This window comes from Camelus dromedarius, chromosome 23 (assembly GCF_036321535.1).
Source record: "Camelus dromedarius isolate mCamDro1 chromosome 23, mCamDro1.pat, whole genome shotgun sequence".
Taxonomy (NCBI): Eukaryota; Metazoa; Chordata; class Mammalia; order Artiodactyla; family Camelidae; genus Camelus; species Camelus dromedarius.
The window spans coordinates 33095523-33167611 of NC_087458.1; positions in this window are offsets into that span (position 1 = coordinate 33095523).

A 72089-nucleotide genomic window follows, 5' to 3' on the forward strand; every position below is an offset into this window, starting at 1 on the left:
CTAGTACCTCCCCATATATATGCATGGATTGGAGTTTGCAACTGAAAAGAAACTTTGTGTTCCCAACAAGCTAGTTGAAGGACGGCTTTCACACACACATATCTCTCAGAACTGAGCATGTACAGAGACGTTCGTTCGTGTAGCACGAAGGTAACGGGTTGCAGGAGACACTTTTACTCTGCTTTCTCAGTTTGTTTCCTAGTGCCGGTTTGAAGTTCAAGCAGTTTTCACTGTAAAACCGAGTTGGAGCTTGTACATCCCCATATATATGTATGGAATGGAGTTTGCAACTGAAAAGAAACTTTGTGTTCCAAACAAGCTAGCTGAAGGACGGCTTTCACACACACTTATCTCTCAGAAATGAGGAAGTGGAGAGACTTTCGTTCATCTAGCACCAAGGGAACAGTTTGCTAGAGACACTTTTTCTCTGCTTTCTCAGTCTGTTTCCTAGTGCCGGTTTGAAGTTCCTGCAGTTTTCACTGTAAAACCGTTTTGGAGATTGTACCTCCACATATATATTTATGGAACGGTGTTTGCAACTGAAAAGAAACTTTGTGTTCCCAACAAGCTAGGTGAAGTACGGCTTTCACACACAGTTATCTCTCAGAACTGAGCAAGTGGAGAGACGTTCGTTCATCTAGCAGCAAGGGAACGGGTTGCAGGAGACACTATTTCTCTGCTTTCTCAGACTGTTTCCTGGTGCCGGTTTGAAGTTCCAGCAGTTTTCACTGTAAAACCGAGTTGGAGCTGGTACCTCCCCATATATATGTATGGAATGGAGTTTGCAACAGAAAAGAAACTTTGTGTTTCCAACAAGCTAGGTGAAGGACGGCTTTCACACACACTTATCTCTCAGAACTGAGCAAGTGGAGAGACGTTCGTTCATCTAGCACCAAGGGAACGGGTAGCAGGAGACACTTTGTCTCTGCTTTCTCAGTCTTTTTCCTAGTGCCGGTTTGAAGTTCCTGCAGTTTTCACTGTCAAACCGAGTTGGAGCAAGAACCTGCCCATAAACATTTATGGAATGGAGTTTGCAACTGGAAAGAAACTTTGTGTTCCCAACAAGCTAGGTGAAGGACGGCTTTCACACACACTTATCTCTCAGAACTGAGCATGTACAGAGACTTTCGTTCATCTAGCACCAAGGGAACGGGTTGTAGGAGACACTTTTACTCTGCTTTCTCAGTCTGTTTCCTAGTGCCGGTTTGAAGTTCAAGCAGTTTTCACTGTAAAACCGAGTTGGAGCTTGTACCTCCCTATATATATGTATGGAATGGAGTTTGCAACTGAAAAGAAACTTTGTGTTCCAAACAAGCTAGGTGAAGGACGGCTTTCACACACACTTATTTCTCAGAACTGAGCATGTACAGAGACTTTCGTTCATCTAGCACCAAGGGAACGGGTTGCAGGAGACACTTTTACTCTGCTTTCTCAGTCTGTTTCCTTGTGCCGGTTTGATGTTCCTTCAGTTTTCACTGTAAAACCGAGTTGGAGCTAGTACCTCCCCATATATATGTATGGAATGGAGTTTGCAACTGCAAAGAAACTTTGTGTTCCCAACAAGCTAGGTGAAGACGGCTTTCACACACACTTATCTCTCAGTACTGAGCAAGTGGAGAGACGTTCGTTCATCTAACAGCAAGGGAACGGGTTGCAGGAGACACTTTTTCTCTGCTTTCTCAGTCTGTTTCCTAGTGCCGGTTTGAAGTTCAAGCAGTTTTCACTGTAAAACCGAGTTGGAGCTTGTACATCCCCATATATATGTATGGAATGGAGTTTGCAACTGAAAAGAAACTTTGTGTTCCCAACAAGCTAGGTGAAGGACGGCTTTCACACACACTTATCTCTCAGAACTGAGCAAGTGGAGAGACGTTCGTTCATTTACCACCAAGTGAACGGGTTGCAGGAGACACTTTTTCTCTTCTTTCTCAGTCTGTTTCCTAGTGCCGGTTTGAAGTTCCTGCAGTTTTCACTGTAAAACCGAGTTGGAGCTTGTACCTCCCCATATATATGTATGGAATAGAGTTTGCAACTGAAAAGAAACTTTGTGTTCCCAACAAGCTAGGTGAAGGACGGCTTTCACACACTTTTATCTCTCAGAACTGAGCATGTACAGAGACGTTCGTTCATCTAGCACCAAGGGAACGGTTTGCAGGAGACACTTTTACTCTGCTTTCTCAGTCTGTTTCCTAGTGCCGTTTTGAAGTTCCTGCAGTTTTCACAGTAAAACCGAGTTGGAGCTTGTACCTCCCCATATATATGTATGGAATGGAGTTTGCAACTGAAAAGAAACTTTGTGTTCCCAACAAGCTAGGTGAAGTACGGCTTTCACACACACTTATCTTTCAGAACTGAGCAAGTGGAGAGACGTTCGTTCATCTAGCACCAAGGGAACGAGTTGCAGGAGAAAATTTACTCTGGTTTCTCAGTCTGTTTCCTAGTGCCGGTTTGAAGTTCCTGCAGTTTTCACTGTCAAACCGAGTTGGAGCTAGTACCACCCCATATATATGTATGGAGTGGAGTTTGCAAGTGAAAAGAAACTTTGTGTTCCCAACAAGCTAGTTGAAGGACGGCTTTCACACACACATATCTCTCAGAACTGAGCATGTACAGAGACGTTCGTTCGTGTAGCACGAAGGTAACGGGTTGCAGGAGACACTTTTACTCTGCTTTCTCAGTCTGTTTCCTAGTGCCGGTTTGAAGTTCAAGCAGTTTTCACTGTAAAACCGAGTTGGAGCTTGTACATCCCCATATATATGTATGGAATGGAGTTTGCAACTGAAAAGAAACTTTGTGTTCCAAACAAGCTAGCTGAAGGACGGCTTTCACACACACTTATCTCTCAAAAATGAGGAAGTGGAGAGACTTTCGTTCATCTAGCACCAAGGGAACAGTTTGCTAGAGACACTTTTTCTCTTCTTTCTCAGTCTGTTTCCTAGTGCCGGTTTGAAGTTCCTGCAGTTTTCACTGTAAAACCGTGTTGGAGATTGTACCTCCACATATATATTTATGGAACGGTGTTTGCAACTGAAAAGAAACTTTGTGTTCCCAACAAGCTAGGTGAAGTACGGCTTTCACACACAGTTATCTCTCAGAACTGAGCAAGTGGAGAGACGTTCGTTCATCTAGCAGCAAGGGAACGGGTTGCAGGAGACACTATTTCTCTGCTTTCTCAGACTGTTTCCTAGTGCCGGTTTGAAGTTCCTGCAGTTTTCACTGTAAAACCGAGTTGGAGCTTGTACATCCCCATATATATGTATGGAATGGAGTTTGCAACTGAAAAGAAACTTTGTGTTCCCAACAAGCTAGTTGAAGGACGGCTTTCACACACACATATCTCTCAGAACTGAGCATGTACAGAGACGTTCGTTCGTCTAGCACCAATGGAACGGGTTGCAGGAGACACTTTTACTCTGCTTTCTCAGTCTGTTTCCTACTGCCGGTTTGAAGTTCCTGCAGTTCTCACTGTAAAACCGAGTTGGAGCTTGTACCTCCCCATATATATGTATGGAACGGTGTTTGCAACTGAAAAGAAACTTTGTGTTCCCAACTAGCTAGGTGAAGGACGGCTTACACACACAATTATCTCTCAGAACTGAGCAAGTGGAGAGACGTTCGTTCATCTGGCACCAAGGGAACGGGTTGCAGGAGACACTTTTGTCTGCTTTCTCAGTCTGTTTCCTAGTGCCGGTTTGATGTTCCTTCAGTTTTCACTGTCAAACCTAGTTGGAGCTAGTACCTCCCCATATATATGCATGGATTGGAGTTTGCAACTGAAAAGAAACTTTGTGTTCCCAACAAGCTAGTTGAAGGACGGCTTTCACACACACTTATCTCTCAGAACTGAGCATGTACTGAGACGTTCGTTCGTCTAGCACCAAGGGAACGGGTTGCAGGAGACACTTTTTCTCTGCTTTCTCAGTCTGTTTCCTAGTGCCGGTTTGATGTTCCTGCAGTTCTCACTGTAAAATAGAGTTGGAGCTTGTACCTCCCCATATATATGTATGGAACGGTGTTTGCAACTGAAAAGAAACTTTGTGTTCCCAACAAGCTAGGTGAAGGACGGCTTTCACTCACACTTATCTCTCAGAACTGAGCAAGTGGAGAGACGTTCGTTCATCTAGCACCAAGGGAACGGGTAGCAGGAGACACTTTGTCTCTGCTTTCTCAGTCTTTATCCTAGTGCCGGTTTGAAGTTCCTGCAGTTTTCACTGTCAAACCGAGTTGGAGCAAGAACCTGCCCATAAACATTTATGGAATGGAGTTTGCAACTGGAAAGAAACTTTGTGTTCCCAACAAGCTTGGTGAAGACGGCTTTCACACACACATATCTCTCAGAACTGAGCAAGTGGAGAGACGTTCGTTCATCTAGCACCAAGGGAACGGGTTGCAGGAGACACTTTTTCTCTGCTTTCTCAGTCTGTTTCCTAGTGCCGGTTTGAAGTTCCAGCAGTTTTCACTGTAAAACCGAGTTGGAGCTAGTACCTCCCCATATATATGTATGGAATGGTGTTTGCAACTGAAAAGAAACTTTGTGTTCCCAACAAGCTAGGTGAAGTACGGCTTTCACACACACTTATCTTTCAGAACTGAGCAAGTGGAGAGACGTTCGTTCATCTAGCACCAAGGGAACGAGTTGCAGGAGAAAATTTACTCTGGTTTCTCAGTCTGTTTCCTAGTGCCGGTTTGAAGTTCCTGCAGTTTTCACTGTCAAACCGAGTTGGAGCTAGTACCTCCCCATATATATGCATGGATTGGAGTTTGCAACTGAAAAGAAACTTTGTGTTCCCAACAAGCTAGTTGAAGGACGGCTTTCACACACACATATCTCTCAGAACTGAGCATGTACAGAGACGTTCGTTCGTGTAGCACCAAGGTAACGGGTTGCAGGAGACACTTTTACTTTGCTTTCTCAGTCTGTTTCCTAGTGCCGGTTTGAAGTTCAAGCAGTTTTCACTGTAAAACCGAGTTGGAGCTTGTACATCCCCATATATGTGTATGGAATGGAGTTTGCAACTGAAAAGAAACTTTGTGTTCCAAACAAGCTAGCTGAAGGACGGCTTTCACACACACTTATCTCTCAGAAATGAGGAAGTGGAGACACTTTCGTTCATCTAGCACCAAGGGAACAGTTTGCTAGAGACACTTTTTCTCTGCTTTCTCAGTCTGTTTCCTAGTGCCGGTTTGAAGTTCCTGCAGTTTTCACTGTAAAACCGAGTTGTAGCTTGTACCTCCCCATATATATGTATGGAATGGAGTTTGCAACTGAAAAGAAACTTTGTGTTCCCAACAATCTAGGTGAAGGACGGCTTACACACACACTTATCTCTAAGAACTGAGCAAGTGGAGAGACGTTCGTTCATCTGGCACCAAGGGAACGGGTTGCAGGAGACACTTTTGTCTGCTTTCTCAGTCTGTTTCCTAGTGCCGGTTTGATGTTCCTTCAGTTTTCACTGTCAAACCGAGTTGGAGCTAGTACCTCCCCATATATATGCATGGATTGGAGTTTGCAACTGAAAAGAAACTTTGTGTTCCCAACAAGCTAGTTGAAGGACGGCTTTCACACACACTTATCTCTCAGAACTGAGCATGTACTGAGACGTTCGTTCGTCTAGCACCAAGGGAACGGGTTGCAGGAGACACTTTTACTCTGCTTTCTCAGTCTGTTTCCTAGTGCCTGTTTGATGTTCCTGCAGTTCTCACTGTAAAACAGAGTTGGAGCTTGTACCTCCCCATATATATGTATGGAACGGTGTTTGCAACTGAAAAGAAACTTTGTGTTCCAACAAGCTAGGTGAAGGACGGCTTTCACACACACTTATCTCTCAGAACTGAGCATGTGGAGAGACGTTCGTTCATCTAGCACCAAGGGAACGGGTAGCAGGAGACACTTTGTCTCTGCTTTCTCAGTCTTTTTCCTAGTGCCGGTTTGAAGTTCCTGCAGTTTTCACTGTCAAACCGAGTTGGAGCAAGAACCTGCCCATAAACATTTATGGAATGGAGTTTGCAACTGGAAAGAAACTTTGTGTTCCCAACAAGCTTGGTGAAGACGGCTTTCACACACACATATCTCTCAGAACTGAGCAAGTGGAGAGACGTTCGTTCATCTAGCACCAAGGGAACGGGTTGCAGGAGACACTTTTTCTCTGCTTTCTCAGTCTGTTTCCTAGTGCCGGTTTGAAGTTCCAGCAGTTTTCACTGTAAAACCGAGTTGGAGCTAGTACCTCCCCATATATATGTATGGAATGGAGTTTGCAACTGAAAAGAAACTTTGTGTTCCAAACAAGCTAAGTGAAGTACGGCTTTCACACACAATTATCCCTCAGAACTGAGCAAGTGGAGAGACGTTCGTTCATCTAGCACCAAGGGAACGGGATACAGGAGACACTTTTTCTCTGCTTTCTCAGTCTGTTTCCTAGTGCCGGTTTGAAGTTCCTGCAGTTTACACTGTAAAACCGATTTGGAGCTTGTACCTCCCCTTATATATGTATGGAATGGAGTTTGCAACTGAAAAGAAACTTTGTGTTCCCAACAAGCTAGGTGAAGGACGGCTTTCACACACACTTATCTCTCAGAACTGAGCATGTACAGAGACGTTCGTTCATCTAGCACCAAGGGAACGGGTTGCAGGAGACACTTTTACTCTGCTTTCTCAGTCTGTTTCCTTGTGCCGGTTTGATGTTCCTTCAGTTTTCACTGTAAAACCGAGTTGGAGCTAGTACCTCCCCATATATATGTATGGAATGGAGTTTGCAACTGCAAAGAAACTTTGTGTTCCCAACAAGCTAGGTGAAGACGGCTTTCACACACACTTATCTCTCAGTACTGAGCAAGTGGAGAGACGTTCGTTCATCTAACAGCAAGGGAACGGGTTGCAGGAGACACTTTTTCTCTGCTTTCTCAGTCTGTTTCCTAGTGCCGGTTTGAAGTTCAAGCAGTTTTCACTGTAAAACCGAGTTGGAGCTTGTACATCCCCATATATATGTATGGAATGGAGTTTGTAACTGAAAAGAAACTTTGTGTTCCCAACAAGCTAGGTGAAGGACGGCTTTCACACACACTTATCTCTCAGAACTGAGCAAGTGGAGAGACGTTCGTTCATCTAGCACCAAGTGAACGGGTTGCAGGAGACACTTTTTCTCTGCTTTCTCAGTCTGTTTCCTAGTGCCGGTTTGAAGTTCCTGCAGTTTTCACTGTAAAACCGAGTTGGAGCTTGTACCTCCCCATATATATGTATGGAATGGAGTTTGCAACTTAAAAGAAACTTTGTGTTCCCAACAAGCTAGGTGAAGGACGGCTTTCACACACTTTTATCTCTCAGAACTGAGCATGTACAGAGACGTTCGTTCATCTAGCACCAAGGGAACGGTTTGCAGGAGACACTTTTACTCTGCTTTCTCAGTCTGTTTCCTAGTGCCGGTTTGAAGTTCCTGCAGTTTTCACTGTAAAACCGAGTTGGAGCTTGTACCTCCCCATATATATGTATGGAATGGAGTTTGCAACTGAAAAGAAACTTTGTGTTCCCAACAAGCTAGGTGAAGTACGGCTTTCACACACACTTATCTTTCAGAACTGAGCAAGTGGAGAGACCTTCGTTCATCTAGCACCAAGGGAACGAGTTGCAGGAGAAAATTTACTCTGGTTTCTCAGTCTGTTTCCTAGTGCCGGTTTGAAGTTCCTGCAGTTTTCACTGTCAAACCGAGTTGGAGCTAGTACCTCCCCATATATATGCATGGATTGGAGTTTGCAACTGAAAAGAAACTTTGTGTTCCCAACAAGCTAGTTGAAGGACGGCTTTCACACACACATATCTCTCAGAACTGAGCATGTACAGAGACGTTCGTTCGTGTAGCACGAAGGTAACGGGTTGCAGGAGACACTTTTACTCTGCTTTCTCAGTCTGTTTCCTAGTGCCGGTTTGAAGTTCAAGCAGTTTTCACTGTAAAACCGAGTTGGAGCTTGTACATCCCCATATATATGTATGGAATGGAGTTTGCAACTGAAAAGAAACTTTGTGTTCCAAACAAGCTAGCTGAAGGACGGCTTTCACACACACTTATCTCTCAGAAATGAGGAAGTGGAGAGACTTTCGTTCATCTAGCACCAAGGGAACAGTTTGCTAGAGACACTATTTCTCTGCTTTCTGAGTCTGTTTCCTAGTGCCGGTTTGAAGTTCCAGCAGTTTTCACTGTAAAACCGAGTTGGAGCTGGTACCTCCCCATATATATGTATGGAATGGAGTTTGCAACAGAAAAGAAACTTTGTTTTTCCAACAAGCTAGGTGAAGGACGGCTTACACACACACTTATCTCTAAGAACTGAGCAAGTGGAGAGACGTTCGTTCATCTGGCACCAATGGAACGGGTTGCAGGAGACACTTTTGTCTGCTTTCTCAGTCTGTTTCCTAGTGCCGGTTTCATGTTCCTTCAGTTTTCACTGTCAAACCGAGTTGGAGCTAGTACCTCCCCATATATATGCATGGATTGGAGTTTGCAACTGAAAAGAAACTTTGTGTTCCCAACAAGCTAGTTGAAGGACGGCTTTCACACACACTTATCTCTCAGAACTGAGCATGTACTGAGACGTTCGTTCGTCTAGCACCAAGGGAACGGGTTGCAGGAGACACTTTTACTCTGCTTTCTCAGTCTGTTTCCTAGTGCCGGTTTGATGTTCCTGCAGTTCTCACTGTAAAACAGAGTTGGAGCTTGTACCTCCCCATATATATGTATGGAACGGTGTTTGCAACTGAAAAGAAACTTTGTGTTCCCAACAAGCTAGGTGAAGGACGGCTTTCACACACACTTATCTCTCAGAACTGAGCAAGTGGAGAGACGTTCGTTCATCTAGCACCAAGGGAACGGGTAGCAGGAGACACTTTGTCTCTGCTTTCTCAGTCTTTTTCCTAGTGCCGGTTTGAAGTTCCTGCAGTTTTCACTGTCAAACCGAGTTGGAGCAAGAACCTGCCCATAAACATTTATGGAATGGAGTTTGCAACTGGAAAGAAACTTTGTGTTCCCAACAAGCTTGGTGAAGACGGCTTTCACACACACATATCTCTCAGAACTGAGCAAGTGGAGAGACGTTCGTTCATCTAGCACCAAGGGAACGGGTTGCAGGAGACACTTTTTCTCTGCTTTCTCAGTCTGTTTCCTAGTGCCGGTTTGAAGTTCCAGCAGTTTTCACTGTAAAACCGAGTTGGAGCTAGTACCTCCCCATATATATGTATGGAATGGAGTTTGCAACTGAAAAGAATCTTTGTGTTCCAAACAAGCTAAGTGAAGTACGGCTTTCACACACAATTATCCCTCAGAACTGAGCAAGTGGAGAGACGTTCGTTCATCTAGCACCAAGGGAACGGGATACAGGAGACACTTTTTCTCTGCTTTCTCAGTCTGTTTCCTAGTGCCGGTTTGAAGTTCCTGCAGTTTACACTGTAAAACCGAGTTGGAGCTTGTACCTCCCCATATATATGTATGGAATGGAGTTTGCAACTGAAAAGAAACTTTGTGTTCCCAACAAGCTAGGTGAAGGACGGCTTTCACACACACTTATCTCTCAGAACTGAGCAAGTGGAGAGACGTTCGTTCATCTAGCACCAAGGGAACGGGTAGCAGGAGACACTTTGTCTCTGCTTTCTCAGTCTTTTTCCTAGTGCCGTTTTGAAGTTCCTGCAGTTTTCACTGTCAAACCGAGTTGGAGCAAGAACCTGCCCATAAACATTTATGGAATTTAGTTTGCAACTGGAAAGAAACTTTGTGTTCCCAACAAGCTTGGTGAAGACGGCTTTCACACACACATATCTCTCAGAACTGAGCAAGTGGAGAGACGTTCGTTCATCTAGCACCAAGGGAACGGGTTGCAGGAGACACTTTTTCTCTGCTTTCTCAGTCTGTTTCCTAGTGCCGGTTTGAAGTTCCAGCAGTTTTCACTGTAAAACCGAGTTGGAGCTTGTACCTCCCCATATATATGTATGGAATGGAGTTTGCAACTGAAAAGAAACTTTGTGTTCCAAACAAGCTAAGTGAAGTACGGCTTTCACACACAATTATCCCTCAGAACTGAGCAAGTGGAGAGACGTTCGTTCATCTAGCACCAAGGGAACGGGATACAGGAGACACTTTTTCTCTGCTTTCTCAGTCTGTTTCCTAGTGCCGTTTTGAAGTTCAAGCAGTTTTCACTGTAAAACCGAGTTGGAGCTAGTACCTCCCCATATATATGCATGGATTGGAGTTTGCAACTGAAAAGAAACTTTGTGTTCCAAACAAGCTAGCTGAAGGACGGCTTTCACACACACTTATCTCTCAGAAATGAGGAAGTGGAGAGACTTTCGTTCATCTAGCACCAAGGGAACAGTTTGCTAGAGACACTATTTCTCTGCTTTCTGAGTCTGTTTCCTAGTGCCGGTTTGAAGTTCCAGCAGTTTTCACTGTAAAACCGAGTTGGAGCTGGTACCTCCCCATATATATGTATGGAATGGAGTTTGCAACAGAAAAGAAACTTTGTTTTTCCAACAAGCTAGGTGAAGGACGGCTTACACACACACTTATCTCTCAGAACTGAGCAAGTGGAGAGACGTTCGTTCATCTAGCACCAAGGGAACGGGTAGCAGGAGACACTTTGTCTCTGCTTTCTCAGTCTTTTTCCTAGTGCCGGTTTGAAGTTCCTGCAGTTTTCACTGTAAAACCGAGTTGGAGCTTGTACCTCCCCATATATATGTATGGAACGGTGTTTGCAACTGAAAAGAAACTTTGTGTTCCCAACAAGCTAGGTGAAGGACGGCTTTCACACTCACTTATCTCTCAGAACTGAGCAAGTGGAGAGACGTTCGTTCATCTAGCACCAAGGGAACGAGTTGCAGGAGAAACTTTACTCTGGTTTCTCAGTCTGTTTCCTAGTGCCGGTTTGAAGTTCCTGCAGTTTTCACTGTCAAACCGAGTTGGAGCTAGTACCTCCCCATATATATGCATGGATTGGGGTTTGAAACTTAAAAGAAACTTTGCGTTCCCAACAAGCTAGGTGAAGGACGGCTTTCACACACACTTATCTCTCAGAACTGAGCATGTACAGAGACGTTCGTTCATCTAGCACCAAGGAACGGGTTGCAGGAGACACTTTTACTCTGCTTTCTCAGTCTGTTTCCTAGTGCCGGTTTGAAGTTCCTGCAGTTTTCACTGTAAAACCGAGTTGGAGCTTGTACATCCCCATATATATGTATGGAATGGAGTTTGCAACTGAAAAGAAACTTTGTGTTCCCAACAAGCTAATTGAAGGACGGCTTTCACACACACATATCTCTCAGAACTGAGCAAGTGGAGAGACGTTCGTTCATCTAGCACCAAAGGAACGAGTTGCAGGAGAAACTTTACTCTGGTTTCTAAGTGTTTTTCCTAGTGCCGGTTTGAAGTTCCTGCAGTTATCACTTTAAAACCGAGTTGGAGCTTGTACCTCCCCATATATATGTATGGAATGGAGTTTGCAACTGAAAAGAAACTTTGTGTTCCTAACAAGCTAGGTGAAGGACGGCTTTCACACACACTTATCTCTCAGAACTGAGCATGTACAGAGACGTTCGTTCGTCTAGCACCAAGGGAACGGTTTGAAGGAGACACTTTTACTCTGCTTTCTCAGTCTGTTTCCTAGTGCCGGTTTGAAGTTCCTGCAGTTTTCACTGTAAAACCGAGTTGGAGCTTGTACCTCCCCATATATATGTATGGAACGGTGTTTGCAACTGAAAAGAAACTTTATGTTCCCAACAAGCTAGGTGAAGGACGGCTTTCACACACACTTATCTCTCAGAACTGAGCAAGTGGCGAGACGTTCGTTCATCTAGCACCAAGGGAACGGTTTGCAGGAGACACTTTTTCTCTGCTTTCTCAGTCTGTTTCCTAGTGCCGGTTTGAAGTTCCTGCAGTTTTCACTGTAAAACCGAGTTGGAGCTAGTACCTCCCCATATATATGTATGGAACGGTGTTTGCAACTGAAAAGAAACTTTGTGTTCCCAACAAGCTAGGTGAAGGACGGCTTTCACACACACTTATCTCTCAGAACTGAGCAAGTGGAGAGACGTTCGTTCATCTAGCACCAAGTGAACGGGTTGCAGGAGAAACTTTTTCTCTGCTTTCTCAGTCTGTTTCCTAGTGCCGGTTTGAAGTTCCTGCAGTTTTCACTGTAAAACCGAGTTGGAGCTTGTACCTCCCCATATATATGTATGGAACGGTGTTTGCAACTGAAAAGAAACTTTGTGTTCCCAACAAGCTAGGTGAAGGACGGCTTTCACACTCACTTATCTCTCAGAACTGAGCAAGTGGAGAGACGTTCGTTCATCTAGCACCAAGGGAACGGGTGGCAGGAGACAATATTTCTATGCTTTCTCAATCTGTTTCGTAGTGCCGGTTTGAAGTTCCTGCTGTTTTCACTGTCAAACCGAGTTGGAGCTAGTACCTCCCCATATATATGCATGGATTGGGGTTTGAAACTTAAAAGAAACTTTGCGTTCCCAACAAGCTATGTGAAGGACGGCTTTCACACACACTTATCTCTCAGAACTGAGCATGTACAGAGACGTTCGTTCATCTAGCACCAAGGAACGGGTTGCAGGAGACACTTTTACTCTGCTTTCTCAGTCTGTTTCCTAGTGCCGGTTTGAAGTTCCTGCAGTTTTCACTGTAAAACCGAGTTGGAGCTTGTACCTCCCCATATATATGTATGGAATGGAGTTTGCAACTGAAAAGAAACTTTGTGTTCCCAACAAGCTAATTGAAGGACGGCTTTCACACACACATATCTCTCAGAACTGAGCAAGTGGAGAGACGTTCGTTCATCTAGCACCAAAGGAACGAGTTGCAGGAGAAACTTTACTCTGGTTTCTCAGTGTTTTTCCTAGTGCCGGTTTGAAGTTCCTGCAGTTATCACTTTAAAACCGAGTTGGAGCTTGTACCTCCCCATATATATGTATGGAATGGAGTTTGCAACTGAAAAGAAACTTTGTGTTCCTAACAAGCTAGGTGAAGGACGGCTTTCACACACACTTATCTCTCAGAACTGAGCATGTACAGAGACGTTCGTTCGTCTAGCACCAAGGGAACGGTTTGAAGGAGACACTTTTACTCTGCTTTCTCAGTCTGTTTCCTAGTGCCGGTTTGAAGTTCCTGCAGTTTTCACTGTAAAACCGAGTTGGAGCTTGTACCTCCCCATATATATGTATGGAACGGTGTTTGCAACTGAAAAGAAACTTTATGTTCCCAACAAGCTAGGTGAAGGACGGCTTTCACACACACTTATCTCTCAGAACTGAGCAAGTGGAGAGACGTTCGTTCATCTAGCACCAAGTGAACGGGTTGCAGGAGAAACTTTTTCTCTGCTTTCTCAGTCTGTTTCCTAGTGCCGGTTTGAAGTTCCTTCAGTTTTCACTGTAAAACCGAGTTTGAGCTTGTACCTCCCCATATATATGTATGGAACGGTGTTTGCAACTGAAAAAAAACTTTGTGTTCCCAACAAGCTAGGTGAAGGACGGCTTTCACACTCACTTATCTCTCAGAACTGAGCAAGTGGAGAGACGTTCGTTCATCTAGCACCAAGGGAACGGGTTGCAGGAGACACTTTTACTCTGCTTTCTCAGTCTGTTTCCTAGTGCCGGTTTGAAGTTCCTTCAGTTTTCACTGTAAAACCGAGTTGGAGATAGTACCTCCCCATATATATGTATGGAATGGAGTTTGCAACTGAAAAGAAACTTTGTGTTCCCAACAAGCTAGGTGAAGGACGGCTTTCACACACACTTATCTCTCAGAACTGAGCAAGTGGCGAGACGTTCGTTCATCTAGCACCAAGGGAACGGTTTGCAGGAGACACTTTTTCTCTGCTTTCTCAGTCTGTTTCCTAGTGCCGGTTTGAAGTTCCTGCAGTTTTCACTGTAAAACCGAGTTGGAGCTTGTACCTCCCCATATATATGTATGGAACGGTGTTTGCAACTGAAAAGAAACTTTGTGTTCCCAACAAGCTAGGTGAAGGACGGCTTTCACACACACTTATCTCTCAGAACTGAGCAAGTGGAGAGACGTTCGTTCATCTAGCACCAAGTGAACGGGTTGCAGGAGAAACTTTTTCTCTGCTTTCTCAGTCTGTTTCCTAGTGCCGGTTTGAAGTTCCTGCAGTTTTCACTGTAAAACCGAGTTGGAGCTTGTACCTCCCCATATATATGTATGGAACGGTGTTTGCAACTGAAAAGAAACTTTGTGTTCCCAACAAGCTAGGTGAAGGACGGCTTTCACACTCACTTATCTCTCAGAACTGAGCAAGTGGAGAGACGTTCGTTCATCTAGCACCAAGGGAACGAGTTGCAGGAGAAACTTTACTCTGGTTTCTCAGTCTGTTTCCTAGTGCCGGTTTGAAGTTCCTGCAGTTTTCACTGTCAAACCGAGTTGGAGCTAGTACCTCCCCATATATATGCATGGATTGGGGTTTGAAACTTAAAAGAAACTTTGCGTTCCCAACAAGCTAGGTGAAGGACGGCTTTCACACACACTTATCTCTCAGAACTGAGCATGTACAGAGACGTTCGTTCATCTAGCACCAAGGAACGGGTTGCAGGAGACACTTTTACTCTGCTTTCTCAGTCTGTTTCCTAGTGCCGGTTTGAAGTTCCTGCAGTTTTCACTGTAAAACCGAGTTGGAGCTTGTACATCCCCATATATATGTATGGAATGGAGTTTGCAACTGAAAAGAAACTTTGTGTTCCCAACAAGCTAATTGAAGGACGGCTTTCACACACACATATCTCTCAGAACTGAGCAAGTGGAGAGACGTTCGTTCATCTAGCACCAAAGGAACGAGTTGCAGGAGAAACTTTACTCTGGTTTCTAAGTGTTTTTCCTAGTGCCGGTTTGAAGTTCCTGCAGTTATCACTTTAAAACCGAGTTGGAGCTTGTACCTCCCCATATATATGTATGGAATGGAGTTTGCAACTGAAAAGAAACTTTGTGTTCCTAACAAGCTAGGTGAAGGACGGCTTTCACACACACTTATCTCTCAGAACTGAGCATGTACAGAGACGTTCGTTCGTCTAGCACCAAGGGAACGGTTTGAAGGAGACACTTTTACTCTGCTTTCTCAGTCTGTTTCCTAGTGCCGGTTTGAAGTTCCTGCAGTTTTCACTGTAAAACCGAGTTGGAGCTTGTACCTCCCCATATATATGTATGGAACGGTGTTTGCAACTGAAAAGAAACTTTATGTTCCCAACAAGCTAGGTGAAGGACGGCTTTCACACACACTTATCTCTCAGAACTGAGCAAGTGGAGAGACGTTCGTTCATCTAGCACCAAGTGAACGGGTTGCAGGAGAAACTTTTTCTCTGCTTTCTCAGTCTGTTTCCTAGTGCCGGTTTGAAGTTCCTTCAGTTTTCACTGTAAAACCGAGTTTGAGCTTGTACCTCCCCATATATATGTATGGAACGGTGTTTGCAACTGAAAAAAAACTTTGTGTTCCCAACAAGCTAGGTGAAGGACGGCTTTCACACTCACTTATCTCTCAGAACTGAGCAAGTGGAGAGACGTTCGTTCATCTAGCACCAAGGGAACGGGTTGCAGGAGACACTTTTACTCTGCTTTCTCAGTCTGTTTCCTAGTGCCGGTTTGAAGTTCCTGCAGTTTTCACTGTAAAACCGAGTTGGAGATAGAACCTCCCCATATATATGTATGGAATGGAGTTTGCAACTGAAAAGAAACTTTGTGTTCCCAACAAGCTAGGTGAAGACGGCTTTTACACACACTTATCTCTCAGAACTGAGCAAGTGGAGAGACGTTCGTTCATCTAGCACCAAGGGAACGGGTTGCAGGAGACACTTTTTCTCTGCTTTCTCAGTCTGTTTCCTAGTGCCGGTTTGAAGTTCCTGCAGTTTTCACTGTAAAACCGAGTTGGAGCTAGTACCTCCCCATATATATGTATGGATTGGAGTTTGCAACAGAAAAGAAACTTTGTGTTCCCAACAAGCTAGGTGAAGGACGGCTTTCACTCACAATTATCTCTCAGAACTGAGCAAGTGGAGAGACTTTCGTTCATCTAGCACCAAGGGAACGGGTTGCAGGAGACACTATTTCTCTGATTTCTCAGTCTGTTTCGTAGTGCCGGTTTGAAGTTCCTGCAGTTTTCATTGTAAAACCGAGTTGGAGCTTGTACCTCCCCATATATATGTATGGAATGGAGTTTGCAACTGAAAAGAAACTTTGTGTTCCCAACAAGCTAGGTGAAGGACGGCTTTCACACACACTTATCTCTCAGAACTGAGCAAGTGGAGAGACGTTCGTTCATCTAGCACCAAGGGAACGGGTTGCAGGAGACACTTTTTCTCTGCTTTCTCAGTCTGTTTCCTAGTGCCGGTTTGAAGTTCCTGCAGTTTTCACTGTAAAACCGAGTTGGAGCTAGTACCTCCCCATATATATGTATGGATTGGAGTTTGCAACAGAAAAGAAACTTTGTGTTCCCAACAAGCTAGGTGTAGGACGGCTTTCACTCACAATTATCTCTCAGAACTGAGCAAGTGGAGAGACTTTCGTTCATCTAGCACCAAGGGAACGGGTTGCAGGAGACACTATTTCTCTGATTTCTCAGTCTGTTTCGTAGTGCCGGTTTGAAGTTCCTGCAGTTTTCATTGTAAAACCGAGTTGGAGCTTGTACCTCCCCATATATATGTATGGAATGGAGTTTGCAACTGAAAAGAAACTTTGTGTTCCCAACAAGCTAGGTGAAGGACGGCTTTCACACACACTTATCTCTCAGAACTGAGCAAGTACAGAGACGTTGTTTCATCTAGCACAAAGGGAACGGGTTGTAGGAGACACTTTTACTCTGCTTTCTCAGTCTGTTTCCTAGTGCCGGTTTGAAGTTCGTGCAGTTTTCACTGTAAAACCGAGTTGGAGCTAGTACCTCCCCATATATATGTATGGAATGGACTTTGCAACTGAAAAGAAACTTTGTGTTCCCAACAAGCTAGTTGAAGGACGGCTTTCACACACACTTATCTCTCAGAACTTAGCAAGTGGCGAGACGTTCGTTCATTTAGCACCAAGGGAACGGTTTGCAGGAGACACTTTTTCTCTGCTTTCTCAGTCTGTTTCCTAGTGCCGGTTTGAAGTTCCTGCAGTTTTCACTGTAAAACCGAGTTGGAGCTTGTACCTCCCCATATATATGTATGGAACGGTGTTTGCAACTGAAAAGAAACTTTGTGTTCCCAACAAGCTAGGTGAAGGACGGCTTACACACACAATTATCTCTCAGAACTGAGCAAGTGGAGAGACGTTCGTTCATCTAGCACCAAGGGAACGGGTTGCAGGAGACACTTTTTCTCTGCTTTCTCAGTCTGTTTCCTAGTGCCGGTTTGAAGTTCCTGCAGTTTTCACTGTAAAACCGATTTGGAGCTTGTACTTCCCCATATATATGTATGGAACGGTGTTTGCAACTGAAAAGAAACTTTGTGTTCCCAACAAGCTAGTTGAAGGACGGCTTTCACACACACTTATCTCTCAGAACTGAGCATGTACAGAGACGTTCGTTCATCTAGCACCAAGGGAACGGGTTGAAGGAGACACTTTTACTCTGCTTTCTCAGTCTGTTTCCTAGTGCCGGTTTGAAGTTCCTGCAGTTTTCACTGTAAAACCGAGTTGGAGCTAGTACCTCCCCTTATATATGTATGGAATGGAGTTTGCAACTGAAAAGAAACTTTGTGTTCCCAACAAGCTAGGTGAAGGACGGCTTTCACACACAATTATCTCTCAGAACTGAGCAAGTACAGAGACGTTGTTTCATCTAGCACCAAGGGAACGGGTTGTAGGAGACACTTTTACTCTGCTTTCTCAGTCTGTTTCCTAGTGCCGGTTTGAAGTTCCTGCAGTTTTCATTGTAAAACCGAGTTGGAGCTTGTACCTCCCCATATATATGTATGGAATGGAGTTTGCAACTGAAAAGAAACTTTGTGTTCCCAACAAGCTAGGTGAAGGACGGCTTTCACACACACTTATCTCTCAGAACTGAGCAAGTGGAGAGACGTTCGTTCATCTAGCACCAAGGGAACGGGTTGCAGGAGACACTTTTACTCTGCTTTCTCAGTCTGTTTCCTAGTGCCGGTTTGAAGTTCCTGCAGTTTTCACTGTAAAACCGAGTTGGAGCTAGTACCTCCCCATATATATGTATGGATTGGAGTTTGCAACAGAAAAGAAACTTTGTGTTCCCAACAAGCTAGGTGTAGGACGGCTTTCACTCACAATTATCTCTCAGAACTGAGCAAGTGGAGAGACTTTCGTTCATCTAGCACCAAGGGAACGGGTTGCAGGAGACACTATTTCTCTGATTTCTCAGTCTGTTTCGTAGTGCCGGTTTGAAGTTCCTGCAGTTTTCATTGTAAAACCGAGTTGGAGCTTGTACCTCCCCATATATATGTATGGAATGGAGTTTGCAACTGAAAAGAAACTTTGTGTTCCCAACAAGCTAGGTGAAGGACGGCTTTCACACACACTTATCTCTCAGAACTGAGCAAGTACAGAGACGTTGTTTCATCTAGCACAAAGGGAACGGGTTGTAGGAGACACTTTTACTCTGCTTTCTCAGTCTGTTTCCTAGTGCCGGTTTGAAGTTCGTGCAGTTTTCACTGTAAAACCGAGTTGGAGCTAGTACCTCCCCATATATATGTATGGAATGGACTTTGCAACTGAAAAGAAACTTTGTGTTCCCAACAAGCTAGTTGAAGGACGGCTTTCACACACACTTATCTCTCAGAACTTAGCAAGTGGCGAGACGTTCGTTCATTTAGCACCAAGGGAACGGTTTGCAGGAGACACTTTTTCTCTGCTTTCTCAGTCTGTTTCCTAGTGCCGGTTTGAAGTTCCTGCAGTTTTCACTGTAAAACCGAGTTGGAGCTTGTACCTCCCCATATATATGTATGGAACGGTGTTTGCAACTGAAAAGAAACTTTGTGTTCCCAACAAGCTAGGTGAAGGACGGCTTACACACACAATTATCTCTCAGAACTGAGCAAGTGGAGAGACGTTCGTTCATCTAGCACCAAGGGAACGGGTTGCAGGAGACACTTTTTCTCTGCTTTCTCAGTCTGTTTCCTAGTGCCGGTTTGAAGTTCCTGCAGTTTTCACTGTAAAACCGATTTGGAGCTTGTACTTCCCCATATATATGTATGGAACGGTGTTTGCAACTGAAAAGAAACTTTGTGTTCCCAACAAGCTAGTTGAAGGACGGCTTTCACACACACTTATCTCTCAGAACTGAGCATGTACAGAGACGTTCGTTCATCTAGCACCAAGGGAACGGGTTGAAGGAGACACTTTTACTCTGCTTTCTCAGTCTGTTTCCTAGTGCCGGTTTGAAGTTCCTGCAGTTTTCACTGTAAAACCGAGTTGGAGCTAGTACCTCCCCTTATATATGTATGGAATGGAGTTTGCAACTGAAAAGAAACTTTGTGTTCCCAACAAGCTAGGTGAAGGACGGCTTTCACACACAATTATCTCTCAGAACTGAGCAAGTACAGAGACGTTGTTTCATCTAGCACCAAGGGAACGGGTTGTAGGAGACACTTTTACTCTGCTTTCTCAGTCTGTTTCCTAGTGCCGGTTTGAAGTTCCTGCAGTTTTCACTGTAAAACCGAGTTGGAGCTAGTACCTCCCCACATATATGTATGGAATGGACTTTGCAACTGAAAAGAAACTTTGTGTTCCCAACAAGCTAGTTGAAGGACGGCTTTCACACACACTTATCTCTCAGAACTGAGCAAGTGGCGAGACGTTCGTTCATCTAGCACAAAGGGAACGGTTTGCAGGAGACACTTTTTCTCTGCTTTCTCAGTCTGTTTCCTAGTGCCGGTTTGAAGTTCCTGCAGTTTTCACTGTAAAACCGAGTTGGAGCTTGTACCTCCCCATATATATGTATGGAACGGTGTTTGCAACTGAAAAGAAACTTTGTGTTCCCAACAAGCTAGTTGAAGGACGGCTTACACACACAATTACCTCTCAGAACTGAGCAAGTGGAGAGACGTTCGTTCATCTAGCACCAAGGAACGGGTTGCAGGAGACACTTTTTCTCTGCTTTCTCAGTCTGTTTCCTAGTGCCGGTTTGAAGTTCCTGCAGTTTTCACTGTAAAACCGATTTGGAGCTTGTACCTTCCCATATATATGTATGGAACGGTGTTTGCAACTGAAAAGAAACTTTGTGTTCCCAACAAGCTAGTTGAAGGACGGCTTTCACACACACTTATCTCTCAGAACTGAGCATGTACAGAGACGTTCGTTCATCTAGCACCAAGGGAACGGGTTGCAGGAGATACTTTTTCTCTGCTTTCTCAGTCTGTTTCCTAGTGCCGGTTTGAAGTTCCTGCAGTTTTCACTGTAAAACCGAGTTGGAGCTTGTACCTCCCCATATATATGTATGGAATGGAGTTTGCAACAGAAAAGAAACTTTGTGTTCCCAACAAGCTAGGTGAAGGACGGCTTTCACTCACACTTATCTCTCAGAACTGAGCAAGTGGAGAGACTTTCGTTCATCTAGCACCAAGGGAACGGGTTGCAGGAGACACTATTTCTTTGCTTTCTCAGTCTGTTTCGTAGTGCCGGTTTGAAGTTCCTGCAGTTTTCACTGTAAAACCGAGTTGAAGCTAGTACCTCCCCATATATATGTATGGAATGGAGTTTGCAACAGAAAAGAAACTTTGTGTTCCCAACAAGCTAGGTGAAGGACGGCTTTCACTAACACTTATCTCTCAGAACTGAGCAAGTGGAGAGACTTTCGTTCATCTAGCACCAAGGGAACGGGTTGCAGGAGAAACTATTTCTCTGATTTCTCAGTCTGTTTCGTAGTGCCGGTTTGAAGTTCCTGCAGTTTTCATTGTAAAACCGATTTGGAGCTTGTAGCTCCCCATATATATGTATGGAATGGAGTTTGCAACTGAAAAGAAACTTTGTGTTCCCAACAAGCTAGGTGAAGGACGGCTTTCACACACACTTATCTCTCAGAACTGAGCAAGTACAGAGACGTTGTTTCATCTAGCACCAAGGGAACGGGTTGTAGGAGACACTTTTTCTCTGCTTTCTCAGTCTGTTTCCTAGTGCCGGTTTGAAGTTCCTGCAGTTTTCACTGTAAAACCGAGTTGGAGCTAGTACCCCCCCATATATATGTATGGAATGGACTTTGCAACTGAAAAGAAACTTTGTGTTCCCAACAAGCTAGGTGAAGGACGGCTTTCACACACACTTATCTCTCAGAACTGAGCATGTACAGAGACGTTCGTTCATCTAGCACCAAGGGAACGGTTTGAAGGAGGCACTTTTACTCTGCTTTCTCAGTCTGTTTCCTAGTGCTGGTTTGAAGTTCCTGCAGTTTTCACTTTAAAATCGAGTTGGAGCTTGTACCTCCCCATATATATGTATGGAATGGAGTTTGGAACTGAAAAGAAACTTTGTGTTCCCTACAAGCTAGGTGAAGACGGCTATCACACACACATATCTCTCAGAACTGAGCAAGTGGAGAGACGTTCGTTCATCTAGCACCAAGGGAACGGGTTGCATGAGACACATTTCTCTGCTTTCTCAGACTGTTTCCTAGTGCCGGTTTGAAGTTCCTGCAGTTTTCACTGTAAAACCGAGTTGGAGCTTGTACCTCCCCATATATATGTATGGAATGGAGTTTGCAACTGAAAAGAAACTTTGTGTTCCCAACAAGCTAGGTGAAGGACGGCATTCACACACACTTATCTCTCAGAACTGAGCATGTACAGAGACGTTAGTTCATCTAGCACAAAGGGAACGGTTTGTAGGAGACACTTTTACTCCGCTTTCTCAGTCTGTTTCCTAGTGCCGGTTTGAAGTTCCTGCAGTTTTCACTGTAAAACCGAGTTGGAGCTTGTACCTCCCCATATATATGTATGGAACCGTGTTTGCAACTGAAAAGAAACTTTGTGTTCCCAACAAGCTAGGTGAAGGACGGCTTACACACACAATTATCTCTCAGAACTGAACAAGTGGAGAGACGTTCGTTCATCTAGCACCAAGGGAACGGGTTGCAGGAGACACTTTTTCTCTGCTTTCTCAGTCTGTTTCCTAGTGCCGGTTTGAAGTTCCTGCAGTTTTCACTGTAAAACCGATTTGGAGTTTGTACCTCCCCATATATATGTATGGAACGGTGTTTGCAACTGAAAAGAAACTTTGTGTTCCCAACAAGCTAGTTGAAGGAAGGCTTTCACACACACTTATCTCTCAGAACTGAGCAGGTACAGAGACGTTCGTTCATCTAGCACCAAGGGAACGTGTTGCAGGAGACACTTTTACTCTGCTTTCTCAGTCTGTTTCCTAGTGCCGGTTTGAAGTTCCTGCAGTTTTCACTGTAAAACCGAGTTGGAGCTAGTACCTCCACATATATATGTAGGGAATGGAGTTTGCAACTGAAAAGAAACTTTTTGTTCCCAACAAGCTAGGTGAAGACGGCTTTCACACACACTTATCTCTCAGAACTGAGCAAGTGGAGAGACGTTCGTTCATCTAGCACCAATGGAACGGGTTGCAGGAGACACTTTTACTCTGCTTTCTCAGTCTGTTTCCTAGTGCCGGTTTGAAGTTCCTGCAGTTTTCACTGTAAAACCGAGTTGGAGCTAGTACCTCCCCATATATATGTATGGAATGGAGTTTGCAACAGAAAAGAAACTTTGTGTTCCCAACAAGCTAGGTGAAGGACGGCTTTCACTCACACTTATCTCTCAGAACTGAGCAAGTGGAGAGACTTTCGTTCATCTAGCACCAAGGGAACGGGTTGCAGGAGACACTATTTCTTTGCTTTCTCAGTCTGTTTCCTAGTGCCGGTTTGAAGTTCCTGCAGTTTTCACTGTAAAACCGAGTTGAAGCTAGTACCTCCCCATATATATGTATGGAATGGAGTTTGCAACAGAAAAGAAACTTTGTGTTCCCAACAAGCTAGGTGAAGGACGGCTTTCACTAACACTTATCTCTCAGAACTGAGCAAGTGGAGAGACTTTCGTTCATCTAGCACCAAGGGAACGGGTTGCAGGAGAAACTATTTCTCTGATTTCTCAGTCTGTTTCGTAGTGCCGGTTTGAAGTTCCTGCAGTTTTCATTGTAAAACCGATTTGGAGCTTGTAGCTCCCCATATATATGTATGGAATGGAGTTTGCAACTGAAAAGAAACTTTGTGTTCCCAACAAGCTAGGTGAAGGACGGCTTTCACACACACTTATCTCTCAGAACTGAGCAAGTACAGAGACGTTGTTTCATCTAGCACCAAGGGAACGGGTTGTAGGAGACACTTTTTCTCTGCTTTCTCAGTCTGTTTCCTAGTGCCGGTTTGAAGTTCCTGCAGTTTTCACTGTAAAACCGAGTTGGAGCTAGTACCCCCCCATATATATGTATGGAATGGACTTTGCAACTGAAAAGAAACTTTGTGTTCCCAACAAGCTAGGTGAAGGACGGCTTTCACACACACTTATCTCTCAGAACTGAGCATGTACAGAGACGTTCGTTCATCTAGCACCAAGGGAACGGTTTGAAGGAGGCACTTTTACTCTGCTTTCTCAGTCTGTTTCCTAGTGCTGGTTTGAAGTTCCTGCAGTTTTCACTTTAAAATCGAGTTGGAGCTTGTACCTCCCCATATATATGTATGGAATGGAGTTTGGAACTGAAAAGAAACTTTGTGTTCCCTACAAGCTAGGTGAAGACGGCTATCACACACACATATCTCTCAGAACTGAGCAAGTGGAGAGACGTTCGTTCATCTAGCACCAAGGGAACGGGTTGCATGAGACACTTTTTCTCTGCTTTCTCAGACTGTTTCCTAGTGCCGGTTTGAAGTTCCTGCAGTTTTCACTGTAAAACCGAGTTGGAGCTTGTACCTCCCCATATATATGTATGGAATGGAGTTTGCAACTGAAAAGAAACTTTGTGTTCCCAACAAGCTAGGTGAAGGACGGCATTCACACACACTTATCTCTCAGAACTGAGCATGTACAGAGACGTTCGTTCATCTAGCACAAAGGGAACGGTTTGTAGGAGACACTTTTACTCCGCTTTCTCAGTCTGTTTCCTAGTGCCGGTTTGAAGTTCCTGCAGTTTTCACTGTAAAACCGAGTTGGAGCTTGTACCTCCCCATATATATGTATGGAACCGTGTTTGCAACTGAAAAGAAACTTTGTGTTCCCAACAAGCTAGGTGAAGGACGGCTTACACACACAATTATCTCTCAGAACTGAACAAGTGGAGAGACGTTCGTTCATCTAGCACCAAGGGAACGGGTTGCAGGAGACACTTTTTCTCTGCTTTCTCAGTCTGTTTCCTAGTGCCGGTTTGAAGTTCCTGCAGTTTTCACTGTAAAACCGATTTGGAGTTTGTACCTCCCCATATATATGTATGGAACGGTGTTTGCAACTGAAAAGAAACTTTGTGTTCCCAACAAGCTAGGTGAAGACGGCTTTCACACACACTTATCTCTCAGAACTGAGCAAGTGGAGAGACGTTCGTTCATCTAGCACCAAGGGAACGAGTTGCAGGAGAAAATTTACTCTGGTTTCTCAGTCTGTTTCCTAGTGCCGGTTTGAAGTTCCTGCAGTTTTCACTATCAAACCGAGTTGGAGCTAGTACCTCCCCATATATATGCATGGATTGGAGATTGCAACTGAAAAGAAACTTTGTGTTCCCAACAAGCTAGTTGAAGGACGGCTTTCACACACACATATCTCTCAGAACTGAGCATGTACAGAGACGTTCGTTCGTCTAGCACCAATGGAACGGGTTGCAGGAGACACTTTTACTCTGCTTTCTCAGTCTGTTTCCTAGTGCCGGTTTGAAGTTCCTGCAGTTCTCACTGTAAAACCGAGTTGGAGCTTGTACCTCCCCATATATATGTATGGAACGGTGTTTGCAACTGAAAAGAAACTTTGTGTTCCCAACTAGCTAGGTGAAGGACGGCTTACACACACAATTATCTCTCAGAACTGAGCAAGTGGAGAGACGTTCGTTCATCTAGCACCAAGTTAACGGGTTGCAGGAGACACTTTTTCTCTGCTTTCTCAGTCTGTTTCCTAGTGCCGGTTTGAAGTTCCTGCAGTTTTCACTGTAAAACCGAGTTGTAGCTTGTACCTCCCCATATATATGTATGGAATGGAGTTTGCAACTGAAAAGAGACTTTGTGTTCCCAACAATCTAGGTGAAGGACGGCTTACACACACACTTATCTCTAAGAACTGAGCAAGTGGAGAGACGTTCGTTCATCTGGCACCAAGGGAACGGGTTGTAGGAGACACTTTTGTCTGCTTTCTCAGTCTGTTTCCTAGTGCCGGTTTGATGTTCCTTCAGTTTTCACTGTCAAACCGAGTTGGAGCTAGTACCTCCCCATATATATGCATGGATTGGAGTTTGCAACTGAAAAGAAACTTTGTGTTCCAAACAAGCTAAGTGAAGTACGGCTTTCACACACAATTATCCCTCAGAACTGAGCAAGTGGAGAGACGTTCGTTCATCTAGCACCAAGGGAACGGGATACAGGAGACACTTTTTCTCTGCTTTCTCAGTCTGTTTCCTAGTGCCGGTTTGAAGTTCCTGCAGTTTACACTGTAAAACCGATTTGGAGCTTGTACCTCCACTTATATATGTATGGAATGGAGTTTGCAACTGAAAAGAAACTTTGTGTTCCCAACAAGCTAGGTGAAGGACGGCTTTCACACACACTTACCTCTCAGAACTGAGCATGTACAGAGACGTTCGTTCATCTAGCACCAAGGGAACGGGTTGCAGGAGACACTTTTACTCTGCTTTCTCAGTCTGTTTCCTTGTGCCGGTTTGATGTTCCTTCAGTTTTCACTGTAAAACCGAGTTGGAGCTAGTACCTCCCCATATATATGTATGGAATGGAGTTTGCAACTGCAAAGAAACTTTGTGTTCCCAACAAGCTAGGTGAAGACGGCTTTCACACACACTTATCTCTCAGTACTGAGCAAGTGGAGAGACGTTCGTTCATCTAACAGCAAGGGAACGGGTTGCAGGAGACACTTTTTCTCTGCTTTCTCAGTCTGTTTCCTAGTGCCGGTTTGAAGTTCAAGCAGTTTTCACTGTAAAACCGAGTTGGAGCTTGTACATCCCCATATATATGTATGGAATGGAGTTTGCAACTGAAAAGAAACTTTGTGTTCCCAACAAGCTAGGTGAAGGACGGCTTTCACACACACTTATCTCTCAGAACTGAGCAAGTGGAGAGACGTTCGTTCACCTAGCACCAAGTGAACGGGTTGCAGGAGACACTTTTTCTCTGCTTTCTCAGTCTGTTTCCTAGTGCCGGTTTGAAGTTCCTGCAGTTTTCACTGTAAAACCGAGTTGGAGCTTGTACCTCCCCATATATATGTATGGAATGGAGTTTGCAACTGAAAAGAAACTTTGTGTTCCCAACAAGCTAGGTGAAGGACGGCTTTCACACACTTTTATCTCTCAGAACTGAGCATGTACAGAGACGTTCGTTCATCTAGCACCAAGGGAACGGTTTGCAGGAGACACTTTTACTCTGCTTTCTCAGTCTGTTTCCTAGTGCCGTTTTGAAGTTCCTGCAGTTTTCACTGTAAAACCGAGTTGGAGCTTGTACCTCCCCATATATATGTATGGAATGGAGTTTGCAACTGAAAAGAAACTTTGTGTTCCCAACAAGCTAGGTGAAGTACGGCTTTCACACACACTTATCTTTCAGAACTGAGCAAGTGGAGAGACGTTCGTTCATCTAGCACCAAGGGAACGAGTTGCAGGAGAAAATTTACTCTGGTTTCTCAGTCTGTTTCCTAGTGCCGTTTTGAAGTTCCTGCAGTTTTCACTGTCAAACCGAGTTGGAGCTAGTACCTCCCCATATATATGCATGGATTGGAGTTTGCAACTGAAAAGAAACTTTGTGTTCCCAACAAGCTAGTTGAAGGACGGCTTTCACACACACATATCTCTCAGAACTGAGCATGTACAGAGACGTTCGTTCGTGTAGCACCAAGGTAACGGGTTGCAGGAGACACTTTTACTCTGCTTTCTCAGTCTGTTTCCTAGTGCCGGTTTGAAGTTCAAGCAGTTTTCACTGTAAAACCGAGTTGGAGCTTGTACATCCCCATATATATGTATGGAATGGAGTTTGCAACTGAAAAGAAACTTTGTGTTCCAAACAAGCTAGCTGAAGGACGGCTTTCACACACACTTATCTCTCAGAAATGAGGAAGTGGAGAGACTTTCGTTCATCTAGCACCAAGGGAACAGTTTGCTAGAGACACTTTTTCTCTGCTTTCTCAGTCTGTTTCCTAGTGCCGGTTTGAAGTTCCTGCAGTTTTCACTGTAAAACCGTGTTGGAGATTGTACCTCCACATATATATTTATGGAACGGTGTTTGCAACTGAAAAGAAACTTTGTGTTCCCAACAAGCTAGGTGAAGTACGGCTTTCACACACAGTTATCTCTCAGAACTGAGCAAGTGGAGAGACGTTCGTTCATCTAGCAGCAAGGGAACGGGTTGCAGGAGACACTATTTCTCTGCTTTCTCAGACTGTTTCCTAGTGCCGGTTTGAAGTTCCAGCAGTTTTCACTGTAAAACCGAGTTGGAGCTGGTACCTCCCCATATATATGTATGGAATGGAGTTTGCAACAGAAAAGAAACTTTGTGTTTCCAACAAGCTAGGTGAAGGACGGCTTTCACACACACTTATCTCTCAGAACTGAGCAAGTGGAGAGACGTTCGTTCATCTAGCACCAAGGGAACGGGTTGCAGGAGACACTTTTTCTCTGCTTTCTCAGTCTGTTTCCTAGTGCCGGTTTGAAGTTCCAGCAGTTTTCACTGTAAAACCGAGTTGGAGCTAGTACCTCCCCATATATATGTATGGAATGGAGTTTGCAACTGAAAAGAAACTTTGTGTTCCAAACAAGCTAAGTGAAGTACGGCTTTCACACACAATTATCCCTCAGAACTGAGCAAGTGGAGAGACGTTCGTTCATCTAGCACCAAGGGAACGGGATACAGGAGACACTTTTTCTCTGCTTTCTCAGTCTGTTTCCTAGTGCCGGTTTGAAGTTCCTGCAGTTTACACTGTAAAACCGATTTGGAGCTTGTACCTCCCCTTATATATGTATGGAATGGAGTTTGCAACTGAAAAGAAACTTTGTGTTCCCAACAAGCTAGGTGAAGGACGGCTTTCACACACACTTATCTCTCAGAACTGAGCATGTACAGAGACGTTCGTTCATCTAGCACCAAGGGAACGGGTTGCAGGAGACACTTTTACTCTGCTTTCTCAGTCTGTTTCCTTGTGCCGGTTTGATGTTCCTTCAGTTTTCACTGTAAAACCGAGTTGGAGCTAGTACCTCCCCATATATATGTATGGAATGGAGTTTGCAACTGCAAAGAAACTTTGTGTTCCCAACAAGCTAGGTGAAGACGGCTTTCACACACACTTATCTCTCAGTACTGAGCAAGTGGAGAGACGTTCGTTCATCTAACAGCAAGGGAACGGGTTGCAGGAGACACTTTTTCTCTGCTTTCTCAGTCTGTTTCCTAGTGCCGGTTTGAAGTTCAAGCAGTTTTCACTGTAAAACCGAGTTGGAGCTTGTACATCCCCATATATATGTATGGAATGGAGTTTGCAACTGAAAAGAAACTTTGTGTTCCCAACAAGCTAGGTGAAGGACGGCTTTCACACACACTTATCTCTCAGAACTGAGCAAGTGGAGAGACGTTCGTTCATCTAGCACCAAGTGAACGGGTTGCAGCAGACACTTTTTCTCTGCTTTCTCAGTCTGTTTCCTAGTGCCGGTTTGAAGTTCCTGCAATTTTCACTGTAAAACCGAGTTGGAACTTGTACCTCCCCATATATATGTATGGAATGGAGTTTGCAACTGAAAAGAAACTTTGTGTTCCCAACAAGCTAGGTGAAGGACGGCTTTCACACACTTTTATCTCTCAGAACTGAGCATGTACAGAGACTTTCGTTCATCTAGCACCAAGGGAACGGTTTGCAGGAGACACTTTTACTCTGCTTTCTCAGTCTGTTTCCTAGTGCCGTTTTGAAGTTCCTGCAGTTTTCACTGTAAAACCGAGTTGGAGTTTGTACCTCCCCATATATATGTATGGAATGGAGTTTGCAACTGAAAAGAAACTTTGTGTTCCCAACAAGCTAGGTGAAGTACGGCTTTCACACACACTTATCTTTCAGAACTGAGCAAGTGGAGAGACGTTCGTTCATCTAGCACCAAGGGAACGAGTTGCAGGAGAAAATTTACTCTGGTTTCTCAGTCTGTTTCCTAGTGCCGGTTTGAAGTTCCTGCAGTTTTCACTGTCAAACCGAGTTGGAGCTAGTACCTCCCCATATATATGCATGGATTGGAGTTTGCAACTGAAAAGAAACTTTGTGTTCCCAACAAGCTAGTTGAAGGACGGCTTTCACACACACATATCTCTCAGAACTGAGCATGTACAGAGACGTTCGTTCGTGTAGCACCAAGGTAACGGGTTGCAGGAGACACTTTTACTCTGCTTTCTCAGTCTGTTTCCTAGTGCCGGTTTGAAGTTCAAGCAGTTTTCACTGTAAAACCGAGTTGGAGCTTGTACATCCCCATATATATGTATGGAATGGAGTTTGCAACTGAAAAGAAACTTTGTGTTCCAAACAAGCTAGCTGAAGGACGGCTTTCACACACACTTATCTCTCAGAAATGAGGAAGTGGAGAGACTTTCGTTCATCTAGCACCAAGGGAACGGTTTGCAGGAGACACTTTTTCTCTGCTTTCTCAGTCTGTTTCCTAGTGCCGGTTTGAAGTTCCTGCAGTTTTCACTGTAAAACCGTGTTGGAGATTGTACCTCCACATATATATTTATGGAACGGTGTTTGCAACTGAAAAGAAACTTTGTGTTCCCAACAAGCTAGGTGAAGTACGGCTTTCACACACAGTTATCTCTCAGAACTGAGCAAGTGGAGAGACGTTCGTTCATCTAGCAGCAAGGGAACGGGTTGCAGGAGACACTATTTCTCTGCTTTCTCAGACTGTTTCCTAGTGCCGGTTTGAAGTTCCAGCAGTTTTCACTGTAAAACCGAGTTGGAGCTGGTACCTCCCCATATATATGTATGGAATGGAGTTTGCAACAGAAAAGAAACTTTGTGTTTCCTACAAGCTAGGTGAAGGACGGCTTTCACACACACTTATCTCTCAGAACTGAGCAAGTGGAGAGACGTTCGTTCATCTAGCACCAAGGGAACGGGTAGCAGGAGACACTTTGTCTCTGCTTTCTCAGTCTTTTTCCTAGTGCCGGTTTGAAGTTCCTGCAGTTTTCACTGTCAAACCGAGTTGGAGCAAGAACCTGCCCATAAACATTTATGGAATGGAGTTTGCAACTGGAAAGAAACTTTGTGTTCCCAACAAGCTAGGTGAAGGACGGCTTTCACACACACTTATCTCTCAGAACTGAGCATGTACTGAGACTTTCGTTCATCTAGCACCAAGGGAACGGGTTGTAGGAGACACTTTTACTCTGCTTTCTCAGTCTGTTTCCTAGTGCCGGTTTGAAGTTCAAGCAGTTTTCACTGTAAAACCGAGTTGGAGCTTGTACCTCCCTATATATATGTATGGAATGGAGTTTGCAACTGAAAAGAAACTTTGTGTTCCAAACAAGCTAAGTGAAGTACGTCTTTCACACACAATTATCCCTCAGAACTGAGCAAGTGGAGAGACGTTCGTTCATCTAGCACCAAGGGAACGGGATACAGGAGACACTTTTTCTTTGCTTTCTCAGTCTGTTTCCTAGTGCCGGTTTGAAGTTCCTGCAGTTTACACTGTAAAACCGAGTTGGAGCTTGTACCTCCCCATATATATGTATGGAATGGAGTTTGCAACTGAAAAGAAACTTTGTGTTCCCAATAAGCTAGGTGAAGGACGGCTTTCACACACACTTATCTCTCAGAACTGAGCATGTACAGAGACGTTCGTTCATCTAGCACCAAGGGAACGGGTTGCAGGAGACACTTTTACTCTGCTTTCTCAGTCTGTTTCCTTGTGCCGGTTTGATGTTCCTTCAGTTTTCACTGTAAAACCGAGTTGGAGCTAGTACCTCCCCATATATATGTATGGAATGGAGTTTGCAACTGCAAAGAAACTTTGTGTTCCCAACAAGCTAGGTGAAGACGGCTTTCACACACACTTATCTCTCAGTACTGAGCAAGTGGAGAGACGTTCGTTCATCTAACAGCAAGGGAACGGGTTGCAGGAGACACTTTTTCTCTGCTTTCTCAGTCTGTTTCCTAGTGCCGGTTTGATGTTCAAGCAGTTTTCACTGTAAAACCGAGTTGGAGCTTGTACATCCCCATATATATGTATGGAATGGAGTTTGCAACTGAAAAGAAACTTTGTGTTCCCAACAAGCTAGGTGAAGGACGGCTTTCACACACTTTTATCTCTCAGAACTGAGCATGTACAGAGACGTTCGTTCATCTAGCACCAAGGGAACGGTTTGCAGGAGACACTTTTACTCTGCTTTCTCAGTCTGTTTCCTAGTGCCGTTTTGAAGTTCCTGCAGTTTTCACTGTAAAACCGAGTTGGAGCTTGTACCTCCCCATATATATGTATGGAACGGAGTTTGCAACTGAAAAGAAACTTTGTGTACCCAACAAGCTAGGTGAAGTACGGCTTTCACACACACTTATCTTTCAGAACTGAGCAAGTGGAGAGACGTTCGTTCATCTAGCACCAAGGGAACGAGTTGCAGGAGAAAATTTACTCTGGTTTCTCAGTCTGTTTCCTAGTGCCGGTTTGAAGTTCCTGCAGTTTTCACTATCAAACCGAGTTGGAGCTTGTACATCCCCATATATATGCATGGATTGGAGATTGCAACTGAAAAGAAACTTTGTGTTCCCAACAAGCTAGTTGAAGGACGGCTTTCACACACACATATCTCTCAGAACTGAGCATGTACAGAGACGTTCGTTCGTCTAGCAACAAGGGAACGGGTTGCAGGAGACACTTTTACTCTGCTTTCTCAGTCTGTTTCCTAGTGCCGGTTTGAAGTTCCTGCAGTTCTCACTGTAAAACCGAGTTGGAGCTTGTACCTCCCCATATATATGTATGGAACGGTGTTTGCAACTGAAAAGAAACTTTGTGTTCCCAACTAGCTAGGTGAAGGACGGCTTACACACACAATTATCTCTCAGAACTGAGCAAGTGGAGAGACGTTCGTTCATCTAGCACCAAGGGAACGGGTAGCAGGAGACACTTTTTCTCTGCTTTCTCAGTCTGTTTCCTAGTGCCGGTTTGAATTTCCTGCAGTTTTCACTGTCAAACCGAGTTGGAGCAAGAACCTGCCCATAAAATTTTATGGAATGAAGTTAGCAACTGGAAAGAAACTTTGTGTTCCCAACAAGCTAGGTGAAGGACGGCTTTCACACACACTTATCTCTCAGAACTGAGCATGTACAGAGACTTTCGTTCATCTAGCACCAAGGGAACGGGTTGTAGGAGACACTTTTACTCTGCTTTCTCAGTCTGTTTCCTAGTGCCGGTTTGAAGTTCAAGCAGTTTTCACTGTAAAATCGAGTTGGAGCTTGTACCTCCCTATATATATGTATGGAATGGAGTTTGCAACTGAAAAGAAACTTTGTGTTCCAAACAAGCTAATTGAAGTACGGCTTTCGCACACAATTATCCCTCAGAACTGAGCAAGTGGAGAGACGTTCGTTCATCTAGCACCAAGGGAACGGGATACAGGAGACACGTTTTCTCTGCTTTCTCAGTCTGTTTCCTAGTGCCGGTTTGAAGTTCCTGCAGTTTACACTGTAAAACCGAGTTGGAGCTTGTACCTCCCCATATATATGTATGGAATGGAGTTTGCAACTGAAAAGAAACTTTGTGTTCCCAACAAGCTAGGGGAAGGACGGCTTTCACACACACTTATCTCTCAGAACTGAGCATGTACAGAGACGTTCGTTCATCTAGCACCAAGGGAACGGGTTGCAGGAGACACTTTTACTCTGCTTTCTCAGTCTGTTTCCTTGTGCCGGTTTGATGTTCCTTCAGTTTTCACTGTAAAACCGAGTTGGAGCTTGTACATCCCCATATATATGTATGGAATGGAGTTTGCAACTGAAAAGAAACTTTGTGTTCCAAACAAGCTAGCTGAAGGACGGCTTTCACACACACTTATCTCTCAGAAATGAGGAAGTGGAGAGACTTTCGTTCATCTAGCACCAAGGGAACAGTTTGCTAGAGACACTTTTTCTCTGCTTTCTCAGTCTGTTTCCTAGTGCCGGTTTGAAGTTCCTGCAGTTTTCACTGTAAAACCGTGTTGGAGATTGTACCTCCACATATATATTTATGGAACGGTGTTTGCAACTGAAAAGAAACTTTGTGTTCCCAACAAGCTAGGTGAAGTACGGCTTTCACACACAGTTATCTCTCAGAACTGAGCAAGTGGAGAGACGTTCGTTCATCTAGCAGCAAGGGAACGGGTTGCAGGAGACACTATTTCTCTGCTTTCTCAGACTGTTTCCTAGTGCCGGTTTGAAGTTCCAGCAGTTTTCACTGTAAAACCGAGTTGGAGCTTGTACATCCCCATATATATGTATGGAATGGAGTTTGCAACTGAAAAGAAACTTTGTGTTCCCAACAAGCTAGGTGAAGGACGGCTTTCACACACACTTATCTCTCTGAACTGAGCAAGTGGAGAGACGTTCGTTCATCTAGCACCAAGTGAACGGGTTGCAGGAGACACTATTTCTCTGCTTTCTCAGTCTGTTTCCTAGTGCCGGTTTGAAGTTCCTGCAGTTTACACTGTAAAACCGAGTTGGAGCTTGTACCTCCCCATATATATGTATGGAATGGAGTTTGCAACTGAAAAGAAACTTTGTGTTCCCAACAAGCTAGGTGAAGGACGGCTTTCACACACACTTATCTCTCAGAACTGAGCATGTACAGAGACGTTCGTTCATCTAGCACCAAGGGAACGGGTTGCAGGAGACACTTTTACTCTGCTTTCTCAGTCTGTTTCCTTGTGCCGGTTTGATGTTCCTTCAGTTTTCACTGTAAAACCGAGTTGGAGCTAGTACCTCCCCATATATATGTATGGAATGGAGTTTGCAACTGCAAAGAAACTTTGTGTTCCCAACAAGCTAGGTGAAGACGGCTTTCACACACACTTATCTCTCAGTACTGAGCAAGTGGAGAGACGTTCGTTCATCTAACAGCAAGGGAACGGGTTGCAGGAGACACATTTTCTCTGCTTTCTCAGTCTGTTTCCTAGTGCCGGTTTGAAGTTCAAGCAGTTTTCACTGTAAAACCGAGTTGGAGCTTGTACATCCCCATATATATGTATGGAATGGAGTTTGCAACTGAAAAGAAACTTTGTGTTCCCAACAAGCTAGGTGAAGGACGGCTTTCACACACTTTTATCTCTCAGAACTGAGCATGTACAGAGACGTTCGTTCATCTAGCACCAAGGGAACGGTTTGCAGGAGACACTTTTACTCTGCTTTCTCAGTCTGTTTCCTAGTGCCGTTTTGAAGTTCCTGCAGTTTTCACTGTAAAACCGAGTTGGAGCTTGTACCTCCCCATATATATGTATGGAACGGAGTTTGCAACTGAAAAGAAACTTTGTGTACCCAACAAGCTAGGTGAAGTACGGCTTTCACACACACTTATCTTTCAGAACTGAGCAAGTGGAGAGACGTTCATTCATCTAGCACCAAGGGAACGAGTTGCAGGAGAAAATTTACTCTGGTTTCTCAGTCTGTTTCCTAGTGCCGGTTTGAAGTTCCTGCAGTTTACACTGTAAAACCGAGTTGGAGCTTGTACCTCCCCATATATATGTATGGAATGGAGTTTGCAACTGAAAAGAAACTTTGTGTTCCCAACAAGCTAGTTGAAGGACGGCTTTCACACACACATATCTCTCAGAACTGAGCATGTACAGAGACGTTCGTTCGTCTAGAACCAAGGGAACGGGTTGTAGGAGACACTTTTACTCTGCTTTCTCAGTCTGTTTCCTAGTGCCGGTTTGAAGTTCCTGCAGTTCTCACAGTAAAACCGAGTTGGAGCTTGTACCTCCCCATATATATGTATGGAACGGTGTTTGCAACTGAAAAGAAACTTTGTGTTCCCAACTAGCTAGGTGAAGGACGGCTTACACACACAATTATCTCTCAGAACTGAGCAAGTGGAGAGACGTTCGTTCATCTAGCACCAAGGGAACGGGTAGCAGGAGACACTTTTTCTCTGCTTTCTCAGTCTGTTTCCTAGTGCCGGTTTGAATTTCCTGCAGTTTTCACTGTCAAACCGAGTTGGAGCAAGAACCTGCCCATAAACATTTATGGAATGGAGTTTGCAACTGGAAAGAAACTTTGTGTTCCCAACAAGCTAGGTGAAGGACGGCTTTCACACACACTTATCTCTCAGAACTGAGCATGTACAGAGACTTTCGTTCATCTAGCACCAAGGGAACGGGTTGTAGGAGACACTTTTACTCTGCTTTCTCAGTCTGTTTCCTAGTGCCGGTTTGAAGTTCAAGCAGTTTTCACTGTAAAACCGAGTTGGAGCTTGTACCTCCCTATATATATGTATGGAATGGAGTTTGCAACTGAAAAGAAACTTTGTGTTCCCAACAAGCTAGGTGAAGTACGGCTTTCACACACAATTATCCCTCAGAACTGAGCAAGTGGAGAGACGTTCGTTCATCTAGCACCAAGGGAACGGGATACAGGAGACACTTTTTCTCTGCTTTCTCAGTCTGTTTCCTAGTGCCGGTTTGAAGTTCCTGCAGTTTACACTGTAAAACCGAGTTGGAGCTTGTACCTCCCCATATATATGTATGGAATGGAGTTTGCAACTGAAAAGAAACTTTGTGTTCCCAACAAGCTAGGGGAAGGACGGCTTTCACACACACTTATCTCTCAGAACTGAGCATGTACAGAGACGTTCGTTCATCTAGCACCAAGGGAACGGGTTGCAGGAGACACTTTTACTCTGCTTTCTCAGTCTGTTTCCTTGTGCCGGTTTGATGTTCCTTCAGTTTTCACTGTAAAACCGAGTTGGAGCTAGTACCTCCCCATATATATGTATGGAATGGAGTTTGCAACTGCAAAGAAACTTTGTGTTCCCAACAAGCTAGGTGAAGACGGCTTTCACACACACTTATCTCTCAGTACTGAGCAAGTGGAGAGACTTTCGTTCATCTAACAGCAAGGGAACGGGTTGCAGGAGACACTTTTTCTCTGCTTTCTCAGTCTGTTTCCTAGTGCCGGTTTGATGTTCAAGCAGTTTTCACTGTAAAACCGAGTTGGAGCTTGTACATCCCCATATATATGTATGGAATGGAGTTTGCAACTGAAAAGAAACTTTGTGTTCCCAACAAGCTAGGTGAAGGACGGCTTTCACACACACTTATCTCTCAGAACTGAGCAAGTGGAGAGACGTTCGTTCATCTAGCACCAAGTGAACGGGTTGCAGGAGACACTTTTTCTCTGCTTTCTCAGTCTGTTTCCTAGTGCCGGTTTGAAGTTCCTGCAGTTTTCACTGTAAAACCGAGTTGGAGCTTGTACCTCCCCATATATATGTATGGAATGGAGTTTGCAACTGAAAAGAAACTTTGTGTTCCCAACAAGCTAGGTGAAGGACGGCTTTCACACACTTTTATCTCTCAGAACTGAGCATGTACAGAGACGTTCGTTCATCTAGCACCAAGGGAACGGTTTGCAGGAGACACTTTTACTCTGCTTTCTCAGTCTGTTTCCTAGTGCTGTTTTGAAGTTCCTGCAGTTTTCACAGTAAAACCGAGTTGGAGCTTGTACCTCCCCATATATATGTATGGAATGGAGTTTGCAACTGAAAAGAAACTTTGTGTTCCCAACAAGCTAGGTGAAGTACGGCTTTCACACACACTTATCTTTCAGAACTGAGCAAGTGGAGAGACGTTCGTTCATCTAGCACCAAGGGAACGAGTTGCAGGAGAAAATTAACTCTGGTTTCTCAGTCTGTTTCCTAGTGCCGGTTTGAAGTTCCTGCAGTTTTCACTGTCAAACCGAGTTGGAGCTAGTACCTCCCCATATATATGCATGGATTGGAGTTTGCAACTGAAAAGAAACTTTGTGTTCCCAACAAACTAGTTGAAGGACGGCTTTCACACACACATATCTCTCAGAACTGAGCATGTACAGAGACGTTCGTTCGTGTAGCACCAAGGTAACGGGTTGCAGGAGACACTTTTACTCTGCTTTCTCAGTCTGTTTCCTAGTGCCGGTTTGAAGTTCAAGCAGTTTTCACTGTAAAACCGAGTTGGAGCTTGTACATCCCCATATATATGTATGGAATGGAGTTTGCAACTGAAAAGAAACTTTGTGTTCCCAACAAGCTAGGTGAAGTACGGCTTTCACACACAATTATCCCTCAGAACTGAGCAAGTGGAGAGACGTTCGTTCATCTAGCACCAAGGGAACGGGATACAGGAGACACTTTTTCTCTGCTTTCTCAGTCTGTTTCCTAGTGCCGGTTTGAAGTTCCTGCAGTTTACACTGTAAAACCGAGTTGGAGCTTGTACCTCCCCATATATATGTATGGAATGGAGTTTGCAACTGAAAAGAAACTTTGTGTTCCCAACAAGCTAGGGGAAGGACGGCTTTCACACACACTTATCTCTCAGAACTGAGCATGTACAGAGACGTTCGTTCATCTAGCACCAAGGGAACGGGTTGCAGGAGACACTTTTACTCTGCTTTCTCAGTCTGTTTCCTTGTGCCGGTTTGATGTTCCTTCAGTTTTCACTGTAAAACCGAGTTGGAGCTAGTACCTCCCCATATATATGTATGGAATGGAGTTTGCAACTGCAAAGAAACTTTGTGTTCCCAACAAGCTAGGTGAAGACGGCTTTCACACACACTTATCTCTCAGTACTGAGCAAGTGGAGAGACTTTCGTTCATCTAACAGCAAGGGAACGGGTTGCAGGAGACACTTTTTCTCTGCTTTCTCAGTCTGTTTCCTAGTGCCGGTTTGATGTTCAAGCAGTTTTCACTGTAAAACCGAGTTGGAGCTTGTACATCCCCATATATATGTATGGAATGGAGTTTGCAACTGAAAAGAAACTTTGTGTTCCCAACAAGCTAGGTGAAGGACGGCTTTCACACACACTTATCTCTCAGAACTGAGCAAGTGGAGAGACGTTCGTTCATCTAGCACCAAGTGAACGGGTTGCAGGAGACACTTTTTCTCTGCTTTCTCAGTCTGTTTCCTAGTGCCGGTTTGAAGTTCCTGCAGTTTTCACTGTAAAACCGAGTTGGAGCTTGTACCTCCCCATATATATGTATGGAATGGAGTTTGCAACTGAAAAGAAACTTTGTGTTCCCAACAAGCTAGGTGAAGGACGGCTTTCACACACTTTTATCTCTCAGAACTGAGCATGTACAGAGACGTTCGTTCATCTAGCACCAAGGGAACGGTTTGCAGGAGACACTTTTACTCTGCTTTCTCAGTCTGTTTCCTAGTGCTGTTTTGAAGTTCCTGCAGTTTTCACAGTAAAACCGAGTTGGAGCTTGTACCTCCCCATATATATGTATGGAATGGAGTTTGCAACTGAAAAGAAACTTTGTGTTCCCAACAAGCTAGGTGAAGTACGGCTTTCACACACACTTATCTTTCAGAACTGAGCAAGTGGAGAGACGTTCGTTCATCTAGCACCAAGGGAACGAGTTGCAGGAGAAAATTAACTCTGGTTTCTCAGTCTGTTTCCTAGTGCCGGTTTGAAGTTCCTGCAGTTTTCACTGTCAAACCGAGTTGGAGCTAGTACCTCCCCATATATATGCATGGATTGGAGTTTGCAACTGAAAAGAAACTTTGTGTTCCCAACAAACTAGTTGAAGGACGGCTTTCACACACACATATCTCTCAGAACTGAGCATGTACAGAGACGTTCGTTCGTGTAGCACCAAGGTAACGGGTTGCAGGAGACACTTTTACTCTGCTTTCTCAGTCTGTTTCCTAGTGCCGGTTTGAAGTTCAAGCAGTTTTCACTGTAAAACCGAGTTGGAGCTTGTACATCCCCATATATATGTATGGAATGGAGTTTGCAACTGAAAAGAAACTTTGTGTTCCAAACAAGCTAGATGAAGGACGGCTTTCACACACACTTATCTCTCAGAAATGAGGAAGTGGAGAGACTTTCGTTCATCTAGCACCAAGGGAACAGTTTGCTAGAGACACTTTTTCTCTGCTTTCTCAGTCTGTTTCCTAGTGCCGGTTTGAAGTTCCTGCAGTTTTCACTGTAAAACCGTGTTGGAGATTGTACCTCCCCATATATATTTATGGAACGGTGTTTGCAACTGAAAAGAAACTTTGTGTTCCCAACAAGCTAGGTGAAGTACGGCTTTCACACACAGTTATCTCTCAGAACTGAGCAAGTGGAGAGACGTTCGTTCATCTAGCAGCAAGGGAACGGTTTGCAGGAGACACTATTTCTCTGCTTTCTCAGACTGTTTCCTAGTGCCGGTTTGAAGTTCCAGCAGTTTTCACTGTAAAACCGAGTTGGAGCTTGTACATCCCCATATATATGTATGGAATGGAGTTTGCAACTGAAAAGAAACTTTGTGTTCCCTACAAGCTAGGTGAAGGACGGCTTTCACACACACTTATCTCTCTGAACTGAGCAAGTGGAGAGACGTTCGTTCATCTAGCACCAAGTGAACGGGTTGCAGGAGACACTTTTTCTCTGCTTTCTCAGTCTGTTTCCTAGTGCCGTTTTGAAGTTCCTGCAGTTTTCACTGTAAAACCGAGTTGGAGCTTGTACCTCCCCATATATATGTATGGAATGGAGTTTGCAACTGAAAAGAAACTTTGTGTTCCCAACAAGCTAGGTGAAGGACGGCTTTCACACACTTTTATCTCTCAGAACTGAGCATGTACAGAGACGTTCGTTCATCTAGCACCAAGGGAACGGTTTGCAGGAGACACTTTTACTCTGCTTTCTCAGTCTGTTTCCTAGTGCCGTTTTGAAGTTCCTGCAGTTTTCACTGTAAAACCGAGTTGGAGCTTGTACCTCCCCATATATATGTATGGAACGGAGTTTGCAACTGAAAAGAAACTTTGTGTTCCCAACAAGCTAGGTGAAGTACGGCTTTCACACACACTTATCTTTCAGAACTGAGCAAGTGGAGAGACGTTCGTTCATCTAGCACCAAGGGAACGAGTTGCAGGAGAAAATTTACTCTGGTTTCTCAGTCTGTTTCCTAGTGCCGGTTTGAAGTTCCTGCAGTTTTCACTATCAAACCGAGTTGGAGCTAGTACCTCCCCATATATATGCATGGATTGAGATTGCAACTGAAAAGAAACTTTGTGTTCCCAACAAGCTAGTTGAAGGACGGCTTTCACACACACATATCTCTCTGAACTGAGCATGTACAGAGACGTTCGTTCGTCTAGCACCAAGGGAACGGGTTGCAGGAGACACTTTTACTCTGCTTTCTCAGTCTGTTTCCTAGTGCCGGTTTGAAGTTCCTGCAGTTCTCACTGTAAAACCGAGTTGGAGCTTGTACCTCCCCATATATATGTATGGAACGGTGTTTGCAACTGAAAAGAAACTTTGTGTTCCCAACTAGCTAGGTGAAGGACGGCTTACACACTCAATTATCTCTCAGAACTGAGCAAGTGGAGAGACGTTCGTTCATCTAGCACCAAGGGAACGGGTAGCAGGAGACACTTTTTCTCTGCTTTCTCAGTCTGTTTCCTAGTGCCGGTTTGAAGTTCCTGCAGTTTTCACTGTAAAACCGAGTTGTAGCTTGTACCTCCCCATATATATGTATGGAATGGAGTTTGCAACTGAAAAGAAACTTTGTGTTCCCAACAATCTAGGTGAAGGACGGCTTACACACACACTTATCTCTAAGAACTGAGCAAGTGGAGAGACGTTCGTTCATCTGGCACCAAGGGAACGGGTTGCAGGAGACACTTTTGTTTGCTTTCTCAGTCTGTTTCCTAGTGCCGGTTTGATGTTCCTGCAGTTCTCACTGTAAAACAGAGTTGGAGCTTGTACCTCCCCATATATATGTATGGAACGGTGTTTGCAACTGAAAAGAAACTTTGTGTTCCCAACAAGCTAGGTGAAGGACGGCTTTCACACACATTTATCTCTCAGAACTGAGCAAGTGGAGAGACGTTCGTTCATCTAGCACCAAGGGAACGGGTAGCAGGAGACACTTTGTCTCTGCTTTCTCAGTCTTTTTCCTAGTGCCGGTTTGAAGTTCCTGCAGTTTTCACTGTCAAACCGAGTTGGAGCAAGAACCTGCCCATAAACATTTATGGAATGGAGTTTGCAACTGGAAAGAAACTTTGTGTTCCCAACAAGCTTGGTGAAGACGGCTTTCACACACACATATCTCTCAGAACTGAGCAAGTGGAGAGACGTTCGTTCATCTAGCACCAAGGGAACGGGTTGCAGGAGACACTTTTACTCTGCTTTCTCAGTCTGTTTCCTACTGCCGGTTTGAAGTTCCTGCAGTTCTCACTGTAAAACCGAGTTGGAGCTTGTACCTCCCCATATATATGTATGGAACGGTGTTTGCAACTGAAAAGAAACTTTGTGTTCCCAACTAGCTAGGTGAAGGACGGCTTACACACACAATTATCTCTCAGAACTGAGCAAGTGGAGAGACGTTCGTTCATCTAGCACCAAGGGAACGGGTAGCAGGAGACACTTTTTCTCTGCTTTCTCAGTCTGTTTCCTAGTGCCGGTTTGAAGTTCCTGCAGTTTTCACTGTAAAACCGAGTTGTAGCTTGTACCTCCCCATATATATGTATGGAATGGAGTTTGCAACTGAAAAGAAACTTTGTGTTCCCAACAATCTAGGTGAAGGACGGCTTACACACACACTTATCTCTAAGAACTGAGCAAGTGGAGAGACGTTCGTTCATCTGGCACCAAGGGAACGGGTTGCAGGAGACACTTTTGTTTGCTTTCTCAGTCTGTTTCCTAGTGCCGGTTTGATGTTCCTGCAGTTCTAACTGTAAAACAGAGTTGGAGCTTGTACCTCCCCATATATATGTATGGAACGGTGTTTGCAACTGAAAAGAAACTTTGTGTTCCCAACAAGCTAGGTGAAGGACGGCTTTCACACACATTTATCTCTCAGAACTGAGCAAGTGGAGAGACGTTCGTTCATCTAGCACCAAGGGAACGGGTAGCAGGAGACACTTTGTCTCTGCTTTCTCAGTCTTTTTCCTAGTGCCGGTTTGAAGTTCCTGCAGTTTTCACTGTCAAACCGAGTTGGAGCAAGAACCTGCCCATAAACATTTATGGAATGGAGTTTGCAACTGGAAAGAAACTTTGTGTTCCCAACAAGCTTGGTGAAGACGGCTTTCACACACACATATCTCTCAGAACTGAGCAAGTGGAGAGACGTTCGTTCATCTAGCACCAAGGGAACGGGTTGCAGGAGACACTTTTTCTCTGCTTTCTCAGTCTGTTTCCTAGTGCCGGTTTGAAGTTCCAGCAGTTTTCACTGTAAAACCGAGTTGGAGCTAGTACCTCCCCATATATATGTATGGAATGGAGTTTGCAACTGAAAATAAACTTTGTGTTCCAAACAAGCTAAGTGAAGTACGGCTTTCACACACAATTATCCCTCAGAACTGAGCAAGTGGAGAGACGTTCGTTCATCTAGCATCAAGGGAACGGGATACAGGAGACACTTTTTCTCTGCTTTCTCAGTCTGTTTCCTAGTGCCGGTTTGAAGTTCCTGCAGTTTACACTGTAAAACCGAGTTGGAGCTTGTACCTCCCCATATATATGTATGGAATGGAGTTTGCAACTGAAAAGAAACTTTGTGTTCCCAACAAGCTAGGTGAAGGACGGCTTTCACACACACTTATCTCTCAGAACTGAGCATGTACAGAGACGTTCGTTCATCTAGCACCAAGGGAACGAGTTGCAGGAGAAAATTTACTCTGGTTTCTCAGTCTGTTTCCTAGTGCCGGTTTGAAGTTCCTGCAGTTTTCACTGTCAAACCGAGTTGGAGCTAGTACCTCCCCATATATATGCATGGATTGGAGTTTGCAACTGAAAAGAAACTTTGTGTTCCCAACAAGCTAGTTGAAGGACGGCTTTCACACACACATATCTCTCAGAACTGAGCATGTACAGAGACGTTCGTTCGTGTAGCACGAAGGTAACGGGTTGCAGGAGACACTTTTACTCTGCTTTCTCAGTTTGTTTCCTAGTGCCGGTTTGAAGTTCAAGCAGTTTTCACTGTAAAACCGAGTTGGAGCTTGTACATCCCCATATATATGTATGGAATGGAGTTTGCAACTGAAAAGAAACTTTGTGTTCCAAACAAGCTAGCTGAAGGACGGCTTTCACACACACTTATCTCTCAGAAATGAGGAAGTGGAGAGACTTTCGTTCATCTAGCACCAAGGGAACAGTTTGCTAGAGACACTTTTTCTCTGCTTTCTCAGTCTGTTTCCTAGTGCCGGTTTGAAGTTCCTGCAGTTTTCACTGTAAAACCGTTTTGGAGATTGTACCTCCACATATATATTTATGGAACGGTGTTTGCAACTGAAAAGAAACTTTGTGTTCCCAACAAGCTAGGTGAAGTACGGCTTTCACACACAGTTATCTCTCAGAACTGAGCAAGTGGAGAGACGTTCGTTCATCTAGCAGCAAGGGAACGGGTTGCAGGAGACACTATTTCTCTGCTTTCTCAGACTGTTTCCTGGTGCCGGTTTGAAGTTCCAGCAGTTTTCACTGTAAAACCGAGTTGGAGCTGGTACCTCCCCATATATATGTATGGAATGGAGTTTGCAACAGAAAAGAAACTTTGTGTTTCCAACAAGCTAGGTGAAGGACGGCTTTCACACACACTTATCTCTCAGAACTGAGCAAGTGGAGAGACGTTCGTTCATCTAGCACCAAGGGAACGGGTAGCAGGAGACACTTTGTCTCTGCTTTCTCAGTCTTTTTCCTAGTGCCGGTTTGAAGTTCCTGCAGTTTTCACTGTCAAACCGAGTTGGAGCAAGAACCTGCCCATAAACATTTATGGAATGGAGTTTGCAACTGGAAAGAAACTTTGTGTTCCCAACAAGCTAGGTGAAGGACGGCTTTCACACACACTTATCTCTCAGAACTGAGCATGTACAGAGACTTTCGTTCATCTAGCACCAAGGGAACGGGTTGTAGGAGACACTTTTACTCTGCTTTCTCAGTCTGTTTCCTAGTGCCGGTTTGAAGTTCAAGCAGTTTTCACTGTAAAACCGAGTTGGAGCTTGTACCTCCCTATATATATGTATGGAATGGAGTTTGCAACTGAAAAGAAACTTTGTGTTCCAAACAAGCTAGGTGAAGGACGGCTTTCACACACACTTATTTCTCAGAACTGAGCATGTACAGAGACTTTCGTTCATCTAGCACCAAGGGAACGGGTTGCAGGAGACACTTTTACTCTGCTTTCTCAGTCTGTTTCCTTGTGCCGGTTTGATGTTCCTTCAGTTTTCACTGTAAAACCGAGTTGGAGCTAGTACCTCCCCATATATATGTATGGAATGGAGTTTGCAACTGCAAAGAAACTTTGTGTTCCCAACAAGCTAGGTGAAGACGGCTTTCACACACACTTATCTCTCAGTACTGAGCAAGTGGAGAGACGTTCGTTCATCTAACAGCAAGGGAACGGGTTGCAGGAGACACTTTTTCTCTGCTTTCTCAGTCTGTTTCCTAGTGCCGGTTTGAAGTTCAAGCAGTTTTCACTGTAAAACCGAGTTGGAGCTTGTACATCCCCATATATATGTATGGAATGGAGTTTGCAACTGAAAAGAAACTTTGTGTTCCCAACAAGCTAGGTGAAGGACGGCTTTCACACACACTTATCTCTCAGAACTGAGCAAGTGGAGAGACGTTCGTTCATCTACCACCAAGTGAACGGGATGCAGGAGACACTTTTTCTCTGCTTTCTCAGTCTGTTTCCTAGTGCCGGTTTGAAGTTCCTGCAGTTTTCACTGTAAAACCGAGTTGGAGCTTGTACCTCCCCATATATATGTATGGAATAGAGTTTGCAACTGAAAAGAAACTTTGTGTTCCCAACAAGCTAGGTGAAGGACGGCTTTCACACACTTTTATCTCTCAGAACTGAGCATGTACAGAGACGTTCGTTCATCTAGCACCAAGGGAACGGTTTGCAGGAGACACTTTTACTCTGCTTTCTCAGTCTGTTTCCTAGTGCCGTTTTGAAGTTCCTGCAGTTTTCACAGTAAAACCGAGTTGGAGCTTGTACCTCCCCATATATATGTATGGAATGGAGTTTGCAACTGAAAAGAAACTTTGTGTTCCCAACAAGCTAGGTGAAGTACGGCTTTCACACACACTTATCTTTCAGAACTGAGCAAGTGGAGAGACGTTCGTTCATCTAGCACCAAGGGAACGAGTTGCAGGAGAAAATTTACTCTGGTTTCTCAGTCTGTTTCCTAGTGCCGGTTTGAAGTTCCTGCAGTTTTCACTGTCAAACCGAGTTGGAGCTAGTACCTTCCCATATATATGCATGGATTGGAGTTTGCAACTGAAAAGAAACTTTGTGTTCCCAACAAGCTAGTTGAAGGACGGCTTTCACACACACATATCTCTCAGAACTGAGCATGTACAGAGACGTTCGTTCGTGTAGCACGAAGGTAACGGGTTGCAGGAGACACTTTTACTCTGCTTTCTCAGTCTGTTTCCTAGTGCCGGTTTGAAGTTCAAGCAGTTTTCACTGTAAAACCGAGTTGGAGCTTGTACATCCCCATATATATGTATGGAATGGAGTTTGCAACTGAAAAGAAACTTTGTGTTCCAAACAAGCTAGCTGAAGGACGGCTTTCACACACACTTATCTCTCAGAAATGAGGAAGTGGAGAGACTTTCGTTCATCTAGCACCAAGGGAACAGTTTGCTAGAGACACTTTTTCTCTTCTTTCTCAGTCTGTTTCCTAGTGCCGGTTTGAAGTTCCTGCAGTTTTCACTGTAAAACCGTGTTGGAGATTGTACCTCCACATATATATTTATGGAACGGTGTTTGCAACTGAAAAGAAACTTTGTGTTCCCAACAAGCTAGGTGAAGTACGGCTTTCACACACAGTTATCTCTCAGAACTGAGCAAGTGGAGAGACGTTCGTTCATCTAGCAGCAAGGGAACGGGTTGCAGGAGACACTATTTCTCTGCTTTCTCAGACTGTTTCCTAGTGCCGGTTTGAAGTTCCTGCAGTTTTCACTGTAAAACCGAGTTGGAGCTTGTACATCCCCATATATATGTATGGAATGGAGTTTGCAACTGAAAAGAAACTTTGTGTTCCCAACAAGCTAGTTGAAGGACGGCTTTCACACACACATGTCTCTCAGAACTGAGCATGTACAGAGACGTTCGTTCGTCTAGCACCAATGGAACGGGTTGCAGGAGAAACTTTTACTCTTCTTTCTCAGTCTGTTTCCTACTGCCGGTTTGAAGTTCCTGCAGTTCTCACTGTAAAACCGAGTTGGAGCTTGTACCTCCCCATATATATGTATGGAACGGTGTTTGCAACTGAAAAGAAACTTTGTGTTCCCAACTAGCTAGGTGAAGGACGGCTTACACACACAATTATCTCTCAGAACTGAGCAAGTGGAGAGACGTTCGTTCATCTAGCACCAAGGGAACGGGTTGCAGGAGACACTTTTACTCTGCTTTCTCAGTCTGTTTCCTAGTGCCGGTTTGAAGTTCCTGCAGTTTTCACTGTAAAACCGAGTTGTAGCTTGTACCTCCCCATATATATGTATGGAATGGAGTTTGCAACTGAAAAGAAACTTTGTGTTCCCAACAATCTAGTTGAAGGACGGCTTACACACACACTTATCTCTAAGAACTGAGCAAGTGGAGAGACGTTCGTTCATCTGGCACCAAGGGAACGGGTTGCAGGAGACACTTTTGTCTGCTTTCTCAGTCTGTTTCCTAGTGCCGGTTTGATGTTCCTTCAGTTTTCACTGTCAAACCTAGTTGGAGCTAGTACCTCCCCATATATATGCATGGATTGGAGTTTGCAACTGAAAAGAAACTTTGTGTTCCCAACAAGCTAGTTGAAGGACGGCTTTCACACACACTTATCTCTCAGAACTGAGCATGTACTGAGACGTTCGTTCGTCTAGCACCAAGGGAACGGGTTGCAGGAGACACTTTTACTCTGCTTTCTCAGTCTGTTTCCTAGTGCCGGTTTGATGTTCCTGCAGTTTTCACTGTAAAACCGAGTTGTAGCTTGTACCTCCCCATATATATGTATGGAATGGAGTTTGCAACTGAAAAGAAACTTTGTGTTCCCAACAATCTAGGTGAAGGACGGCTTACACACACACTTATCTCTAAGAACTGAGCAAGTGGAGAGACGTTCGTTCATCTGGCACCAAGGGAACGGGTTGCAGGAGACACTTTTGTTTGCTTTCTCAGTCTGTTTCCTAGTGCCGGTTTGATGTTCCTGCAGTTCTCACTGTAAAACAGAGTTGGAGCTTGTACCTCCCCATATATATGTATGGAACGGTGTTTGCAACTGAAAAGAAACTTTGTGTTCCCAACAAGCTAGGTGAAGGACGGCTTTCACACACATTTATCTCTCAGAACTGAGCAAGTGGAGAGACGTTCGTTCATCTAGCACCAAGGGAACGGGTAGCAGGAGACACTTTGTCTCTGCTTTCTCAGTCTTTTTCCTAGTGCCGGTTTGAAGTTCCTGCAGTTTTCACTGTCAAACCGAGTTGGAGCAAGAACCTGCCCATAAACATTTATGGAATGGAGTTTGCAACTGGAAAGAAACTTTGTGTTCCCAACAAGCTTGGTGAAGACGGCTTTCACACACACATATCTCTCAGAACTGAGCAAGTGGAGAGACGTTCGTTCATCTAGCACCAAGGGAACGGGTTGCAGGAGACACTTTTACTCTGCTTTCTCAGTCTGTTTCCTAGTGCCGGTTTGAAGTTCCTGCAGTTCTCACTGTAAAACCGAGTTGGAGCTTGTACCTCCCCATATATATGTATGGAACGGTGTTTGCAACTGAAAAGAAACTTTGTGTTCCCAACTAGCTAGGTGAAGGACGGCTTACACACACAATTATCTCTCAGAACTGAGCAAGTGGAGAGACGTTCGTTCATCTAGCACCAAGGGAACGGGTAGCAGGAGACACTTTTTCTCTGCTTTCTCAGTCTGTTTCCTAGTGCCGGTTTGAAGTTCCTGCAGTTTTCACTGTAAAACCGAGTTGTAGCTTGTACCTCCCCATATATATGTATGGAATGGAGTTTGCAACTGAAAAGAAACTTTGTGTTCCCAACAATCTAGGTGAAGGACGGCTTACACACACACTTATCTCTAAGAACTGAGCAAGTGGAGAGACGTTCGTTCATCTGGCACCAAGGGAACGGGTTGCAGGAGACACTTTTGTTTGCTTTCTCAGTCTGTTTCCTAGTGCCGGTTTGATGTTCCTGCAGTTCTAACTGTAAAACAGAGTTGGAGCTTGTACCTCCCCATATATATGTATGGAACGGTGTTTGCAACTGAAAAGAAACTTTGTGTTCCCAACAAGCTAGGTGAAGGACGGCTTTCACACACATTTATCTCTCAGAACTGAGCAAGTGGAGAGACGTTCGTTCATCTAGCACCAAGGGAACGGGTAGCAGGAGACACTTTGTCTCTGCTTTCTCAGTCTTTTTCCTAGTGCCGGTTTGAAGTTCCTGCAGTTTTCACTGTCAAACCGAGTTGGAGCAAGAACCTGCCCATAAACATTTATGGAATGGAGTTTGCAACTGGAAAGAAACTTTGTGTTCCCAACAAGCTTGGTGAAGACGGCTTTCACACACACATATCTCTCAGAACTGAGCAAGTGGAGAGACGTTCGTTCATCTAGCACCAAGGGAACGGGTTGCAGGAGACACTTTTTCTCTGCTTTCTCAGTCTGTTTCCTAGTGCCGGTTTGAAGTTCCAGCAGTTTTCACTGTAAAACCGAGTTGGAGCTAGTACCTCCCCATATATATGTATGGAATGGAGTTTGCAACTGAAAATAAACTTTGTGTTCCAAACAAGCTAAGTGAAGTACGGCTTTCACACACAATTATCCCTCAGAACTGAGCAAGTGGAGAGACGTTCGTTCATCTAGCACCAAGGGAACGGGATACAGGAGACACTTTTTCTCTGCTTTCTCAGTCTGTTTCCTAGTGCCGGTTTGAAGTTCCTGCAGTTTACACTGTAAAACCGAGTTGGAGCTTGTACCTCCCCATATATATGTATGGAATGGAGTTTGCAACTGAAAAGAAACTTTGTGTTCCCAACAAGCTAGGTGAAGTACGGCTTTCACACACACTTATCTCTCAGAACTGAGCATGTACAGAGACGTTCGTTCATCTAGCACCAAGGGAACGGGTTGCAGGAGACACTTTTACTCTGCTTTCTCAGTCTGTTTCCTTGTGCCGGTTTGATGTTCCTTCAGTTTTCACTGTAAAACCGAGTTGGAGCTAGTACCTCCCCATATATATGTATGGAATGGAGTTTGCAACTGCAAAGAAACTTTGTGTTCCCAACAAGCTAGGTGAAGACGGCTTTCACACACACTTATCTCTCAGTACTGAGCAAGTGGAGAGACGTTCGTTCATCTAACAGCAAGGGAACGGGTTGCAGGAGACACTTTTCTCTGCTTTCTCAGTCTGTTTCCTAGTGCCGGTTTGAAGTTCAAGCAGTTTTCACTGTAAACCGAGTTGGAGCTTGTACATCCCCATATATATGTATGGAATGGAGTTTGCAACTGAAAAGAAACTTTGTGTTCCCAACAAGCTAGGTGAAGGACGGCTTTCACACACACTTATCTCTCAGAACTGAGCAAGTGGAGAGACGTTCGTTCATCTAGCACCAAGTGAACGGGTTGCAGGAGCCACTTTTTCTCTGCTTTCTCAGTCTGTTTCCTAGTGCCGGTTTGAAGTTCAAGCAGTTTTCACTGTAAAACCGAGTTGGAGCTTGTACCTCCCCATATATATGTATGGAATGGAGTTTGCAACTGAAAAGAAACTTTGTGTTCCCAACAAGCTAGGTGAAGGACGGTTTTCACACACTTTTATCTCTCAGAACTGAGCATGTACAGAGACGTTCGTTCATCTAGCACCAAGGGAACGGGTTGCAGGAGACACTTTTACTCTGCTTTCTCAGTTTGTTTCCTAGTGCCGGTTTGAAGTTCAAGCAGTTTTCACTGTAAAACCGAGTTGGAGCTTGTACATCCCCATATATATGTATGGAATGGAGTTTGCAACTGAAAAGAAACTTTGTGTTCCAAACAAGCTAGCTGAAGGACGGCTTTCACACACACTTATCTCTCAGAAATGAGGAAGTGGAGAGACTTTCGTTCATCTAGCACCAAGGGAACAGTTTGCTAGAGACACTTTTTCTCTGCTTTCTCAGTCTGTTTCCTAGTGCCGGTTTGAAGTTCCTGCAGTTTTCACTGTAAAACCGTTTTGGAGATTGTACCTCCACATATATATTTATGGAACGGTGTTTGCAACTGAAAAGAAACTTTGTGTTCCCAACAAGCTAGGTGAAGTACGGCTTTCACACACAGTTATCTCTCAGAACTGAGCAAGTGGAGAGACGTTCGTTCATCTAGCAGCAAGGGAACGGGTTGCAGGAGACACTATTTCTCTGCTTTCTCAGACTGTTTCCTGGTGCCGGTTTGAAGTTCCAGCAGTTTTCACTGTAAAACCGAGTTGGAGCTGGTACCTCCCCATATATATGTATGGAATGGAGTTTGCAACAGAAAAGAAACTTTGTGTTTCCAACAAGCTAGGTGAAGGACGGCTTTCACACACACTTATCTCTCAGAACTGAGCAAGTGGAGAGACGTTCGTTCATCTAGCACCAAGGGAACGGGTAGCAGGAGACACTTTGTCTCTGCTTTCTCAGTCTTTTTCCTAGTGCCGGTTTGAAGTTCCTGCAGTTTTCACTGTCAAACCGAGTTGGAGCAAGAACCTGCCCATAAACATTTATGGAATGGAGTTTGCAACTGGAAAGAAACTTTGTGTTCCCAACAAGCTAGGTGAAGGACGGCTTTCACACACACTTATCTCTCAGAACTGAGCATGTACAGAGACTTTCGTTCATCTAGCACCAAGGGAACGGGTTGTAGGAGACACTTTTACTCTGCTTTCTCAGTCTGTTTCCTAGTGCCGGTTTGAAGTTCAAGCAGTTTTCACTGTAAAACCGAGTTGGAGCTTGTACCTCCCTATATATATGTATGGAATGGAGTTTGCAACTGAAAAGAAACTTTGTGTTCCAAACAAGCTAGGTGAAGGACGGCTTTCACACACACTTATTTCTCAGAACTGAGCATGTACAGAGACTTTCGTTCATCTAGCACCAAGGGAACGGGTTGCAGGAGACACTTTTACTCTGCTTTCTCAGTCTGTTTCCTTGTGCCGGTTTGATGTTCCTTCAGTTTTCACTGTAAAACCGAGTTGGAGCTAGTACCTCCCCATATATATGTATGGAATGGAGTTTGCAACTGCAAAGAAACTTTGTGTTCCCAACAAGCTAGGTGAAGACGGCTTTCACACACACTTATCTCTCAGTACTGAGCAAGTGGAGAGACGTTCGTTCATCTAACAGCAAGGGAACGGGTTGCAGGAGACACTTTTTCTCTGCTTTCTCAGTCTGTTTCCTAGTGCCGGTTTGAAGTTCAAGCAGTTTTCACTGTAAAACCGAGTTGGAGCTTGTACATCCCCATATATATGTATGGAATGGAGTTTGCAACTGAAAAGAAACTTTGTGTTCCCAACAAGCTAGGTGAAGGACGGCTTTCACACACACTTATCTCTCAGAACTGAGCAAGTGGAGAGACGTTCGTTCATCTACCACCAAGTGAACGGGTTGCAGGAGACACTTTTTCTCTGCTTTCTCAGTCTGTTTCCTAGTGCCGGTTTGAAGTTCCTGCAGTTTTCACTGTAAAACCGAGTTGGAGCTTGTACCTCCCCATATATATGTATGGAATAGAGTTTGCAACTGAAAAGAAACTTTGTGTTCCCAACAAGCTAGGTGAAGGACGGCTTTCACACACTTTTATCTCTCAGAACTGAGCATGTACAGAGACGTTCGTTCATCTAGCACCAAGGGAACGGTTTGCAGGAGACACTTTTACTCTGCTTTCTCAGTCTGTTTCCTAGTGCCGTTTTGAAGTTCCTGCAGTTTTCACAGTAAAACCGAGTTGGAGCTTGTACCTCCCCATATATATGTATGGAATGGAGTTTGCAACTGAAAAGAAACTTTGTGTTCCCAACAAGCTAGGTGAAGTACGGCTTTCACACACACTTATCTTTCAGAACTGAGCAAGTGGAGAGACGTTCGTTCATCTAGCACCAAGGGAACGAGTTGCAGGAGAAAATTTACTCTGGTTTCTCAGTCTGTTTCCTAGTGCCGGTTTGAAGTTCCTGCAGTTTTCACTGTCAAACCGAGTTGGAGCTAGTACCTTCCCATATATATGCATGGATTGGAGTTTGCAACTGAAAAGAAACTTTGTGTTCCCAACAAGCTAGTTGAAGGACGGCTTTCACACACACATATCTCTCAGAACTGAGCATGTACAGAGACGTTCGTTCGTGTAGCACGAAGGTAACGGGTTGCAGGAGACACTTTTACTCTGCTTTCTCAGTCTGTTTCCTAGTGCCGGTTTGAAGTTCAAGCAGTTTTCACTGTAAAACCGAGTTGGAGCTTGTACATCCCCATATATATGTATGGAATGGAGTTTGCAACTGAAAAGAAACTTTGTGTTCCAAACAAGCTAGCTGAAGGACGGCTTTCACACACACTTATCTCTCAAAAATGAGGAAGTGGAGAGACTTTCGTTCATCTAGCACCAAGGGAACAGTTTGCTAGAGACACTTTTTCTCTTCTTTCTCAGTCTGTTTCCTAGTGCCGGTTTGAAGTTCCTGCAGTTTTCACTGTAAAACCGTGTTGGAGATTGTACCTCCACATATATATTTATGGAACGGTGTTTGCAACTGAAAAGAAACTTTGTGTTCCCAACAAGCTAGGTGAAGTACGGCTTTCACACACAGTTATCTCTCAGAACTGAGCAAGTGGAGAGACGTTCGTTCATCTAGCAGCAAGGGAACGGGTTGCAGGAGACACTATTTCTCTGCTTTCTCAGACTGTTTCCTAGTGCCGGTTTGAAGTTCCTGCAGTTTTCACTGTAAAACCGAGTTGGAGCTTGTACATCCCCATATATATGTATGGAATGGAGTTTGCAACTGAAAAGAAACTTTGTGTTCCCAACAAGCTAGTTGAAGGACGGCTTTCACACACACATATCTCTCAGAACTGAGCATGTACAGAGATGTTCGTTCTTCTAGCACCAATGGAACGGGTTGCAGGAGACACTTTTACTCTGCTTTCTCAGTCTGTTTCCTACTGCCGGTTTGAAGTTCCTGCAGTTCTCACTGTAAAACCGAGTTGGAGCTTGTACCTCCCCATATATATGTATGGAACGGTGTTTGCAACTGAAAAGAAACTTTGTGTTCCCAACTAGCTAGGTGAAGGACGGCTTACACACACAATTATCTCTCAGAACTGAGCAAGTGGAGAGACGTTCGTTCATCTAGCACCAAGGGAACGGGTTGCAGGAGACACTTTTACTCTGCTTTCTCAGTCTGTTTCCTAGTGCCGGTTTGAAGTTCCTGCAGTTTTCACTGTAAAACCGAGTTGTAGCTTGTACCTCCCCATATATATTTATGGAACGGTGTTTGCAACTGAAAAGAAACTTTGTGTTCCCAACAAGCTAGGTGAAGTACGGCTTTCACACACAGTTATCTCTCAGAACTGAGCAAGTGGAGAGACGTTCGTTCATCTAGCAGCAAGGGAACGGGTTGCAGGAGACACTATTCCTCTGCTTTCTCAGACTGTTTCCTGGTGCCGGTTTGAAGTTCCAGCAGTTTTCACTGTAAAACCGAGTTGGAGCTGGTACCTCCCCATATATATGTATGGAATGGAGTTTGCAACAGAAAAGAAACTTTGTGTTTCCAACAAGCTAGGTGAAGGACGGCTTTCACACACACTTATCTCTCAGAACTGAGCAAGTGGAGAGACGTTCGTTCATCTAGCACCAAGGGAACGGGTAGCAGGAGACACTTTGTCTCTGCTTTCTCAGTCTTTTTCCTAGTGCCGGTTTGAAGTTCCTGCAGTTTTCACTGTCAAACCGAGTTGGAGCAAGAACCTGCCCATAAACATTTATGGAATGGAGTTTGCAACTGGAAAGAAACTTTGTGTTCCCAACAAGCTAGGTGAAGGACGGCTTTCACACACACTTATCTCTCAGAACTGAGCATGTACAGAGACTTTCGTTCATCTAGCACCAAGGGAACGGGTTGTAGGAGACACTTTTACTCTGCTTTCTCAGTCTGTTTCCTAGTGCCGGTTTGAAGTTCAAGCAGTTTTCACTGTAAAACCGAGTTGGAGCTTGTACCTCCCTATATATATGTATGGAATGGAGTTTGCAACTGAAAAGAAACTTTGTGTTCCAAACAAGCTAGGTGAAGGACGGCTTTCACACACACTTATTTCTCAGAACTGAGCATGTACAGAGACTTTCGTTCATCTAGCACCAAGGGAACGGGTTGCAGGAGACACTTTTACTCTGCTTTCTCAGTCTGTTTCCTTGTGCCGGTTTGATGTTCCTTCAGTTTTCACTGTAAAACCGAGTTGGAGCTAGTACCTCCCCATATATATGTATGGAATGGAGTTTGCAACTGCAAAGAAACTTTGTGTTCCCAACAAGCTAGGTGAAGACGGCTTTCACACACACTTATCTCTCAGTACTGAGCAAGTGGAGAGACGTTCGTTCATCTAACAGCAAGGGAACGGGTTGCAGGAGACACTTTTTCTCTGCTTTCTCAGTCTGTTTCCTAGTGCCGGTTTGAAGTTCAAGCAGTTTTCACTGTAAAACCGAGTTGGAGCTTGTACATCCCCATATATATGTATGGAATGGAGTTTGCAACTGAAAAGAAACTTTGTGTTCCCAACAAGCTAGGTGAAGGACGGCTTTCACACACACTTATCTCTCAGAACTGAGCAAGTGGAGAGACGTTCGTTCATCTACCACCAAGTGAACGGGTTGCAGGAGACACTTTTTCTCTGCTTTCTCAGTCTGTTTCCTAGTGCCGGTTTGAAGTTCCTGCAGTTTTCACTGTAAAACCGAGTTGGAGCTTGTACCTCCCCATATATATGTATGGAATAGAGTTTGCAACTGAAAAGAAACTTTGTGTTCCCAACAAGCTAGGTGAAGGACGGCTTTCACACACTTTTATCTCTCAGAACTGAGCATGTACAGAGACGTTCGTTCATCTAGCACCAAGGGAACGGTTTGCAGGAGACACTTTTACTCTGCTTTCTCAGTCTGTTTCCTAGTGCCGTTTTGAAGTTCCTGCAGTTTTCACAGTAAAACCGAGTTGGAGCTTGTACCTCCCCATATATATGTATGGAATGGAGTTTGCAACTGAAAAGAAACTTTGTGTTCCCAACAAGCTAGGTGAAGTACGGCTTTCACACACACTTATCTTTCAGAACTGAGCAAGTGGAGAGACGTTCGTTCATCTAGCACCAAGGGAACGAGTTGCAGGAGAAAATTTACTCTGGTTTCTCAGTCTGTTTCCTAGTGCCGGTTTGAAGTTCCTGCAGTTTTCACTGTCAAACCGAGTTGGAGCTAGTACCTTCCCATATATATGCATGGATTGGAGTTTGCAACTGAAAAGAAACTTTGTGTTCCCAACAAGCTAGTTGAAGGACGGCTTTCACACACACATATCTCTCAGAACTGAGCATGTACAGAGACGTTCGTTCGTGTAGCACGAAGGTAACGGGTTGCAGGAGACACTTTTACTCTGCTTTCTCAGTCTGTTTCCTAGTGCCGGTTTGAAGTTCAAGCAGTTTTCACTGTAAAACCGAGTTGGAGCTTGTACATCCCCATATATATGTATGGAATGGAGTTTGCAACTGAAAAGAAACTTTGTGTTCCAAACAAGCTAGCTGAAGGACGGCTTTCACACACACTTATCTCTCAAAAATGAGGAAGTGGAGAGACTTTCGTTCATCTAGCACCAAGGGAACAGTTTGCTAGAGACAATTTTTCTCTTCTTTCTCAGTCTGTTTCCTAGTGCCGGTTTGAAGTTCCTGCAGTTTTCACTGTAAAACCGTGTTGGAGATTGTACCTCCACATATATATTTATGGAACGGTGTTTGCAACTGAAAAGAAACTTTGTGTTCCCAACAAGCTAGGTGAAGTACGGCTTTCACACACAGTTATCTCTCAGAACTGAGCAAGTGGAGAGACGTTCGTTCATCTAGCAGCAAGGGAACGGGTTGCAGGAGACACTATTTCTCTGCTTTCTCAGACTGTTTCCTAGTGCCGGTTTGAAGTTCCTGCAGTTTTCACTGTAAAACCGAGTTGGAGCTTGTACATCCCCATATATATGTATGGAATGGAGTTTGCAACTGAAAAGAAACTTTGTGTTCCCAACAAGCTAGTTGAAGGACGGCTTTCACACACACATATCTCTCAGAACTGAGCATGTACAGAGACGTTCGTTCTTCTAGCACCAATGGAACGGGTTGCAGGAGACACTTTTACTCTGCTTTCTCAGTCTGTTTCCTACTGCCGGTTTGAAGTTCCTGCAGTTCTCACTGTAAAACCGAGTTGGAGCTTGTACCTCCCCATATATATGTATGGAACGGTGTTTGCAACTGAAAAGAAACTTTGTGTTCCCAACTAGCTAGGTGAAGGACGGCTTACACACACAATTATCTCTCAGAACTGAGCAAGTGGAGAGACGTTCGTTCATCTAGCACCAAGGGAACGGGTTGCAGGAGACACTTTTACTCTGCTTTCTCAGTCTGTTTCCTAGTGCCGGTTTGAAGTTCCTGCAGTTTTCACTGTAAAACCGAGTTGTAGCTTGTACCTCCCCATATATATGTATGGAATGGAGTTTGCAACTGAAAAGAAACTTTGTGTTCCCAACAATCTAGTTGAAGGACGGCTTACACACACACTTATCTCTAAGAACTGAGCAAGTGGAGAGACGTTCGTTCATCTGGCACCAAGGGAACGGGTTGCAGGAGACACTTTTGTCTGCTTTCTCAGTCTGTTTCCTAGTGCCGGTTTGATGTTCCTTCAGTTTTCACTGTCAAACCTAGTTGGAGCTAGTACCTCCCCATATATATGCATGGATTGGAGTTTGCAACTGAAAAGAAACTTTGTGTTCCCAACAAGCTAGTTGAAGGACGGCTTTCACACACACTTATCTCTCAGAACTGAGCATGTACTGAGACGTTCGTTCGTCTAGCACCAAGGGAACGGGTTGCAGGAGACACTTTTACTCTGCTTTCTCAGTCTGTTTCCTAGTGCCGGTTTGATGTTCCTGCAGTTCTCACTGTAAAATAGAGTTGGAGCTTGTACCTCCCCATATATATGTATGGAACGGTGTTTGCAACTGAAAAGAAACTTTGTGTTCCCAACAAGCTAGGTGAAGGACGGCTTTCACTCACACTTATCTCTCAGAACTGAGCAAGTGGAGAGACGTTCGTTCATCTAGCACCAAGGGAACGGGTAGCAGGAGACACTTTGTCTCTGCTTTCTCAGTCTTTATCCTAGTGCCGGTTTGAAGTTCCTGCAGTTTTCACTGTCAAACCGAGTTGGAGCAAGAACCTGCCCATAAACATTTATGGAATGGAGTTTGCAACTGGAAAGAAACTTTGTGTTCCCAACAAGCTTGGTGAAGACGGCTTTCACACACACATATCTCTCAGAACTGAGCAAGTGGAGAGACGTTCGTTCATCTAGCACCAAGGGAACGGGTTGCAGGAGACACTTTTTCTCTGCTTTCTCAGTCTGTTTCCTAGTGCCGGTTTGAAGTTCCAGCAGTTTTCACTGTAAAACCGAGTTGGAGCTAGTACCTCCCCATATATATGTATGGAATGGTGTTTGCAACTGAAAAGAAACTTTGTGTTCCCAACAAGCTAGGTGAAGTACGGCTTTCACACACACTTATCTTTCAGAACTGAGCAAGTGGAGAGACGTTCGTTCATCTAGCACCAAGGGAACGAGTTGCAGGAGAAAATTTACTCTGGTTTCTCAGTCTTTTTCCTAGTGCCGGTTTGAAGTTCCTGCAGTTTTCACTGTCAAACCGAGTTGGAGCTAGTACCTCCCCATATATATGCATGGATTGGAGTTTGCAACTGAAAAGAAACTTTGTGTTCCCAACAAGCTAGTTGAAGGACGGCTTTCACACACACATATCTCTCAGAACTGAGCATGTACAGAGACGTTCGTTCGTGTAGCACCAAGGTAACGGGTTGCAGGAGACACTTTTACTCTGCTTTCTCAGTCTGTTTCCTAGTGCCGGTTTGAAGTTCAAGCAGTTTTCACTGTAAAACCGAGTTGGAGCTTGTACATCCCCATATATGTGTATGGAATGGAGTTTGCAACTGAAAAGAAACTTTGTGTTCCAAACAAGCTAGCTGAAGGACGGCTTTCACACACACTTATCTCTCAGAAATGAGGTAGTGGAGAGACTTTCGTTCATCTAGCACCAAGGGAACAGTTTGCTAGAGACACTTTTTCTCTGCTTTCTCAGTCTGTTTCCTAGTGCCGGTTTGAAGTTCCTGCAGTTTTCACTGTAAAACCGTGTTGGAGATTGTACCTCCACATATATATTTATGGAACGGTGTTTGCAACTGAAAAGAAACTTTGTGTTCCCAACAAGCTAGGTGAAGTACGGCTTTCACACACAGTTATCTCTCAGAACTGAGCAAGTGGAGAGACGTTCGTTCATCTAGCAGCAAGGGAACGGGTTGCAGGAGACACTATTTCTCTGCTTTCTCAGACTGTTTCCTAGTGCCGGTTTGAAGTTCCTGCAGTTTTCACTGTAAAACCGAGTTGTAGCTTCTACCTCCCCATATATATGTATGGAATGGAGTTTGCAACTGAAAAGAAACTTTGTGTTCCCAACAATCTAGGTGAAGGACGGCTTACACACACACTTATCTCTAAGAACTGAGCAAGTGGAGAGACGTTCGTTCATCTGGCACCAAGGGAACGGGTTGCAGGAGACACTTTTGTCTGCTTTCTCAGTCTGTTTCCTAGTGCCGGTTTGATGTTCCTTCAGTTTTCACTGTCAAACCGAGTTGGAGCTAGTACCTCCCCATATATATGCATGGATTGGAGTTTGCAACTGAAAAGAAACTTTGTGTTCCCAACAAGCTAGTTGAAGGACGGCTTTCACACACACTTATCTCTCAGAACTGAGCATGTACTGAGACGTTCGTTCGTCTAGCACCAAGGGAACGGGTTGCAGGAGACACTTTTACTCTGCTTTCTCAGTCTGTTTCCTAGTGCCTGTTTGATGTTCCTGCAGTTCTCACTGTAAAACAGAGTTGGAGCTTGTACCTCCCCATATATATGTATGGAACGGTGTTTGCAACTGAAAAGAAACTTTGTGTTCCAACAAGCTAGGTGAAGGACGGCTTTCACACACACTTATCTCTCAGAACTGAGCATGTGGAGAGACGTTCGTTCATCTAGCACCAAGGGAACGGGTAGCAGGAGACACTTTGTCTCTGCTTTCTCAGTCTTTTTCCTAGTGCCGGTTTGAAGTTCCTGCAGTTTTCACTGTCAAACCGAGTTGGAGCAAGAACCTGCCCATAAACATTTATGGAATGGAGTTTGCAACTGGAAAGAAACTTTGTGTTCCCAACAAGCTTGGTGAAGACGGCTTTCACACACACATATCTCTCAGAACTGAGCAAGTGGAGAGACGTTCGTTCATCTAGCACCAAGGGAACGGGTTGCAGGAGACACTTTTTCTCTGCTTTCTCAGTCTGTTTCCTAGTGCCGGTTTGAAGTTCCAGCAGTTTTCACTGTAAAACCGAGTTGGAGCTAGTACCTCCCCATATATATGTATGGAATGGAGTTTGCAACTGAAAAGAAACTTTGTGTTCCAAACAAGCTAAGTGAAGTACGGCTTTCACACACAATTATCCCTCAGAACTGAGCAAGTGGAGAGACGTTCGTTCATCTAGCACCAAGGGAACGGGATACAGGAGACACTTTTTCTCTGCTTTCTCAGTCTGTTTCCTAGTGCCGGTTTGAAGTTCCTGCAGTTTACACTGTAAAACCGATTTGGAGCTTGTACCTCCCCTTATATATGTATGGAATGGAGTTTGCAACTGAAAAGAAACTTTGTGTTCCCAACAAGCTAGGTGAAGGACGGCTTTCACACACACTTATCTCTCAGAACTGAGCATGTACAGAGACGTTCGTTCATCTAGCACCAAGGGAACGGGTTGCAGGAGACACTTTTACTCTGCTTTCTCAGTCTGTTTCCTTGTGCCGGTTTGAAGTTCCTGCAGTTTTCACTGTAAAACCGAGTTGGAGCTAGTACCTCCCCATATATATATATGGAATGGAGTTTGCAACTGCAAAGAAACTTTGTGTTCCCAACAAGCTAGGTGAAGACGGCTTTCACACACACTTATCTCTCAGTACTGAGCAAGTGGAGAGACGTTCGTTCATCTAACAGCAAGGGAACGGGTTGCAGGAGACACTTTTTCTCTGCTTTCTCAGTCTGTTTCCTAGTGCCGGTTTGAAGTTCAAGCAGTTTTCACTGTAAAACCGAGTTGGAGCTTGTACATCCCCATATATATGTATGGAATGGAGTTTGTAACTGAAAAGAAACTTTGTGTTCCCAACAAGCTAGGTGAAGGACGGCTTTCACACACACTTATCTCTCAGAACTGAGCAAGTGGAGAGACGTTCGTTCATCTAGCACCAAGTGAACGGGTTGCAGGAGACACTTTTTCTCTGCTTTCTCAGTCTGTTTCCTAGTGCCGGTTTGAAGTTCCTGCAGTTTTCACTGTAAAACCGAGTTGGAGCTTGTACCTCCCCATATATATGTATGGAATGGAGTTTGCAACTTAAAAGAAACTTTGTGTTCCCAACAAGCTAGGTGAAGGACGGCTTTCACACACTTTTATCTCTCAGAACTGAGCATGTACAGAGACGTTCGTTCATCTAGCACCAAGGGAACGGTTTGCAGGAGACACTTTTACTCTGCTTTCTCAGTCTGTTTCCTAGTGCCGTTTTGAAGTTCCTGCAGTTTTCACTGTAAAACCGAGTTGGAGCTTGTACCTCCCCATATATATGTATGGAATGGAGTTTGCAACTGAAAAGAAACTTTGTGTTCCCAACAAGCTAGGTGAAGTACGGCTTTCACACACACTTATCTTTCAGAACTGAGCAAGTGGAGAGACCTTCGTTCATCTAGCACCAAGGGAACGAGTTGCAGGAGAAAATTTACTCTGGTTTCTCAGTCTGTTTCCTAGTGCCGGTTTGAAGTTCCTGCAGTTTTCACTGTCAAACCGAGTTGGAGCTAGTACCTCCCCATATATATGCATGGATTGGAGTTTGCAACTGAAAGGAAACTTTGTGTTCCCAACAAGCTAGTTGAAGGACGGCTTTCACACACACATATCTCTCAGAACTGAGCATGTACAGAGACGTTCGTTCGTGTAGCACGAAGGTAACGGGTTGCAGGAGACACTTTTACTCTGCTTTCTCAGTCTGTTTCCTAGTGCCGGTTTGAAGTTCAAGCAGTTTTCACTGTAAAACCGAGTTGGAGCTTGTACATCCCCATATATATGTATGGAATGGAGTTTGCAACTGAAAAGAAACTTTGTGTTCCAAACAAGCTAGCTGAAGGACGGCTTTCACACACACTTATCTCTCAGAAATGAGGAAGTGGAGAGACTTTCGTTCATCTAGCACCAAGGGAACAGTTTGCTAGAGACACTATTTCTCTGCTTTCTGAGTCTGTTTCCTAGTGCCGGTTTGAAGTTCCAGCAGTTTTCACTGTAAAACCGAGTTGGAGCTGGTACCTCCCCATATATATGTATGGAATGGAGTTTGCAACAGAAAAGAAACTTTGTTTTTCCAACAAGCTAGGTGAAGGACGGCTTACACACACACTTATCTCTAAGAACTGAGCAAGTGGAGAGACGTTCGTTCATCTGGCACCAAGGGAACGGGTTGCAGGAGACACTTTTGTCTGCTTTCTCAGTCTGTTTCCTAGTGCCGGTTTCATGTTCCTTCAGTTTTCACTGTCAAACCGAGTTGGAGCTAGTACCTCCCCATATATATGCATGGATTGGAGTTTGCAACTGAAAAGAAACTTTGTGTTCCCAACAAGCTAGTTGAAGGACGGCTTTCACACACACTTATCTCTCAGAACTGAGCATGTACTGAGACGTTCGTTCGTCTAGCACCAAGGGAACGGGTTGCAGGAGACACTTTTACTCTGCTTTCTCAGTCTGTTTCCTAGTGCCGGTTTGATGTTCCTGCAGTTCTCACTGTAAAACAGAGTTGGAGCTTGTACCTCCCCATATATATGTATGGAACGGTGTTTGCAACTGAAAAGAAACTTTGTGTTCCCAACAAGCTAGGTGAAGGACGGCTTTCACACACACTTATCTCTCAGAACTGAGCAAGTGGAGAGACGTTCGTTCATCTAGCACCAAGGGAACGGGTAGCAGGAGACACTTTGTCTCTGCTTTCTCAGTCTTTTTCCTAGTGCCGGTTTGAAGTTCCTGCAGTTTTCACTGTCAAACCGAGTTGGAGCAAGAACCTGCCCATAAACATTTATGGAATGGAGTTTGCAACTGGAAAGAAACTTTGTGTTCCCAACAAGCTTGGTGAAGACGGCTTTCACACACACATATCTCTCAGAACTGAGCAAGTGGAGAGACGTTCGTTCATCTAGCACCAAGGGAACGGGTTGCAGGAGACACTTTTTCTCTGCTTTCTCAGTCTGTTTCCTAGTGCCGGTTTGAAGTTCCAGCAGTTTTCACTGTAAAACCGAGTTGGAGCTAGTACCTCCCCATATATATGTATGGAATGGAGTTTGCAACTGAAAAGAAACTTTGTGTTCCAAACAAGCTAAGTGAAGTACGGCTTTCACACACAATTATCCCTCAGAACTGAGCAAGTGGAGAGACGTTCGTTCATCTAGCACCAAGGGAACGGGATACAGGAGACACTTTTTCTCTGCTTTCTCAGTCTGTTTCCTAGTGCCGGTTTGAAGTTCCTGCAGTTTACACTGTAAAACCGAGTTGGAGCTTGTACCTCCCCATATATATGTATGGAATGGAGTTTGCAACTGAAAAGAAACTTTGTGTTCCCAACAAGCTAGGTGAAGGACGGCTTTCACACACACTTATCTCTCAGAACTGAGCAAGTGGAGAGACGTTCGTTCATCTAGCACCAAGGGAACGGGTAGCAGGAGACACTTTGTCTCTGCTTTCTCAGTCTTTTTCCTAGTGCCGGTTTGAAGTTCCTGCAGTTTTCACTGTCAAACCGAGTTGGAGCAAGAACCTGCCCATAAACATTTATGGAATGGAGTTTGCAACTGGAAAGAAACTTTGTGTTCCCAACAAGCTTGGTGAAGACGGCTTTCACACACACATATCTCTCAGAACTGAGCAAGTGGAGAGACGTTCGTTCATCTAGCACCAAGGGAACGGGTTGCAGGAGACACTTTTTCTCTGCTTTCTCAGTCTGTTTCCTAGTGCCGGTTTGAAGTTCCAGCAGTTTTCACTGTAAAACCGAGTTGGAGCTAGTACCTCCCCATATATATGTATGGAATGGAGTTTGCAACTGAAAAGAAACTTTGTGTTCCAAACAAGCTAAGTGAAGTACGGCTTTCACACACAATTATCCCTCAGAACTGAGCAAGTGGAGAGACTTTCGTTCATCTAGCACCAAGGGAACGGGATACAGGAGACACTTTTTCTCTGCTTTCTCAGTCTGTTTCCTAGTGCCGTTTTGAAGTTCAAGCAGTTTTCACTGTAAAACCGAGTTGGAGCTAGTACCTCCCCATATATATGCATGGATTGGAGTTTGCAACTGAAAAGAAACTTTGTGTTCCAAACAAGCTAGCTGAAGGACGGCTTTCACACACACTTATCTCTCAGAAATGAGGAAGTGGAGAGACTTTCGTTCATCTAGCACCAAGGGAACAGTTTGCTAGAGACACTATTTCTCTGCTTTCTGAGTCTGTTTCCTAGTGCCGGTTTGAAGTTCCAGCAGTTTTCACTGTAAAACCGAGTTGGAGCTGGTACCTCCCCATATATATGTATGGAATGGAGTTTGCAACAGAAAAGAAACTTTGTTTTTCCAACAAGCTAGGTGAAGGACGGCTTACACACACACTTATCTCTCAGAACTGAGCAAGTGGAGAGACGTTCGTTCATCTAGCACCAAGGGAACGGGTAGCAGGAGACACTTTGTCTCTGCTTTCTCAGTCTTTTTCCTAGTGCCGGTTTGAAGTTCCTGCAGTTTTCACTGTCAAACCGAGTTGGAGCAAGAACCTGCCCATAAATATTTATGGAATGGAGTTTGCAACTGGAAAGAAACTTTGTGTTCCCAACAAGCTAGGTGAAGGACGGCTTTCACACACACTTATCTCTCAGAACTGAGCATGTACAGAGACTTTCGCTCATCTAGCACCAAGGGAACGGGTTGTAGGAGACACTTTTACTCTGCTTTCTCAGTCTGTTTCCTAGTGCCGGTTTGAAGTTCAAGCAGTTTTCACTGTAAAACCGAGTTGGAGCTTGTACCTCCCTATATATATGTATGGAATGGAGTTTGCAACTGAAAAGAAACTTTGTGTTCCAAACAAGCTAGGTGAATGACGGCTTTCACACACACTTATCTCTAAGAACTGAGCAAGTGGAGAGACGTTCGTTCATCTGGCACCAAGGGAACGGGTTGCAGGAGACACTTTTGTCTGCTTTCTCAGTCTGTTTCCTAGTGCCGGTTTCATGTTCCTTCAGTTTTCACTGTCAAACCGAGTTGGAGCTAGTACCTCCCCCTATATATGCATGGATTGGAGTTTGCAACTGAAAAGAAACTTTGTGTTCCCAACAAGCTAGTTGAAGGACGGCTTTCACACACACTTATCTCTCAGAACTGAGCATGTACTGAGACGTTCGTTCGTCTAGCACCAAGGGAACGGGTTGCAGGAGACACTTTTACTCTGCTTTCTCAGTCTGTTTCCTAGTGCCGGTTTGAAGTTCCTGCAGTTTTCACTGTCAAACCGAGTTGGAGCAAGAACCTGCCCATAAACATTTATGGAATGGAGTTTGCAACTGGAAAGAAACTTTGTGTTCCCAACAAGCTTGGTGAAGACGGCTTTCACACACACATATCTCTCAGAACTGAGCAAGTGGAGAGACGTTCGTTCATCTAGCACCAAGGGAACGGGTTGCAGGAGACACTTTTTCTCTGCTTTCTCAGTCTGTTTCCTAGTGCCGGTTTGAAGTTCCAGCAGTTTTCACTGTAAAACCGAGTTGGAGCTAGTACCTCCCCATATATATGTATGGAATGGAGTTTGCAACTGAAAAGAAACTTTGTGTTCCAAACAAGCTAAGTGAAGTACGGCTTTCACACACAATTATCCCTCAGAACTGAGCAAGTGGAGAGACGTTCGTTCATCTAGCACCAAGGGAACGGGATACAGGAGACACTTTTTCTCTGCTTTCTCAGTCTGTTTCCTAGTGCCGGTTTGAAGTTCCTGCAGTTTACACTGTAAAACCGAGTTGGAGCTTGTACCTCCCCATATATATGTATGGAATGGAGTTTGCAACTGAAAAGAAACTTTGTGTTCCCAACAAGCTAGGTGAAGGACGGCTTTCACACACACTTATCTCTCAGAACTGAGCATGTACAGAGACGTTCGTTCATCTAGCACCAAGGGAACGGGTTGCAGGAGACACTTTTACTCTGCTTTCTCAGTCTGTTTCCTTGTGCCGGTTTGATGTTCCTTCAGTTTTCACTGTAAAACCGAGTTGGAGCTAGTACCTCCCCATATATATGTATGGAATGGAGTTTGCAACTGCAAAGAAACTTTGTGTTCCCAACAAGCTAGGTGAAGACGACTTTCACACACACTTATCTCTCAGTACTGAGCAAGTGGAGAGACGTTCGTTCATCTAACAGCAAGGGAACGGGTTGCAGGAGACACTTTTTCTCTGCTTTCTCAGTCTGTTTCCTAGTGCCGGTTTGAAGTTCAAGCAGTTTTCACTGTAAAACCGAGTTGGAGCTTGTACATCCCCATATATATGTATGGAATGGAGTTTGCAACTGAAAAGAAACTTTGTGTTCCCAACAAGCTAGGTGAAGGACGGCTTTCACACACACTTATCTCTCAGAACTGAGCAAGTGGAGAGACGTTCGTTCATCTAGCACCAAGTGAACGGGTTGCAGGAGACACTTTTTCTCTGCTTTCTCAGTCTGTTTCCTAGTGCCGGTTTGAAGTTCCTGCAGTTTTCACTGTAAAACCGAGTTGGAGCTTGTACCTCCCCATATATATGTATGGAATGGAGTTTGCAACTGAAAAGAAACTTTGTGTTCCCAACAAGCTAGGTGAAGGACGGCTTTCACACACTTTTATCTCTCAGAACTGAGCATGTACAGAGACGTTCGTTCATCTAGCACCAAGGGAACGGTTTGCAGGAGACACTTTTACTCTGCTTTCTCAGTCTGTTTCCTAGTGCCGTTTTGAAGTTCCTGCAGTTTTCACTGTAAAACCGAGTTGGAGCTAGTACCTCCCCATATATATGTATGGAATGGAGTTTGCAACTGCAAAGAAACTTTGTGTTCCCAACAAGCTAGGTGAAGACGACTTTCACACACACTTATCTCTCAGTACTGAGCAAGTGGAGAGACGTTCGTTCATCTAACAGCAAGGGAACGGGTTGCAGGAGACACTATTTCTCTGCTTTCTCAGACTGTTTCCTAGTGCCGGTTTGAAGTTCAAGCAGTTTTCACTGTAAAACCGAGTTGGAGCTTGTACATCCCCATATATATGTATGGAATGGAGTTTGCAACTGAAAAGAAACTTTGTGTTCCCAACAAGCTAGGTGAAGGACGGCTTTCACACACACTTATCTCTCAGAACTGAGCAAGTGGAGAGACGTTCGTTCATCTAGCACCAAGTGAACGGGTTGCAGGAGACACTTTTTCTCTGCTTTCTCAGTCTGTTTCCTAGTGCCGGTTTGAAGTTCCTGCAGTTTTCACTGTAAAACCGAGTTGGAGCTTGTACCTCCCCATATATATGTATGGAATGGAGTTTGCAACTGAAAAGAAACTTTGTGTTCCCAACAAGCTAGGTGAAGGACGGCTTTCACACACTTTTATCTCTCAGAACTGAGCATGTACAGAGACGTTCGTTCATCTAGCACCAAGGGAACGGTTTGCAGGAGACACTTTTACTCTGCTTTCTCAGTCTGTTTCCTAGTGCCGTTTTGAAGTTCCTGCAGTTTTCACTGTAAAACCGAGTTGGAGCTTGTACCTCCCCATATATATGTATGGAATGGAGTTTGCAACTGAAAAGAAACTTTGTGTTCCCAACAAGCTAGGTGAAGTACGGCTTTCACACACACTTATCTTTCAGAACTGAGCAAGTGGAGAGACGTTCGTTCATCTAGCACCAAGCGAATGAGTTGCAGGAGAAAATTTACTCTGGTTTCTCAGTCTGTTTCCTAGTGCCGGTTTGAAGTTCCTGCAGTTTTCACTGTCAAACCGAGTTGGAGCTAGTACCTCCCCATATATATGCATGGATTGGAGTTTGCAACTGAAAAGAAACTTTGTGTTCCCAACAAGCTAGTTGAAGGACGGCTTTCACACACACATATCTCTCAGAACTGAGCATGTACAGAGACGTTCGTTCGTGTAGCACGAAGGTAACGGGTTGCAGGAGACACTTTTACTCTGCTTTCTCAGTCTGTTTCCTAGTGCCGGTTTGAAGTTCAAGCAGTTTTCACTGTAAAACCGAGTTGGAGCTTGTACATCCCCATATATATGTATGGAATGGAGTTTGCAACTGAAAAGAAACTTTGTGTTCCAAACAAGCTAGCTGAAGGACGGCTTTCACACACACTTATCTCTCAGAAATGAGGAAGTGGAGAGACTTTCGTTCATCTAGCACCAAGGGAACAGTTTGCTAGAGACACTTTTTCTCTGCTTTCTCAGTCTGTTTCCTAGTGCCGGTTTGAAGTTCCTGCAGTTTTCACTGTAAAACCGTGTTGGAGATTGTACCTCCACATATATATTTATGGAACGGTGTTTGCAACTGAAAAGAAACTTTGTGTTCCCAACAAGCTAGGTGAAGTACGGCTTTCACACACAGTTATCTCTCAGAACTGAGCAAGTGGAGAGACGTTCGTTCATCTAGCAGCAAGGGAACGGGTTGCAGGAGACACTATTTCTCTGCTTTCTCAGACTGTTTCCTAGTGCCGGTTTGAAGTTCCAGCAGTTTTCACTGTAAAACCGAGTTGGAGCTGGTACCTCCCCATATATATGTATGGAATGGAGTTTGCAACAGAAAAGAAACTTTGTGTTTCCAACAAGCTAGGTGAAGGACGGCTTTCACACACACTTATCTCTCAGAACTGAGCAAGTGGAGAGACGTTCGTTCATCTAGCACCAAGGGAACGGGTAGCAGGAGACACTTTGTCTCTGCTTTCTCAGTCTTTTTCCTAGTGCCGGTTTGAAGTTCCTGCAGTTTTCACTGTCAAACCGAGTTGGAGCAAGAACCTGCCCATAAACATTTATGGAATGGAGTTTGCAACTGGAAAGAAACTTTGTGTTCCCAACAAGCTAGGTGAAGGACGGCTTTCACACACACTTATCTCTCAGAACTGAGCAAGTGGAGAGACGTTCGTTCATCTAGCACCAAGTGAACGGGTTGCAGGAGACACTTTTTCTCTGCTTTCTCAGTCTGTTTCCTAGTGCCGGTTTGAAGTTCCTGCAGTTTTCACTGTAAAACCGAGTTGGAGCTTGTACCTCCCCATATATATGTATGGAATGGAGTTTGCAACTGAAAAGAAACTTTGTGTTCCCAACAAGCTAGTTGAAGGACGGCTTTCACACACACTTATCTCTCAGAACTGAGCAAGTGGAGAGACGTTCGTTCATCTAGCACCAAAGGAACGGGTTGCAGGAGAAAATTTTTCTCTGCTTTCTCAGTCTTTTTCCTAGTGCCGGTTTGAAGTTCCTGCAGTTTACACTGTAAAACCGAGTTGGAGCTTGTACCTCCCCATATATATGTATGGAATGGAGTTTGCAACTGAAAAGAAACTTTGTGTTCCCAACAAGCTAGGTGAAGGACGGCTTTCACACACACTTATCTCTCAGAACTGAGCATGTACAGAGACGTTCGTTCATCTAGCACCAAGGGAACGGGTTGCAGGAGACACTTTTACTCTGCTTTCTCAGTCTGTTTCCTAGTGCCGGTTTGAAGTTCAAGCAGTTTTCACTGTAAAACCGAGTTGGAGCTTGTACCTCCCTATATATATGTATGGAATGGAGTTTGCAACTGAAAAGAAACTTTGTGTTCCAAACAAGCTAGGTGAAGGACGGCTTTCACACACACTTATCTCTAAGAACTGAGCAAGTGGAGAGACGTTCGTTCATCTGGCACCAAGGGAACGGGTTGCAGGAGACACTTTTGTCTGCTTTCTCAGTCTGTTTCCTAGTGCCGGTTTCATGTTCCTTCAGTTTTCACTGTCAAACCGAGTTGGAGCTAGTACCTCCCCATATATATGCATGGATTGGAGTTTGCAACTGAAAAGAAACTTTGTGTTCCCAACAAGCTAGTTGAAGGACGGCTTTCACACACACTTATCTCTCAGAACTGAGCATGTACTGAGACGTTCGTTCGTCTAGCACCAAGGGAACGGGTTGCAGGAGACACTTTTACTCTGCTTTCTCAGTCTGTTTCCTAGTGCCGGTTTGAAGTTCCTGCAGTTTTCACTGTCAAACCGAGTTGGAGCAAGAACCTGCCCATAAACATTTATGGAATGGAGTTTGCAACTGGAAAGAAACTTTGTGTTCCCAACAAGCTTGGTGAAGACGGCTTTCACACACACATATCTCTCAGAACTGAGCAAGTGGAGAGACGTTCGTTCATCTAGCACCAAGGGAACGGGTTGCAGGAGACACTTTTTCTCTGCTTTCTCAGTCTGTTTCCTAGTGCCGGTTTGAAGTTCCAGCAGTTTTCACTGTAAAACCGAGTTGGAGCTAGTACCTCCCCATATATATGTATGGAATGGAGTTTGCAACTGAAAAGAAACTTTGTGTTCCAAACAAGCTAAGTGAAGTACGGCTTTCACACACAATTATCCCTCAGAACTGAGCAAGTGGAGAGACGTTCGTTCATCTAGCACCAAGGGAACGGGATACAGGAGACACTTTTTCTCTGCTTTCTCAGTCTGTTTCCTAGTGCCGGTTTGAAGTTCCTGCAGTTTACACTGTAAAACCGAGTTGGAGCTTGTACCTCCCCATATATATGTATGGAATGGAGTTTGCAACTGAAAAGAAACTTTGTGTTCCCAACAAGCTAGGTGAAGGACGGCTTTCACACACACTTATCTCTCAGAACTGAGCATGTACAGAGACGTTCGTTCATCTAGCACCAAGGGAACGGGTTGCAGGAGACACTTTTACTCTGCTTTCTCAGTCTGTTTCCTTGTGCCGGTTTGATGTTCCTTCAGTTTTCACTGTAAAACCGAGTTGGAGCTAGTACCTCCCCATATATATGTATGGAATGGAGTTTGCAACTGCAAAGAAACTTTGTGTTCCCAACAAGCTAGGTGAAGACGACTTTCACACACACTTATCTCTCAGTACTGAGCAAGTGGAGAGACGTTCGTTCATCTAACAGCAAGGGAACGGGTTGCAGGAGACACTTTTTCTCTGCTTTCTCAGTCTGTTTCCTAGTGCCGGTTTGAAGTTCAAGCAGTTTTCACTGTAAAACCGAGTTGGAGCTTGTACATCCCCATATATATGTATGGAATGGAGTTTGCAACTGAAAAGAAACTTTGTGTTCCCAACAAGCTAGGTGAAGTACGGCTTTCACACACACTTATCTCTCAGAACTGAGCAAGTGGAGAGACGTTCGTTCATCTAGCACCAAGTGAACGGGTTGCAGGAGACACTTTTTCTCTGCTTTCTCAGTCTGTTTCCTAGTGCCGGTTTGAAGTTCCTGCAGTTTTCACTGTAAAACCGAGTTGGAGCTTGTACCTCCCCATATATATGTATGGAATGGAGTTTGCAACTGAAAAGAAACTTTGTGTTCCCAACAAGCTAGGTGAAGGACGGCTTTCACACACTTTTATCTCTCAGAACTGAGCATGTACAGAGACGTTCGTTCATCTAGCACCAAGGGAACGGTTTGCAGGAGACACTTTTACTCTGCTTTCTCAGTCTGTTTCCTAGTGCCGTTTTGAAGTTCCTGCAGTTTTCACTGTAAAACCGAGTTGGAGCTTGTACCTCCCCATATATATGTATGGAATGGAGTTTGCAACTGAAAAGAAACTTTGTGTTCCCAACAAGCTAGGTGAAGTACGGCTTTCAAACACACTTATCTTTCAGAACTGAGCAAGTGGAGAGACGTTCGTTCATCTAGCACCAAGGGAATGAGTTGCAGGAGAAAATTTACTCTGGTTTCTCAGTCTGTTTCCTAGTGCCGGTTTGAAGTTCCTGCAGTTTTCACTGTCAAACCGAGTTGGAGCTAGTACCTCCCCATATATATGCATGGATTGGAGTTTGCAACTGAAAAGAAACTTTGTGTTCCCAACAAGCTAGTTGAAGGACGGCTTTCACACACACATATCTCTCAGAACTGAGCATGTACAGAGACGTTCGTTCGTGTAGCACGAAGGTAACGGGTTGCAGGAGACACTTTTACTCTGCTTTCTCAGTCTGTTTCCTAGTGCCGGTTTGAAGTTCAAGCAGTTTTCACTGTAAAACCGAGTTGGAGCTTGTACATCCCCATATATATGTATGGAATGGAGTTTGCAACTGAAAAGAAACTTTGTGTTCCAAACAAGCTAGCTGAAGGACGGCTTTCACACACACTTATCTCTCAGAAATGAGGAAGTGGAGAGACTTTCGTTCATCTAGCACCAAGGGAACAGTTTGCTAGAGACACTTTTTCTCTGCTTTCTCAGTCTGTTTCCTAGTGCCGGTTT